Source organism: Microtus oregoni, unplaced genomic scaffold (genome assembly GCF_018167655.1).
Source record: "Microtus oregoni isolate MIOR12 unplaced genomic scaffold, Mior012 000001F_ref0000356, whole genome shotgun sequence".
NCBI classification, from domain to species: Eukaryota; Metazoa; Chordata; class Mammalia; order Rodentia; family Cricetidae; genus Microtus; species Microtus oregoni.
In genome coordinates, this window is record NW_024543060.1 from 83,774,094 (window position 1) to 83,845,917 (window position 71,824).

Genomic DNA, 71,824 nt, shown 5'->3' on the forward strand with positions numbered 1-71,824 from the left:
TTGCGGTCATAGGGTTGGTATTCCCAATTGCTTCAATAATGCGTCTGCTAACGCACAGTCGTTTCCATGACAAGGAGCCTTCATGACAAGTGGCTCCTAAGTCTTAGGAATTTAGTAGCCAAAAGTACATTCCTAAAATTCAAAAGTTTTATAGCATTTTTTGTCCTAGTTTCTTGCAGAGATGTCATTTCAAACAAAAACTTAAAACCATGACCTACCAAATATTCAGCAAAATGGATGGGCCTGCACATCAAAATCAAGCTACAGGTAACCTGAGGCTGGAGATGGTTTGAATTCAATGCTGGTGCCAGAAGGCATAGCCACTAAGCCTGGCTTTCCCCCTATTTTTAGTACCTTCCAGGCCAATGGCATTGGCTAAATTCCAGCAATAAGATGGCAGGTTCCTTAAGGCCTATGTTAAACTTGTAAGGTTACATATTTTGTTCTATAAACAAATGGAACAAAGATCCAGGATAGTACTTGCCTAGGACGTGTAACAAAGGTCCTTCTTGGGTTCAAGCCTCAGTACCACCACAAAAATGTGTAGCGGGCCGGGCGGTGGTGGCGCACGCCTTTAATCCCAGCGCTCGGGAGGCAGAGGCAGGCGGATCTCTGTGAGTTCGAGACCAGCCTGGTCTACAAGAGCTAGTTCCAGGACAGGCTCCAAAACCACAGAGAAACCCTGTCTCGAAAAACCAAAAAAAAAAAAAAATGTGTAGCGGGAAAGGCTCACTCTTAGAACAAACACTATTCCCAGCCTCAGTGGTATCACAGAAACAATGAAGAGGAGGGTACAGAGTGAAGGAAATAGACAAATTATCACATCCAATGGGTATAGATTTTTATTATTTATACTTCTTTGAAATTATTACATTCAACATGTTTTCCTTTTGTGTTACTTAAAATATAAACCCTGATAGAGTTCTTTAGGATAGGCTGCATGCTTTGTAGCTAAACAAAACGATGTTCCCAACACCAGAAATACATTCCAATAAAATATAACATTTCTTATGGAATACTGAGTTAGGTACCCAATCTCTCATCTCATTTTGTAATTTGTATGTGGACAGCTTTCCTATACTGTGTTCTAAAACTCTGCTGCTGCAGTAATACAAGCTGATGTAGTTAGTCACCAAAACTCTCAGAATGTCATAACGGCACCACTTAGATCTACCTGGCTGACTGGACACAAGCTAACTTACAGGACACCAGACGTTCTTCACTGCCCTCGAGAAATGCTAACCACAGCGTCTGTGTGGTTTTAATATGCCAATTTGCACTGAGACTTATCTTACAAGTACATTCCTGGTCTAGAGTAAGGTTTTCAGTATTATATACAGAAGACTTAAGATCTGAGAGAACCAAGAGTATCTAGTCTCACAGTGAGTGGAAAAACATGACAAAGCAGAACAACATTTAAACCACAGAGCTCAAATTGACACCTCAGGGCAGTGGTTCTCAACCTCTGAGTCGCAAGCCCTTTCTTGGGGGTCACCTAAGATTATCGGAAAACACAAATATTTACATTAACAGTAGCACAACTGCAGTTATTAAGTAGCAAAATAATTTTATGGCGGTGGGGGGGGGGGTCACCACAACATGAAGAACTATACTTAAAGGTCTCATCATTAGGTAGGATGAGAACCACTGGCCAGGGTTTCAAAACTGATTTCAAGATGCCAGCTGGGGAAGAGCTCTCTATGCACAGTCTGGAGGTGTCTGTCTGGCCTGAGCCCAGCACTGCCTTTCTCCAGGACAAGAGCTGCCACTATTGTGCTGTGCCCAAGCCTATTGTTCCCATTGTCCCTTCAAGAAAAATGTCCAAGCTATTCATTTACATCCACTGTCAAGTGAATTTCTTCCTTCAGCTAGGGCTAAAAAAGGGTTATAAAAAAACAGGACCACACATGGGACCAGGTAGGCTGGGAATGACTTCAACCAACTCTAACAGAAATAGAGTGATACAGCATGTCATCCTTGTGGGTTTCAGCTACTCGGCTCCTGCCAGTAGGTTCCCGAGCTACGGTGGCTCAATCTACTACTGCCACGTCTTCAGAGCATTCAAATGTTGCAAACTACTTCTGTGTGAATATCCTGAGTTTCTGAAATACTGACCATGTAACCCAAACCACTTTTAACCGACCATTCAGTGTTGGCTAAGAAACCATGAGCAAGATGGTGGCTAGAATTCTACCTTGACATGTTACCTATTATTAGTCTTTTAGGAAGTCCAGGCATATAAAACCATGAGCCAGATGGTGGCTAGAATTCTACCTTGACATGTTACCTATTATTAGTCTTTTAGGAAAAGTCCAGGCATATATGTTGGTTCTCACTTAAAACAAGTTGAGTACAAGTCTCGTCCAAACAATGGGGATTACAAAAAAAAAAAAAAGTGATGCATGAAATCAGGAAATCATGATATAAAACGGGAAAACTAAAACCTCGGTGCATACTAGAACCCTATGTGTGACACCAGCTACGACCAGGGGCAGTTCTGGCCCTCAGAAATGCTGCCCAAAGGCTAATTACTTCAAGTCCTGTTCAGGTGGTTTGGGTTTTTTGTTGTTGTTGTTGTTCTGTTTTGTTTTTGAGAGAGAGTTCTCTTACTTAGTTGTGGTCAAAGATGCCATGCCCTCTACCCAAGAATTGTAACAGCAGTGTATAGAGTTTTAACATTTACAGTATTAGATAGGGCCATTAGCAATTTTATTTTAAACTTAATATATGTTAATGAAATGCATTTATGTGGAAAGATCCAGTTACCAGCCATCAAAAACTCTTCTATGTTGAAAATGTAATTTTAATAGATAATTCTTTATCGTACATAGAACACAATAGAATACACCAGATTCTGAAGAAACTCCAGAAGTTATGAAGTGGGGAAAAAGCAGATGGGCAACAATATCCACTGCAGGAGACAGATTCCTGACTGTAAGGTTAGCATTTACATGGATAGGAATTAAAAATAACAAGAATCAGAAAGTCAATGTGGAAAAAGGTGGGAAAGGATGATTTCACATGGGAAGAAAATAATTAATACCAAAATAAAAGTTAAAAAGAAATAGCTGGGCATGGTGGCCTTTATAATCCTAGCAGAGGCAACTGGGTCTCTGGGTTGGAAGCTAGCCTGGTCTACATAGTGAGTTCCAGGACAGTAAAGGTTACACAGAAAGAAACATGCCCTCAAAAACAAAAACAAAAAAAAAAAAAAGAAGGAAAGAAAAGGGGGGGATTCTTAAAGCAAAGCAACACACAGGAACTGAAGAGCTAACAACCCTCCTGTAAGCCGGTTGCTTGGGATTCACTCATTAGATCTGCAAGAAGACTCAAAACTGCCTGCACAAAGCTCAGCTGGCTTCCTAATAGCACAAACAATACACACAGGTTTCCAGACAAGAACCATCTGAGGCTCAAACGTGAACATGTGAGTTCTCTATGACATCCACTTGTCATTTTTATGGTGACTATTGGGCATGCCCAACTTTCAAGCATGGCAAGACACCAATGATCACCTAATTAAATCAGGAAACACTTATTTAAAACTTCTAGGAGGGTTAAAAAATAATAATAGATACTGATGCTTCATGCATGCTCAGAGCCAGTTTATAAATACTCATTCAGTAAAATCCTATCACAAATCCGCATTATTGAAACAAACTGGTAGAATTCTCCATTTGCCAATCAATTTGTCAAATGGAGAAGACCAAACAGAATGTTCCATCTGTTTAAATTTTAAATACGATTGTCACATCGGGAAAGTGAAATAAACACAGTAAAATAAACTGTACAAAGGCAAAGTAGAATAACAAAAAATATTTTACTAAAACATAAGATTTACAGAAGTTTCCAGACAAGCCATACAAAATGGTCACAAGCTTTTTTTTTTTCTTCTTCTTCTTCTGGGGGGATGGGGCAGAGAATCTACACTTGACAGCAAAGTCACAATGTTATTAGTGAGGGCTGTGATGTTTATTTAATGTTCCCATTTTGGTTCAGACAATCAAGCTTGTCCATCTACAGCGTCTAAAGTTAGACTTGGCTAGAGAGCATATGCTAAAAAACTGGTTAGCTGCATTTAACCACTGCAATTAGATCCCATAAGAGGGGGAGGGAGAAAGGAAACCATAAAATTAAAATAAAACTTTCCCCCTAAAAAATAAAATAAAAACACCCATACCCCTGGCAGCTAACCCTGACAACTACCTTCATTCACAGTGCTTTGTACTTAAACCATGATGGGGAAATGAATCCAAGCAGAGTCACTGCTTTTAAACACTTCACAACAACCCGGATGACACTTCTAGCCTCTGCTCATGCTTTCCAACAGTGAATCAGGACAAGACATAGATTTGCTAATGTGCATGTAATCACCAAAGATGAAAATGCCTGGGCTTTTATTCTGTAATGTTTCTAAGACTGTGTCCATTAAATGCAAACAAAAAAGGAAGAGTCTTGGCAGAACAGGAGAAGTGATGTACATTTGATGATCTGATCGACTTAAATATTATTCATGGCATATAGCCTAGTCCATGCTCTCGCTGTAGATTAAAAACAAATAAGCAATTGTTAGTTTACTTAGTTCATTAGATTTCTTTCCAAACACCATAAACAGAAAACAAGCACAATTTGTAGAAATGCTATACTATAAATACCCTCCTAAATTCATAGCATCTCCTATAAACTGGATCAGAATCAGTTTCCTGAATGTCTTATCACCAAAGCAGTACAACTGTTTTCTAAGGTTCTCACTATTTAGACCAGACTAGCTCTAAACCTTTCATAAAATTCAACAGATGGACTGCATTGTTGTAGCTTTCCCTTCTGAATAGCTGATAATGTTCTTCACTGGTTTTGTTGTAACTGCAGTAGGAAGAAGTCCGTTGATTCCATACTCTACAAACTGCTATATACTTTAAGTGGACCATAAAAATAGTACAAAACAGCTGCAAGTTTTCTAGTCTCTTCACATACTGCTGGTACAGGAGATACTCACTGTGAGATCCATGTGCTTAAACCCACAGTGCAAAATCACCTTTTCTAGATTATTTTTAATCTGAGCTCATTAAAAAAAAATCAAATGGCAACAAACTTGTTTTGAAACGCAGAAGCAGAGTAAATATGAAGTACCTGTTTCTATGGCTTGGGCTTCATTGGTCTTCCACTGCTCGGCTACATCATTTGCTAACGGATCATCTGGATTAGGAGCACTTAACAAAGCCTGGATTGATAGCAGAACTGTGCGAATCTGCAGTGCTGGGGACCATTTATCTATGAAGGTAACAGGCCCAGTATAATATAATAAAGCATGAAAAACTTCCCTCCCACACATTGGTGTTAGCATAAAAATGAGATTACAATGTTTAGATTCTAAATATGGAATGCTTAAGACAGAAAGGACACAGTAATATAGCATAGGGTTACAAACAACACTTACCTTTCAAAATATCTAAACATATTCTTCCCAACTTGTCTACATTAGGATGATAAATTTTGGTCATGAAACGTACTTTAGGTGCTGCCATTGGGTATTCTTCTGGAAGGAATAGTTCAAGTTTAAAAGTCCCTCCCTCAAAGGGGGAATCTTGGGGGCCAGCAATGACCACATGAAAATAACGGGCGTTGCTCTCATCTGGTTCTGCTTTAATGCCAGGAACTGGTTCTGCCAGCAAACGCTGGGTTTCCTACAACAGAAAAACAAATACTTGTGAAACAAATGTCATTTCACTAGATACCAAAATTAAAAGTTCATTTTTCTAATTAGAATCTCCCAGTGAAACATTATTTAGCTAATCAAACGTAAATTTCAAAGAAAAGAATGTTTATTTGACCCCCAAACCATGCCAAAATACTATGTCATGCACAGGCACACACAACCCCCCCCCCCCAATAATAAATGCTAAAAAGGCTGTTTAAACTGAGAGTGGTGGTGCATGCCTTTAATTCTAGTACTTGGGAGGCAGGTGCAAATGGATCTCAAGTTTGAGGTCTTCACAATGAGTTCCAGGATAGCCAGAAAATTGATGTAAAAAGAAAAATGACAGCAGGATTGTTACAATGAGTAAGGCTAATTGTTTTAAACTTTACTAAAACCCAAACCACTGAACTCTCCCTTTCTAAATAAATTGATCATTCTTTGTATTTAAAAGCCAACTAGATTACTTAAGGATATCAAAATCTCTGAATTCTCAAATCTCTTACATAAAAAATAGTTCAGTAAACTCCTATAGCTGATAAACACCTTTAGTAATGTGGCAGGATACAAGATCAACTCCAAAAAAAATCAGTGGCCTTCCTATACACTAAGGATAAGGAAGCAGAGAGGGAAATCAGAGAAGCATCACCTTTCACGATAGCCACAAATAGCATAAAATATCTTGGGGTAACTCTGACCAAGGAAGTGAAAGATCTATTTGACAAGAACTGTAAGTCTTTGAAGAAAGAAATTGAAGAGGACACCAGAAAATGGAAGGACCTCCCTTGCTCTTGGATTGGGAGGATCAACATAGTAAAAATGGCAATTCTACCAAAAGCAATCTATAGATTCAATGCAATCCCCATCAAAATCCCATCAAAATTCTTCACAGATCTGGAGAAGACAATAATCAACTTTATATGGAAAAACAAAAAACCCAGGATAGCCAAAACAATCTTATACAATAAAGGATTGTCTGGAGGCATTACCATCCCTGACTTCAAACTCTATTACAGAGCTACAGTATTGAAAACAGCTTGGTATTGGCATAAAAACAGAGAAGTCGACCAATGGAATCGAATAGAAGACCCTGACTTTAACCCACAAACCTATGAACACCTGATTTTCAATAAAGGAGCTAAAAGTATACAATGGAAAAAAGAGAGCATCTTCAACAAATTGTGCTGGCAAAACTGGATGTCAACCTGTACAAGAATGAAAATAGATCCATATCTATCACCATGCACAAAACTCAAGTCCAAATGGATTAAAGACCTCAATATCAGCCCGAACACACTGAACCTGATAGAAGAGAAAGTGGGAAGTACTCTATAGCACATGGGCACAGGAGACCACTTCCTACGTATAACCCCAGCAGCACAGACACCAAGGGCATCATTGAATAAATGGGACCTCCTGAGACTGAGAAGCTTCTGTAAAGCAAAGGACACCGTCACTAAGACAAAAAGGCAACCTACTTACTGGGAGAAGATCTTCACCAACCCCGCAACTGACAAAGGTCTGATCTCCAAAATATATAAAGAACTCAAGAAACTAGACCGTAAAAGGCTAATCAACCCAATTATAAAATGGGGCACTGAGCTGAACAGAGAATTCTCAACAGAAGAACTTCAAATGGCCAAAAGACACTTAAGGTCATGCTCAACTTCCTTAGCGATCAGGGAAATGCATCTTTAAGATACCATCTTACACCTGTCAGAATGGCTAAAATAAAAAACACCAATGATAGCCTTTGCTGGAGAGGTTGTAGAGAAAGGGGTACACTCACCCATTGCTGGTGGGAATGCAAACTTGTGCAACCACTCTGGAAAGCAGTGTGGCGGTTTCTCAGGAAATTCGGGATCAACCTACCCCTGGACCCAGCAATACCATTCTTGGGAATATACCCAAGAGAGGCCCTATCATACAACAAAAGTATATGCTCAACTATGTTCATAGCAGCATTGTTTGTAATAGCCAGAACCTGGAAACAACCTAGATGCCCTTCAACGGAAGAATGGATGAAGAAAGTATGGAATATATACATATTAGAGTATTACTCAGCAGTAAAAAACAAGGACTTCTTGAATTTTGCATACAAATGGATGGAAATAGAAAACACTATCCTGAGTGAGGTAAGCCAGATCCAAAAAGAGGAATATGGGATGTACTCACTCATATTTGGTTTCTAGCCATAAATAAAGGACATTGAGCTTATAATTCATGTTACTAGAGAAGCTAAATAAGAAGGTGATCCAAAGACAAACACATAGGCATCCTCCTGAATATTAACCTTCATCAGGTGATGAAAGGAGACAGAGACAGAGACCCACAATGGAGCACCGGACAGAAATCTCAAGGTCCAAATCAGGAGCAGAAGGAGAGGGAGCACGAGCAAGGAACTCAGGACCGCAAGGGGTGCACCCACACACTGAGACAATGGGGATGTTCTATCGGGAACTCACCAAGGCCAGCTGGCCTGGGTCTGAAAAAGCATGGGATAAATCCGGACTAGCTGAACATAGCGGACAATGAGGACTACTGAGAACTCAAGAACAATCGCAGTGGGTTTTTGATCCTACTGCACGTACTGGCTTTGTGGGAGCCTAGGCAGTTTGGATGCTCACCTTACTAGACCTGGATAGAGGTGGGCGGTCCTTGGGCTTACCACAGGTCAGGGAACCCTGATTGCTCTTCGAGCAGATGAGGGAGGGGGGCTTGATCGGGGGAGGGGGAGGGAAATGGGAGGCAGTGGCAGGGAGGAGGCAGAAATCCTTAATAAATTAAAAAAAAAAGAAAAAAGAAAAAAAAAAAGAAAAAAAGAAAATAGTTCGGTATTTACAGAAATCTTGTATATTCAAACCATCTCTCAATGATTTGCAGTGCCTAATACAATGTGAATGTTATATAAGTAGCTAATACACAAACTAAGCAACAATGACAAAATTCCTTTTATGTTAAATAAAGACACACTTTCCTCCCATAGGATTTTTCCATCTGCATCTGGTGGAACCTATATACACAAACAGCTAACTATAATCAAGTACTGGAGATGAGAACAAGTCTAGGAAAGAGGGTGTGGTGGCAACAGCAACTTAGGCAGAGGCAGGAAGAACTCCTGAGTTAAACGTCAACCAGACCTAGAGAGTACAATCCCTAGTAAGGGAGAGACAAGAACATGTCGAGGGCAAGCGGGGTGGTGGCGGCACATGCTTTTAATCCCAGCACTCAGGAGGCATAAGCAGGTGGATCTCTTTGAGTTCAAAACCAGCCTGGTCTACAGAGAGAGTTCTAGGACAGGCTCCAAAGCTACAGACAAACTTTGTCTCAAAAAGCCAAAATCAATCAATCTATCAATCAATCAATCTATCAATCAATCAATCAAAATAAAAATGTCTAGGGCACCTAAAAGGGAAGAGAAGGGATGGAGGATACAAGGCAGGGTGCACTGATCTACACTGATTAGCCTAAAACTGACTTTTATAATTTTTTTTTTAAATGCTACAAGATCCCCAGTGGCAGTGGGCAGTAGCGGGCCATGTGGCAGCAGACAGTGGGCCCTGGGAGCAGCCAGTCCCAGGCAGAGATGGCTGCTGGTCCCTGAGCAATGGCTGGTCCCAGGCAGGGAGACACAAACATGGATAGACACGACTTGCAAAGTGAGGTTGAATATTTATTCAGAAGGTTATGAAGGAGGAAGAGGGAGGGAGAGGGAAAGAGACAGAAAGGGGAGAAGCGGAGAAGTGGGGAGAGAGGCAGAAGAGAAGCTGCCTCTCTGAGAGGAAGATGGAAGAGAATGAGCTCTGGCTGGAAGCTGAAGATCAGCCTGCCTCAGCGGCTGGGGGAGGGAGTGGGCGTGGCTTGTCTCTTAAAGGGACCAGGGACCAAAACCATAACACTGACACTCCGTGAAGAGCCTTTAATGCTTCCCAATAATCATACCACATTCTATTTCCCATGGCTATTAAATCTCAAAATACCCATCCTCACCCCTGCTTCAGACTGATGCTCTGCTTCCTACTTCCTGAGAAGGCAAACATCTTCCACGTTTCCACGATGCCATCTGCACACGTACCCACATGCTGCTGGGCTTCTCACTTGTTCCTACCAGAGCCCTTTACCAGAGCCACCCTCTCCACTAGCGCACAGCTCTCCCTCACCTCCACAGGAACATGGTGCCAACATCTCTCTTGAATCAGTTTTCCTTTTTTGACCTTTCCTCAAACTATTCAAACTTCACGATATTTTTCCAAGCAGGAGGAGGTAGCAAAGCTGGCTCTCCTCACAGCAGACTGTGAAGCCACAAGCTCGGCATCTGCTGCACATGACCATTTCTCTTCCAGCTTGTCTGCCATGTCGTGACACAGCGGGAAAGGTCCTCATGAAAGCAAAACACTGTCTGACCTTGCACTTTCAGCCTCTAAATGTGAGCTAAAATTCCTTTAACACTTTAGTACAATAAAAGAAAACGGACTAGCACAGCAACCCAATCTCAACTTTCTGATCTTCCTCAATTTTTCCCTATGTCAGTTAACCCATCGCTGATCCATCTTCTTTCTCCTGTAGGATAAATATCCAATCTGATTTAAACTTCCAAGAGTCTCACTGAGGTAATGCTCAAGAGCAAGAAAGAGCATGTGTACAGCCCTGGGTTGGGCCCCCAGCAAAGTCAGAAAAGATTCCACAAGTCTACCATGGCTATGCTGCTTCTCACCATCCCTTCACCTCTGCTCAAGCCTCCACCAGCTCTCAATCACAGACTAACATAACCTATCGTGGGTCTACTTTTCACACATATTTAAAAGTCAAAGCCTTGCTATGGACATATTCTGCACTCTGCCTACCTTTCCAATTCCTCTTCAGCTATCCTCCACCCCAACCTCTTTGTTCAATCCTATTTAACTTCCTTACAGTTCCTCAACCTACTCGGCATACTTCCACTTCAGAAACCACACCATTCCTTTCCCCAGGAAACACAAGGGGGGGGGGGGGGATAGTAAAGATCAGTGTAGGAGCAAAGAAATGAAAAAGAAAAAGAACTAGATGGTAACATTTATTTTGGCCCTACCTCAACCTTGTTTTATCCCAGGTTTCCATGAAAAGAGAAGCTGGAAAAAAGGGACAGGGTCCAAAAATCTAGGGCACCACTCCCTGATTATACATAGTAGCAGCTATTTAAAGCTCTAACAAGCAACCAAAGGTACCTCCAAGACCAGATCCTAAAATAGCTCCAAAATCACTCTTCATCTTTGTCAGATGCCACATTCGCACATATGCCATCATATGTTTACCTACCCTAAGTCAGGCACTCTTCCCAAAGAAAGCATTAGTGGGGTGTGCGGTGTATGCCTGCCTCCAAGGTTAAGAGCACTTGCTGATCTTGTACAAAACCAGAGTTTGATTCCCAGCACTCAACCATCTGTCACTATTTCCAAGGGCTCCAACTCCCTCTTTTGGACTTTGTGGGCACCCAGAGGCATGCACACAGATGTACATATATAATGACAAAAATAAATTCTTTGGTTTTTGTTGTTTCAAAACAGGGTTTCTGTGTGAGGTCCTGGATGCTCTGAGACTTACTCTGTAGACCAGGCTGACCTTGAACCCACAGAAATTTGCCTGCCTCTGACTCCCAAGTGCAGAAAATTCATGTAAAGCAGTTTTCATACCTTAAAAAAATTACTAAAATCACAAACTTTCACTGTCAATGTTTTTTCTCCCCCCTAATATACCCCTGATTTGGGGCAAGGTCTCATGTAGCCAAGGATGCCCTTGAACTTGTGATTTTCTTGCTTTGACTTCCAAGTTCTGGGGTTACAGGCCTGTGCTTCCATGCCCAGCTAATATGCTCAGGAACAAAGGTTTTGTGCAGGTTAGGAAAGCACTGTCAACTCCACTCTAACAAAGCCTTTACCTCTCATTAAGGAAAACATCATTTTTTCCTCTCTCAAAGATTTTTTTTTCCCTGCCAGTGTTCTAGTGGCACACATCTTTAATCTGTGCACTTGGGAATCAGAGGAAGGCACATGCCTTTAATTCCAACATTGAAGAGACAGAGGCAGACACATCATTGTGAGCTCTAGGCCAGCCAAGGCTACATAGTGAGACTTTTATAAAACAACAAAAACCTTTATCTATAGGTAAAATTGAGAAAGAAAAATAAATTTGCCAATTTTCCTGTCATACTTCAAATCCTAAGTGGAAAAGTTGCAAAGTTTAAGATGCCCATATGAAATGAAATCTACATTTGTATAATACTGAGACACAGGAACAACCCCCTCCCAACATACACAAAGATTTTTTAAAAAATATTATTTTTGTTTCATTTTGAGACAGGGTCTTATGTAGGACCAAGCTGGTCTCTAATTCAGAGATCAACCTACTTTAGCCTCCCAAGCGCTGGGATTAAAACTAGTGCACAATTTTAATTTTAATCCGACTGGCAAAAATAGTATTTTTTAGCGATTGTTTGTTTACTTTGAAAGTCAGAGAGACAACATGTGAAAGTTGATTCTTTCCTTCCACTGTGTGGGTTCCAAGGACAGAACTCAGGTTATCAGGCAAGTGCCTCTACCAGCTAAGACAACACACACAAACTCAATGTTCTTAGAATAGTAATTTATGTGAAAAATAAACTTCTAATAATATCTTTACCCAATTATTAACCCAATATATTCAAAATACTATCTGAACATGCTATCAATATAAATACTATCTCAACATGCATCAGTATAAAATAACAGAATGGCTTAGTTATTTTTGTGGGTTTTTTTTTGTTTGTTTTTTTGTTTTTGTTTTTGTTTTTTTTTTTTTTTTTTTTTTTGGTTTTTCGAGACAGGGTTTCTCTGTAGATATGGAGCCTGTCCTGGAACTAGCTCTTGTAGACCAGGCTGGCCTCAAACTCACAAAGATCCGCCTGTCTCTGCCTCCCGAGTGCTGGGAGATCTTTTTTCCATACTGAGCTTTTACAAATTCGGGTTGTACTTTACACTAAGCACAAATATCAATTCTCACCTGTTCCTTAGCTACAAGATGCTATCACCTACAGAGTAAAAATCAAGATAATCTTATTACTGACATGCCATTAAGAATAAATTAACTCAATATAATGAGTAGGTTAAATTTTTGTAGAGCAACTTTAAATTATAACTGTTTTCCTTTCAAAAAGAATCGGAAAGTACTATAGAAGACTTGGAGTCACTAACAAGTAGTGTGAGAATTGCTGCTTCCTGCAGTCAGAACACTATTTATGAAAATGACTGACATAAAAAGGCAACCACAAGAAACATTGGTTAATTACCAAGAAACAATCTTATTTCTTCAAGTGAACACCACCCTCTAGTGGACAAAGACATCAACAGATGAAACAAAAACACAAACTACCCTTTTTTAAAGTTCATTACTTCACCCCAGGAGCTTGTCTTCTTGTTTCTCCCCTCTTCAAACTGTAGCATATGGTCATTTCCCTATGCTAAGGGAAGGATAGCTCCAATTTAACTATGCCCTAAAAAGAGACATATTCTGATCTGATTTCAAATGCACTTAAGAAAGCTAATGCGGGGGGGGGGGCACAGACGGTGAGGGGGGCCAAGGCTGGAGGAAAACGCTCGCTAACCCCACCAGTCCCTTCTCAAGCTCCAAGGGACAACTGTGGACTTGGGGACCAGCAAGCACCCTCAGGACACTAGAGGGTGGTGGTGAGCTGTGGCCACTGCAGAGTGAAGGCGCTGCTGCGCTGGTCACCAAGGAGTGCCAGCGACTGGTGGCCCAGGGTGCCAGGCCTGAGGCCCCCAAACGGAAGTAGGTCAATGATGGTGGGGATGCTGCTTTACCCAGTAAGCGACCATGGGCCAGGCAAGAGAACCAGGAAGCCAAAGGGGAAAGTGGTGTAGGCTGTGACAGAGGTGGCAACACTACCAGTAGCAAGTGCTAGGCTGAGGGAGGAAGCACAACCCTCTGCACCTGAGCGTCTGGCCCGGACTATAATTGTATCTGCAACGCTGGGTGGCCGTGTGCTGGCTGAGGTGGAAGCCCTAAAGAGGGGCAGGCGTCTGAGAGATGGGCAATTAGTGAGCCAGAGGGGACCAGGTGGCCTGGGTAGAAGGTCACAAGCCAGGCTGCAGGAGCATGGTGCCCTCGTGGCTCATGTGGACACAGTAATCCGTCACTGTGCAGGGCAGCTGAGGAACTAAGTCTTCAATGAACACATAAAGGTCACGATGGCGTGTTACTCAGGCAATGGGCTCCAGGACGTGTGGCATGCTGACAATCCCCACCACGACGGGCACGGCATCATCTGTATCTGCACGGCATCATCTGTATCTATTACCTGAATCAGAACTGGGATGTTAAGATCTTCCCTGAGGGTCAGTCAGTGGTAGCCAACATCAAGCCACTCTTTGACAGGTTGCTCATTTTCTGGTCTGACCGACGGAACCCACATGAGGTGAAACCAGCCTATGTCATCAGGTACGCCATCACTGTCTGATGCCAAGGAGCGGGCGGCAGCCAGAGACAAGTATCTGCTAGCATCGAGACAGAAAGGTGTCCGAGTTCCTGTATCACAGACAACTACACTCACCTAATGGCCAACCCACAGCTGCATGCATCAGTAGCTCCCTGCTTCAGGGGAGCCCCAGGCCCAGCTGCAGCTCACTAACCTCGGTGCCCGCTCCCCACCTGCCAATGCTGCTACTTCTGGCTTGCCTCTGCGCTGTGTGGTGTGGAGGACATTAGGGTCACTGAGGACCAACAAGGAGAGACTTCTGCTGCCCCGTGTTTGGGGTCAGGTTGTGACCTAGGCAGTGGCCGGTGTGGCTGGTGGCCTATGCCCTGCCATGTCTGGTCCATTGTGTGTTGAGCTGAGAGGAGGCAGAATTTGGGGTTGAGGTGAGTCATGCTGTCAAAGGTCTTTTGGGGGGGGGCATGCACATACCCCTCCCCACTCCTCCAGCCTGGAATGTGAAGTGACTCCCCAACCCATTGGCTATGGTACTTTATGGACTGGGCTGCCATGGCTTGGGCAGACTAAGGTGCCATGAGGAGCATGGGTATAGAGGTCCCGCCAGCCAAGAAATAAAAGTTTCCCTCAGAGCTGGGGAAAACAAACAAACAAACAAAAAACCCGCCAGCAATTGCAATCTCAAAAACTAAACTAATCCTCAATTCCCTATGTGCTTGCCTTCTGTGCCCAGAAAAGCTACTGGCCCCAAAGGATCCTGAATATGTTTATCCTAAAGTCAAAAGAAGAGAATGGTTCTCTCAACACACGCCCCCTTCTCTTCTACCCCCTGGATGTTTTTAGGTGGCAAAAAGAGACACTTTCCAAGAGTTGGTACCAGGGACTAAATCTGAGAAGATTTTTAATCTAGTATAAAGCTTTTCTCAAAAAGTTTTATTTGGAGGCTGAAGATATGGCTCAGTTGGCATAGTGCTTGCATTCAGGAAACCCTGATGTTCAATCCCTAGTATCACACACAGCAGAGGGAAGAGGCTAGAGTAACAGGAATCCAGACAATCAGCCTGGGATACAGACCTTGTCTCCAAGCAAAATTCCCCAGAAATACAAATGACCTAGAACAACAACAAAAGGCCCTGGGCTCATTGTACCAGTAAGCAGCAGGTAAGAAAGTATACTACTCCACTTAAGAGTACTAAGCAGGGCTGGAGAGATGGCTCAGAGTTTAAGAGCACTGGCTGCTCTTCAGGAGGTCCTGAGTTCAATTCCCAGCATCCACATGGTGGCTCACAACCATCTGTAATGAGATCCGGTGCCCTCTTCTGGCCTGCAGGCATACATGGAGTCTGAACACTGTACATAATAAATAAATCTTTAAATAAAAAAAAAAGAGTACTAAGCAATAGGTGGGGCCAAATGCTGCTATTTATGGGTCAGAAACCTATACCCTAATTTTATCCCTCCCCAGTAAACTAAATCAATACTTCTGTGAGGTTCAAGGAAAAAGAAATGGACACTGGGGGAACAAAAGTTAAGAATGCATAATCAGGTTGTTTCTAGGGTCTAAATTAACAGACAGTCTCCACTTTCCTATTCTCCACCATCACTCAAACTGGCACAATGGTTTTTGGCTCACTTGCCAAACTTTTAAACTATCAGATAACAAGAACCCCAGGTAGTAAGTGGCAATTGGTAAAGTGTCAATTGGTAAAGGCAGATGTGACTTATGCCTGCAACCCCAGCACTTGGGAAAGGTCAGCCATGAGGACTGTTACAAAAGGGGCCAGAGTGGGTGAGGAGAGGAAGAAAGAGAAGCAGAGTCAGCAGCATTTATGATCAACCCAATCGTCGACAAGAAAAAAAGCCTAACAAAATGTCCTTGTAAATTACACTTAATTTCCTTGACTACCATCCCCAATTCTTTTGTCAACCACGCATACCTAAACACATCAACTGGTATAGTTTATACACACCTTATACTCCTTAAGGACAGGGATAATGCACTACTCCCAGATAAGAATGGATACAATGATCCATGCCAAATGTTGATGTAAGTGTTCTATATAAATTAATTCACTCAATCCTCATACTCAGTTAATAAATAAAGAGCAGAGTAACCAGTTAAAACCAGGAAACAGCAGAACCAAGGCTTAATCCAGGCTTTGGGCTCTACTCCATCTGGCTTCTTAATCTCAGGTACAGACTAACTGGCCTGCTGGGGCTGTAAAGCGCAGAAGAGTTAAGAAGGGACTATTTTCTGACCTTTATAATCACCAGTTCACGAAAGTATATACTAAAGTTCTATGACTTTATAAATTTACTAATGTTTATTAGTGCTTGGTTGCTTGTTTTGTATGTAATGCTGAAGTGTCAACTTTTTTTTTTCCGAGGCAGGGTCTCACTCTATAACTCTGGAAGACTTACTATGTAAACATGTAAACCAGGCTAGCCTGAAATTTGGAGATTTACCCCAGTCAATGCTTCCTTGAGTACCCAGCTAGTTTTAAAACAAAACAAAACGGGCTGTCTCACTTTCTCCTAACTCAACATTGTACCACACTGATCTTAGATTCACAGCACCCTCCTACCTTTCAGTATTGAGATTACAGGTGTGAACTATCACACCCAGGTTTCAAATTGTGGGAAGCAAAACACATTTCTCATTCCATCTTCCCTTCCTTCTCAAAGGAGGGAGGACTCATTTCTGCTCAGTCCTGGAGGCTGAGCCGCACAAGTGTGATGACCTGAAATTGTCTCCTCTGCACCCATACCAAAAAAGCTGGATATGGAAACAGACTGTAACCTTATTGCTAGACGGAGCTCAGAGGTATTTTGGGGGTGTCAGGGATTGCTGGCCAGCTAGTAGAGCCAACCAGCTAGTTAGCCTAGCTGGAACATCAAGCTCCAAGTTCTATATGAAACATCCTGTCTCAGAATATGGAGGTGGGAGAAATAACTGAGGGTTCAGTCCCTCCGACCTCACAAGTGCACCTAAGGGCAACTAACACACCCACACATACCCAATATACAGCATACAATAAATAAAAGAATAAACCTCAGTTCTATATGAGGAAAAACAGGTCTTTAGAGAATGGGGAGGCCCTGGCTTGTCACTGTCCAGAGGCCTCTTCTAACAGAAAGGGCTTAGGAGGGAGTCCTCTCCCTTCTCAGGGACAATGCTGCTGCTGCTGTAAGTGGGAGAGAAGTGTGTTGAAGAACGAGACTCACCCTCCTGAGTTCAGAAGAAACAATAATCTCATTTATTTTCCATTTCTGTACTTTAGAAGTATTCCCAACCTTTTTAATGGTACTGCTTTTCAACTGTAGGTGAACTTTAACAAGTTTGTTTTTTAAGATTCTAATGCATATATCTCAAAAGGCCTCCCATACCAGCTCTCCAGAATTTAGGGGAGCGGCACTAAATACTGCCCCCTGGTGATTCAAATAGCAGCCACATCAGTGAAAAACAGTGGCCTGTTGGTTGAGCAAATGGGTGGATTGGTAATGTTTGTTTGGACACTCCCACTCTGAAACTGTTTACTTTGAATTAGAGGGCAGAGTTAGCAACTAGCTGACCAGAATTAGCCACAGAGGTTTTGGATAACCTAGGATACATACAAAGAACACAGGAAGGCCAGGCGATGGTGGCACACGCCTTTAATCCCAGCACTCGGGAGGCAGAGGCAGGCGGATCTCTGTGAGTTCGAGACCAGCCTGGTCTACAGAGCTAGTTCCAGGACAGGCTCCAAAGCCACAGAGAAACCCTGTCTCGAAAAACCAAAAAACAAAGAACACAGGAAGTAGTAGGGTTAGGCTTAGAAAGATTCAAGGATCTTTTGGGATTGGGAGAGAGAGGATGTAGCTTATCACTTCTCTGCCACTTCTCTGATCAATCAGGTTTTTACCCCATATCTGACTCAGGATTTATTTAATAAAGGAACAATATAAGTAAATGTTTTAGAGGATAATGGTAAACTCCTGAATCTCCTGCCTTCATCTCCCAAGTTCTGCTTTTGTTTTTTCAAGACAGGGTTTGTAGCTTTGGAACCTGCCCTGGAACTAGCTCTGTAGACCAGGTTGGTCTCAAACTCACAGAGATCCGCCTGCCTCTGCCTTCTGAGTGCTGGGATTAAAGGTGTGCGCCACCACTGGCTGACGCTAAATTCTGAAATTCTAAGAATATGTCACTACTCCCATAGTTAGATTTTTTTTTTTAGTATATATAACAAATACCGGTCTTTAAAAAATTCATTTTAGGGGGCTGGAGAGATGGCTCAGTGGTTAAGAGCATTGCCTGCTCTTCCAAAGGTCCTGAGTTCAATTCCCGGCAACCACATGGTGGCTCACAACCATCTGTAATGAGATCTGGTGACCTCTTCTGGCCTGCAGGCATACACACAGACAGAATATTGTATACTAAATAAATAAGTAAATAAATATTTTTAAAAAAATTTCATTTTAGAATTTGAGCATTACAGTCTTAACCATTACATCAAGCATGACCAGATTAGAGCTATTCTTGCTGATTTCTAAAGATATTTTAAGCTTTATGGCAAATAAAATACTTTAAAACTTTTATCTTTTTATGTTTCCTGAAAGATTTCCAAACATTAGAACAGTTAAAGATACATCCCTACTAGTTCATAAAACACTCGAAAAATTCTTCATAGTAAAATCGTCCTGTGAATATCCAGCCCCAGATTAGATTCAAGACATTCAAACGATTCCATTTTCCCTAGTCCCTAGTTTAGTGAATGAGGTTAACACTTCAAAATTAACAAAACCACTTCATTACTTTTTTTTTTTTAAAGACAGGATCTCCCAATGTAACCTGAATGTACTAGAACTCACAATGTAAAGACCAGGCCGGCCTCAAACTCAGATATCCACCCGCCTCAGACTCCTCAGTGCCAGGATTAAAGGTGTGCACTATCACACCCAGCTAACACCCAATAGCCCAGCTATTCCCACCAAACCTAAAACTTTAGACTAGAAAATTAACAGCCAAGCTTGCCTATCCTGCAGACATGGCAAGGTCACTCACCTTCGGTATTTTTAAATCAATGAGATGTAAAGACATGAAGCTTAACCTATGCAGGTGTCTTTGTTGAGAAAGTGACAGCAGATGATGTGTAAGACTATAACTCTTGGACCTGGAGAGATGGCTCAGCAGCTAATAGTATTGGTTGCTCTTCCAGAGGACCCAAGTTCAATTCCCAACCTCCCACTTGGCATCAACTATCTGTAACTGTGGTGCACAAACAAAACACTCAATAAGATAAAAATAAACAGCTTTACAACAACAACAAAAGACTAACCCTCCACTACTCAGCCAATGAAGAAAAGAGACTTAGGTTCAGGCGCCAATCTGTTGGGGAAGGCTGCTTGTTCGTTCCCAGCAGCTCAGACCCAAAATAATTACACAGAAATTGTATTAATTAAATCACTGCTTGGCCAACAGCTTAAGCATATTTCTGGCTAACTCTTATATCCTAAACTAACCCCTTTTTATTAATCTTTGTACTGTTGCGTGGCTATAGCTTTCCAGCAAGATTCTGGTGAATCGTCTCCTGTGGGAGGCTGCATGTCTTCTCACTGACTCCACCTACTTTCTCCCAGCATTCAGTTTTCCTGCCTAGCTCTATTCTGCCCTATCACAGTCCAAAGCAGTTTCTTTATTGATTAACCAATAACAACACATATACAAAAGGCCTTCTCACACCACTGCATGGCAACAGTAATGGCAAAATGAGGCTTATAGATATCCATAGTTCCTTTGATCACTTCATAAATAAACATCCTTGTTTGGCAATCGGCACAAACCCATAGACACATAAACACACACCTACACACTTTTAAGGATTCCTCTGTCCCCTTAATAGAAGTTAAGAATAGTATTAATTCCTCACTTTTGAACACGATGGCACTCTCCTGTCAGAATACTTTGAGTAAGAAGTAAAAGGATCAAGAGCTTAAAGTTATCCTCAGTTACACAGTGAATTTAAGGCAACCTGGGTCATAAGATCCTGTCTTAAAAACAAAAACAAACAAAAACAAAAACCAGCAAAAACCTCTGTGTGACAGAAGTTAAGAATTCAAAAGAATCCATTGTAGAAAGAATAACAGTAGCCAGGCGGTGGTAGCGCACGCCTTTAATCCCAGCACTCGGGAGGCAGAGGCAGGCGGATCTCTGTGAGTTCGAGGCCAGCCTGGTCTACAAGAGCTAGTTCCAGGACAGGAACCAAAAAGCGACGGAGAAACCCTGTCTCGAAAAATAAAAAAAAATAAAAAATAAAAAAGATTAACAGTAATTACCACCACGGCAACCAAGAGTGGAAGAGTTCTAGTAGGAGCATCCTGTACTGGACACCAGCAATCTAATGCACACACTGTAAACATCAACTCAATGAAATCACTGCTGTCCAATTCTAAATCCTGTTACTAGCTCTTTGACTCCTGCAGATTGAGATGCCTAATGCAATGGATGCTGCTCCTGCTTACATTACCTAAATAAAGCTGCCTTGGTTGCTTGGTAACGATATAGTCTAAAATTAGAGAAGTGAAAAGGGGACAAGCTGGCTAGTTTTTTTGTCAACTTGACACAAACGAGTTATCTGAGAAGAGGAACCTAAATTGAGAAAATGCCTCCCTCGGACTTCCTGAGGGCAGGTCTGTGGGGACACTTTCTTGAATAAGGATTGCTGTTGGAAAGCCTAGCTCACCTTGGGGGGTGGGGGCTTAAATACTATCCCAGGTGGGTGGTCCTTGGTTGTGTGAGAAAGCAAGCTGAGCAAGCCTGGGAAGGGACCCAGTAAGCAGTGTTCCTCCATAGTCCCTGCTTCTGTTCCTGCCTTGGCTCCCCACTCTCCTCCTCAAGTTGCTTTTGGCCACGGTGTTCATCACAGCAACAGAAACCAAAGTAGGACGGGAGGATAACAGACTGGGAATAAGGAGAAAAGAAGCACTCCTGTGGAACTGAATGGAAAAGAACAAACTATGTCAGCTACAGTCTCTTGTCAAAGACCTTCTACATAGTTGAAAGCCCTTTTAAGATAGTACTAATTTCATAGTACAAAGCTGAAATCATCTAGGTAATCTGAAGTATTAAGGGGAGGGTGTCATAGCCAAAACACCTTAATTTAATTCCAATTTTAGTTGGGGACATGTTTGCTACAAAACCTTATACACTAGCCAATCACCTTCTAAAATTGAGGCCTACCCTGAACAAAGACTCCCCAGCACTAAACTTACTAAGCGTTCTACTATTAGAATGAATTAAATATTACTGTTACTGGACACTCCCTTTTGTAGTATCTCTTAAGCTAAGTACTGTTCAATAGTCTTTCTGCCAAGAGGAAGAATATCATATATAGATTGTACCCCCAGTACATATACATAAATGTTTAATATCTAAACAAGTAAATAATTTATTGCCAATGAAAACTGTTTTGGTGTTTGTAGTTGCTGTTCTATAAATCCTGACCCTGCTTCAGTCAAGTGAAGTACTAGATTACAGGCACATGTCACCACATCCAACTTCCAAGTTTTTTTTGTTTTATGCCGGGCGGTGGTGGCGAACGCCTTTAATCCCAGCACTCGGGAGGCAGAGGCAGGCGGATCTCTGTGAGTTCGAGGCCAGCCTGGTCTACAAGAGCTAGTTCCAGGACAGGCTCCAAAAAACCACAGAGAAACCCTGTCTCGAAAAACCAAAAAAAAAAAAAACCAAGTTTTTTGTTTTATTAACTTGTTCATAGAATACAAAATTAATTTAAATACAATCAGTCATATTCCTAGCACCAAAATCTAGTCACATTTGAGAATGTTGTTATTCTTACACAGACAAAATCCCCAGAACTGTTTAAGGTGTGCACTTGCTGGCGACTGTGACTCTGCCAGCTTCGTTCCTCAAGGTTGGCTGCATACTGATAAACTGACATTTTTTGCAAATTGTACCACAAACAAATTTTTCTGGCTTAGAAGCTACTGATCACACTTTCACAGGTAGAGCAGGGACGATGTGACGCTAAGCATATCTGTACTGTTGGAGTTTCAGTCTATGTGCTACCAAAGCCAGCATAATGTATTGTAAGTTCTCTCAGCTCAATTTGGATCTCAAATGCAGCAACCACAGCACAATGTCGTGCCTACAGATGTCCCTAACAGATGCGACCTATGCTTCTAGTAACAAACAGAACAAAAGAAGTAGGGCAGCTCAATTTTTTGGTGAAGCATGAAAAGACACAATGGTCTAGATCTGCACTCAATCCAATTATGCCAGCAGCATAATTTAGTTTCAGAAAAGAATTAAGAGCCCATGGGCTAATGAGATGGCTCAAAGGTAAATTCATTTGTCATCAAGCCTGATAATCTGCTCAAATCTGACTTCCAGGACTTATAAAAGGAAAAAACTAACTCCTATAAATTTTCCTCTGATATCCACCCACCCCCCAAAATAAATGCAATAAAACCCAAAGCAAAGACTATTGCACACTAAAGATAAAGTAATGTGGCTGAGTGTGGCGGTGCACAACTTACAGTCAAGGTTATAGAGAAGGCCTGTCTCAAAAAAAAATTAAATAAATAAAAATAATAAAAGATAATGTAGGAAGCCCTAAGATTTTAAGGGGATGTCTCTCTCCAGACAAGCCCCCTTGGAAGGGCTGTACAACCTCAAGCCAGTGCCAATGTAGTCTGCATGAATGGCAGCCTCTACTGGGTACCATTTTGCTGGTTCCAAAGTCAACTTTTTTATAGTTTAATACATGAAAATGGATTTTACATGCTGACTTTTACACAAAGGATCTCATTTTCCTAACCATTATTGGTAAACAGGTATCACTGGTTTTCAAAATGGTTGGTTCATTTCAGAATTAAAGTTAGGGTTATGTATTCTGTGTTAACTGATTCAAAATTTTCACTCAGTAGGATACAGTGTATGTCTAGAGTGCAGTAGAATCTTTGCAGAAAATCAGTTAATAGTAAGAACAAATACCACATAACGCTCAGTACTGTGTTAGGCTTTGTTTTTGCACTCTAACCACCATAAAGCTAACAACGAGAGAGAAGAGGGGAGGGGAGGGGAGTGCAGAGAGGAGAGAAGAGAGAGACAGACAGACAGACAGACAGACTCTGAGACTCAGTCAGTCGATCCATCCCCAGAAAAGTCAAATAAAGTTACTCAAGTACTACTTGGCAGAGGCAAAAGTCAAGCCAAAATAATCTGGCCTTGGGTTTTGTGCTTCTACTATACATAACCACAACCACACATCATATTCCCTACAATCAGCATTTTGCTCTGGGGTATTTTAGCTCCACAAATGAGGACACTTCTACTATCTGGAAATCTAATGACAGTTAAAATTAACCCGAAGTGCTGTTGGGTGCCACTGAGTGCACCTTCTATAGACCACCCCTTACACATTAGCTACTCTATCTCCACCAACCAGCATGGGCCCAATCCCCAGTATCCACATGTGTCTCAACCCTATACTAGTGGAAGAAATGAGCATCTCCATAAGGAAAAGAAAATGACCAACTAGGAGTAGGTGACGTTCAAGAACTTATATGTAAGTCTAAGAATTTGGGAAGCCAGATAGTGGCTGTAAACGGTAGAAAAAGTGGTGGTGGGGGCGGCAGGAACAATGAGACATTGTTCCAACTTTCACAAATTTACACTTTTGCTCAACAGCTTTTTATAGTCTAACTTCACAAAAACCAAATCCAAGGGCTAACAAAACCAGGCTCAATTTGTTCTTTGGTCTTCCAGCAGCTTTAGTAATCCGTTTGCTGTGGGAGCTCCTTCCGCTCCTTCAGCCAATAGCCTTTAAGATACCAGCCCACTTGGGCATGATCTCTTATACTAGAAATGCAACTGTAAAGCCTGCGCTGGCTCTCTTGCTTCAGGCTGAGTACTGAGCTTTCTCCTTCCCCTAATTCTCATTGCCAAGCCTCTATTGCCTCTACTTCCCGCCTGGTTGCCATCATCCAGTCTATACTTCCTGCCTGGCTACTGGTCAAGAAGCATTTTATTAAAAATAATGCAAGTGACAGGACAAAAGACCATTGTCCCACAGCATCCGTCCACTTTCTCTCTTTCTATCCCTCTCCTCACTTAGCTCTTTCCTTCTACCATCCTTGGTTTTTTTTTTTTTAAGCTATCTCACTATGTAGCCCTAGTTGGCCTCAAACTTAGGTTGGTCCTTCTCCTGTATCTCCTAAGTTCAGGAGTCTCCTCAATTAATAACAAACATGGCCTCAATATTGACTGTTTATCTTATTAAAGATCTTAGGAATGAAGAGACAGCTTTGATCTCCTGCACTAGACTAAAGCCAAGCAGGTTCCAGGGTTCTCTCTCAACCAGCCTAGCGTAACAACAAGGCTTGTCTCAAAAAACAAGAGGGACAGTTCCTGAGGAATGATCCTTAAGATAAGCCCCCCTGTTTCCACACAGATCACCGTTAATGTGTGTACTCTCTACCTCAAAGTTTTTGTTTGGGCTTTTTGTTTTGATTTTTTTTTTTTTTAAGAATATGAAGAACTGGAGAGATGGCTCTGCATTCTCTTATAGAGGACACAGGTTTGGTTCCCAGTATCCACATGGTGGATCACAAGCATCTATAACTCCAGTTCCAGGGGATCAATGCTCTTTTATAGCCCCACAGGCAATCCTGCATTCACATGGTGCACATATATTCATGCACGCAAAACTCATACATGTAAAATAAAAATAAACTTTAAGTAAAGAATTGAAATGAAACAGCATGAGAAAATTTGGAACACAGAGCTATCTGCTCTATTCCAACTATGGTAGGACAGCAGTGAATAAGGCCAGCCTGAGCAACTATCCTCGTTCAAAGTAAAAGGAGACAAGGGTGGGGCCAGTGAGGCAGTTCAGCTCTTAAAGGCAAAGGCACAAGCCACCAAGCCTGACCAAACTTAGTTCTACCCTGAAAATTCACAAGGTTGAGAGAAATGACTCCCACAAGTTGCCTTCTGAGTTCCACATGTACACCAGGCACACACAGGGCACATACACATGTACAACAAAATAAAAAGAAAAGCATTTAAAGTATCTGGTTAAATTCAATCATGGCATGCGAACAGCCTAAAAATAACAAACAACAACAGTGAAATAATTCAAAAGATGAATGAATGTGGGGCCAATGAGATGGTTCAGCAGGCAAAAGCACTTGCTGGTGCTTCATGACCTGAGCTGGATCCTCAAAACTCAGAGGAAGGAAAGCACCAACTCCCAAAGGCTGTCTTCTGACCTCCGCAATCATGCCATTGCACTCACACACCTGCACAGACACATAATAATTATTTAAAAAAAAAAACGGACCAATAGGATTGCTCAATGGATAAAAGTTGCTTACCACTAAACTTGAAGACCTAACTACAATTCCCTGAGCCCACAGGGTGGAAAGGGAGAACTGACTTTCAAAAGCTCTTTTCTGCTCTCCACATGCACACTGTAGAATGTGTACATGCAAACACATACAAAAGTCAATGAAATGTACAATATTAAAAATATAAATGTAGAACTCATTTCGTGATGCTAGTTTTACAAAGTCATAAAAAAAAAACCTTAGAATAATTGATTTAAGCCAGGCAATAACAGTACACACGTTTAATCCCAGCACAGGAAGCAGAGGCTGGTGGATTCGAGTTTGAGGTCAGCCTAGTCTACATAGCAATTTCCTGGACAACCAGGGCTACACAGAGAATCCTGTCTCAAAAAACAATAACAAAAATAAGTAGCTCTGGCTGCTCTTCCAGAGGACCCAGATTCAATTCCCAACACCTATATGGCAGCTCATAAATGTCTGTAACTCCAGTTTCAGAGGACCAAAACATCCTCACACAGAGATACATGCAGGCAAAATATCAATACACATGAAATAAAAAAATTTAAAACGTAGCAGTTGTTCCTGCAGAGCTTTGCGGCAGGTTTGACTCTGGAGTGTTAGCACCTGGCTTTGATGTCTTCTGTAACGGCTACCTTTTTGTGTGCCCCCCCAACCCACTTCCTGTTTGAAGTATGTAAATCTTACCAGAGCGGTTCCTAAAAGGTTCAAAGCCTATGCAAAACTTGGTTGTGGGAGGACTCAGAAAAACAGATTTTTTTTTTTTTTTTTACTGTGACTGGGAATTGCTTTAGCATTTGTCTCTTTGAGGAGCTTCTGATAAGAGGTTATGGTGTCTGGAAATTGACTTGCCAAGGTGTAAATTGCCTACCAATAAAAAAAGCCTTTGTAAACTACAGTCAGTTCACCAGTCTCCAAAGGCTAAAAATCATCCTAGAGTGAACCTTGTTACTCCCACGGATCCACACAAACAGAACATTCAAAACAACATTTTTTTTTGTTTTTTTTCCGAGACAGGGTTTCTCTGTGGCTTTGGAGCCTGTCCTGGAACTAGCTCTGTAGACCAGGCTGGTCTCGAACTCACAGAGATCCGCCTGCCTCTGCCTCCCGAGTGCTGGGATTAAAGGCGTGCGCCACCATCACCCAGCTAAAACAACATTTTTTTAAAAAAAATTGAAATAATATAAATAAAAACAATACAAAAAAGCTAGCTAGATTTAGCCAGAATACTTAAAGAGACTGAAGCTGGTTTAAACCTTGAAGCCGGCTTGTATCTTCAAGTAAGTTATTTAATCATCAGAACCATCTCTGAAAACATTTTACAAAAAAAAAAAAATGTACACAAACACATCTACAACGGTGGAATATGGATTACATTAAGAGTCTTTAATATCGCGATGGTGGCCCACGCCTTTAATCCCAGCACTCGGGAGGCAGAGGCAGGTGGATCTCTGTGAGTTCGAGACCAGCCTGGTCTACAGAGCTAGTTCCAGGACAGGCTCCAAAGCCACAGAGAAACCCTGTCTGGGGGGGGGGGGGGGGAGGAGTCTTTAATATCTAATGATTACTTAAAGCTAGAAAAGTATAAACTGGGCAGTCAGTGGTGGCGCAGGCCTTTAATCCCAGCACTGGGGAGGCAGGGGCAGGAGGATCTCTGTGAGTTCAAGGTCAACCTGGTCTACAAGAGCTAGTTCCAGGACACCCTCCAAAGCTACAGAGAAACCCTGTCTTGAAAAACAAAAACGAAAGTATAGCAGCCTTCCCCTAAGCATAACTAACATCCTACAGATCTCTACAGGACTGAAGCCAAGACAAGTACTGTAACATCACAAGAGCATCTTATTCCTGCCTATAAGCAGCACCATGTCAAGCACTTTTCTGCCTTTACAAAAGGTCTACACTGGAAAACTGGTGTTAGCTATGAAGTCAACACCTCTCTCTTATCTTCCTATGACTGCTCAACTCTCAACAATATGGTCAAGGGAAACAGAAAACTTGTTCCTCAAGGATTCTTTTCCTATTGAGTATCACCTGACATTCATCCAATTTGGGATTTATCCATTATTGAAAGAACCAAGTAAAGCATCATTTCCCACTAGACATCCAGGGATGATTTAACTTAAGAGCAGGCAAATTCATCACTGTGATCAATAAATATAGAAATATCATAGGGAAGGAAGCAAAGAAAGGGCCTATCAATGAAATAAGATGACAGGGAAGATTGTGAGGTGTTACATCTCACTTAGTTTTGTGTGTGGATGTCAGAAGACAACTTGCAGAAATCTGTTCTCATTCTTCACAAGGTTGGTGCCCAGGAAGTGAACTCGGGTTATCAGGCTTGGCAGCAAACACCTTTGCCCACTGAACCATCTAGTTCACCAGCCCAACTGTGAGATTTTACATGGCAGATGGAGTTGGAACCCAAGCCTATAAACAATGGAGATCCCTAAAGATTACATTTTCAGGTGTCTCACTGTGAAAAGGTGTTTGTGAATGAAGAAAAGGTGATGGGGGAAAATCCAGAAGAGGACAAAAGCCCACATTGATGGTGGCGCACGTCTTTAAACCCAGCACTCAGGAGGCAGAGACAGGCGGATCTCTGTGAGTTCGAGACCAGCCTGGTCTACAAGACCTAGTTCCAGGACAGGCTCCAAAGCCACAGAGAAACCCTGTCTCGGGAAAGAAAAAAAAATCTGGAAGAGCAATGGACTTCAGATAACTAAAACTAAGTTGGCACTGGTGAGGCTGGCAAAGGAAAGAAACACTAGCAGTACTGATAGACATATCAGAGAGAAGTCCAGAAAATGTAAATTTTTCGAAATTTTTCTCTGTAAAACAAAGTTGGATGAAATATACAAGACTTCTATGTGAAGATAAAAATCAGGAAATGAGATAAATCTAAAACCCAGTTTGTTCTATGTTTTGTTCAGTCACCCATAACCAAGGTCTGGAACTCACTATACAGCCAAAGATTACCTTGAACTTCTTTCTGGTCCTCTGCCTCTAATTCCTCAGTGCTGAGACCACACGCATGCACCACGACACCCAGTAAATATATGAGCACCTGTTGGATTCATGGCCTTGTTGTGCAAGCTAGGCAAGCATACATACATGTCCAGTCCTAGTAGAGATTTCTTCTGCAGGTTATGGAAATATTTCTTTTGGAATTAGTGGTATCGTTCACATGGCTCTGAATATATCTTTTTTAAAAAAAACCACTACATTTCAAAACTTGAAAGTACTGAATTTTACATTATATAAATTATACCTTAAAACAAATGAGATAGGCAGTGGTGGCACGAGCTTTTAATCCCGGCACTCAGAGGCAGAATGATCTCCGAGTTCAAGACCAGTCTGGTCTACAGGGCAAGTTCCAGAACAGTCAAGGCTACAAAAAGAAACCCTGCCTCAAAAATCCAAAAAATAAGGGGGAGGGAAATGGGAGGCTGGAAGGAGGCGGAAACTTTTTCTTTTTCTCAATAAAAAATTTTAAAAAAATCCAGAAAATAAATAAACAAACAAATTAAGCAATTAGTTTTTTTCTTCAATATTCAGTGAGAATATTGAATAAAAATAGGAATTTTCCCTATTACTATTTTTAGTATAGAACATTTGGTTCAATAATTGGATTTTTAATAATGTATTGACAACCTTCTAAAATGAAAGAACTTTTTAAATTAAAATCTGAATGTAGCGGGCAGTGTAATCCTATAATGCCAACGTACATAATTGGAGGCAGGAGGATCAGAAATTTAAGGTCCTTCTATACAGCAAATTCTAGGCCAGCCTGAGATATGAGATTGAGGGGTTTTTGTTGTTTTTTTTTGAGACATGATTTCCGTGTAGCCTTTAACTCAGAGATCCACTGGCTGAGTGCTGAGATTGAATAGGTGTGCCACCACCTCCTCACTAAGACCCAGTCTTAAAAACAAAATAACAAAAAACCCAGCTGTGAAGAATATTCCTTTACATTGTGTGAATACATGTCACTATGACTGACTAGTTAATAAAGAAGTTGACTGGCCAATAGCTAAACAGGTAGGTTAGGTGGGGCTGCCAGACAAAGAAATGGAGAAGAGGTGTCTAGGGAGTTGTGAAGAGATGCAGAGGAAGCAGATGGGAAATTTTTTTTTTAAATTTATTTATTATGTATACATATTCTGTCTGTGTGTATGCCTGCAGGCCAGAAGAGGGCACCAGACCCCATTACAGATGGTTGTAAGCCACCACGTTGTTGCTGGGAATTGAACTCAGGACCCCTGGAAGAGCAGGCAATGCTCCTAACCACTGAGCCATCTCTCCAGCCCAGCAGATGGGAAATTAACTTGCTATACTGAGAAAAGGTATCGAGACATGTGGCAGGGCGTAGCTAAGAAACATGGGTTAGTTAAAATGTAAGTTAGCTACTAACAAGCCTGAGCTACTGGCTGAGCATTTATAATTAATAAGTCTCCATGGGCTAGAGAGATGGCTCAGAGGTTAAGAGCACTGACTTTCCTTCCAGAGGTCCTGAGTTCAGTTCCCAGAAACCACATGGTGGCTCACAACCATCTGTAATGAGATCTGGTGCCCTCTTCTGGCATGTAGGCACACATGCAGACAGAACATTGTATACATAATAAATAAATCTTTAAAAAAAAAGTCTCCATATAGTTATTTAGGAGCAGCAATAGAATACTTACATTCATGGGGTCCTAGCTTCAACTCTAGCACAATAAAAAGCAACAACAAAAACACAGACATGACTGGGGAGAGGGGGGCTTAATGAGAATAGCTCTTCTACAGCCAAGGGTAAGAAATGTCAAGGTTTTTTGTATTGTTTTGTTTCTTCGAGACAAGGTTTCTCTATGGCTTTGGAGCCTGTCCTGGAACTAGCTGTTGTAGACCAGGTTGGCCTCAAACTCACAGAAATCCACCTGCCTCTGTCTCTTGAGTGCTGGGATTAAAGGCGTGCGCCACCACTGCCTGGCAAGAAAAGCCAAGTTTTATAATTGTGAATCACTGTTTCCAACTGTGAAAAAAAAATCACCTGTAGGCTAATACCAAGAATTAGCTGCAGGCAGGAGAAAATAAAAGGAATGCAGTTTTTCTTATTCTCTCCAAATGGAAGTCAGATACAAATAAATACCTTCTCTGGAGTTAACAAAATGGAAAACAAAAAAAAAATCTGTTTTGTTTTGTTTTGTTTTTTCGAGACAGGGTTTCTCTGTAGCTTTGGTGCCAGTCCCGGAACTAGCTCTTGTAGACCAGGCTAGCCTCGAACTCACAGAGATCCGCCTGCCTCTGCCTCCCAAATGCTGGAATTAAAGGCTTGCACCACCACCACCCGGCCAAAAAAAGAATCTGAATCCACTTTTAGACTTAGTAAAACACAAAGGTGGTTTTTTTGTTTGTTTGTTTGGGGGGATGGGAGGGTGGTTCGAGACAGGGTTTCAACAGTTCTGGCTGGCCTTGAACTCAAGAGGGATCAGAGTGCTCTGTCTCCGAGTAACGGGATTAAACACCCAACCAAAGACAGTTTTGTTTAAAGCTAATATTCAAATGGTCTCATAGTGATATGACACTTGAATGTCTTCCTATTAAAAACAAAGTCAAATCTGGTAACACAGGGCTGTAATGAATCCTAGCATTTGGGAGTGCTGAGTCAAGAAGACTCCTTGTTTGAGGATACTGGCCACACAGCAAGACCTCTTCTCGTGGGTAAGGAAGGGATTCAAAGAGAAGACAGGAAATAGCGAGTGATCTGGTGACAGCTGTTTTCTAGCCCAGTCTCAAAGAACCACAAACTGAATGAATGCAGGGAACTTGAACAAACCTACAACAAACTTCAATACTATATTAGGTAAAAGCCTGTGATTAAACAGTAAAGAATTTGATGGGGGGGGGGGGAGAACGTGACAAAAAGACAAAGCCTGGAGAAATGGCTCAGCGGATGAGCACTTGCTATTCTTACAGAGGAGCCAGATCTGGTACCTAGTACCCACAGAGCAATTTACAACTGTCCTTAACTCTAGTTCCACGGGATCGAGTACCCTTTTCTGGCCTTCATAGACACCACACGAGGTGCACATACTACAACATGTAGAAAAAATACTCACACACACACAACTAAGATTTTTGCTTTAAAGCAAGAAAACGAAGTACCTAGATCCTTCACTTGAACATGCTTCCATTTCACTAGTCCACATATAAAAATACATGTGTAGTACTTAGCCCAGGGAACTAAACCACTTAGGTTTAAATTAATACTCCGTAAATCCCTGAACCCACTGTGCAAGGACAGTTATCTATAAAAAGGGATAACAGTCACAAAATTATTGCTGGAATTAAATTAATGTATGTACTGTGTGCTTAGAACAATGACTAGTTCATTACCAGTAAGATACCACTGTTAAATAGAATAAAAAACTGTATGGTCAACCTCATTTCAAGAATAGTTGCCACTGGACTGGAGAAATGTCTCAAAGGTTAAGATGTTTAAGAGGTTCTGGCTGCTTTTCCAGAAGTCCTGAGTTCAATTCCCAGCAACCACATGGTGGCTCACAATCATCTATGAGATCTGGTGCTCTCTTCTGGAGTATACATATCTGCAGAACATTGTATGCATAATAAATAAATCTCTAAAAAAATAGTTGCCACAATTTTGGGTATGGTGTCTCATGCCTATAATTCCATTATTTGAGAGGTTGACACTGGAGAGCTGCAGAGTTCAAGGCCAGCTACACAGTAAGTTCTGGGACAGCATGATTATGACAAATAAATATTACCACTACAACAGTATCTGGTATCACCTAGAAGACAAACCTCTAGGCTATACCTACAAGAGATTATTTGGATTAAGTTAGCACATGGGCATTCCTAGGAAGTATTACCTTGATTTGTTTAATTTAGTTGAGAAGACTCACCCTAAAGAAAGGGCTTGCTTGCTTTCTAGGCTGTGTAAGGACGGGATATTAACGGAACATGAACATTTACTGCTCTTGGCTTCCTGTGCACATACAACTTGGCCAGGGACCTCAAACTCCTGCCTTTAGCTTCCCTATCAGGATGAAATGTACTCTTGAACTGTGAGGGGAAATAAACCCTTTCTTGGGCTGGAGAAATGTCTCAGTGGTTAAGAGCACTGGCTGCTCTTCCAGAGACCTGGGTTCAATTCCCAGCACCCACGTGGCAGCTCAAAACCATGCTTAACTCCAGTTCCAGAGGATCTGATGCCCTCTTCCAGCTTCCATGGACACCAAACATACATACAGACAAAACACATGGTGTGCAGACATGCACATAGGCAAACACCTGTACAAATAAAATAATTAAAAAAAAAAAGAAACCTTTCTCTTTCCTTAAGTTTTATGGGGGTTTTTGGTTTTTGATCTGGTTTTTTGAGACAGGGTTTTTCTGTTTAGCCTTAACTGTCCTCAAACTCACAGAGATCTGCCTGCCTCTGCCTCCCAAGTGCTGAGATTAAAGGCGTGAGCCACCACCGTCAAGCATTTTTGTGAAATTTTTAATCACAGCAACAGGAAAAGAAACCAATACCCTGGGCTAGAGTATAAGACCATATCTAAAAGAAAAAGTCACTATATATACTACAACTCTCTACTGAACATTATCCACAGACTAAATCTGAATTTAACAATCTAAAAACTGACAAAGCTTTGCCTGCCAAAGAGTTTTGTAGTACTAAACAGAGATCAAATACAGGGCCTCACACATTAAAACAAATACCATACCCACTGAGCCACCTTCCCATACACCCCTCATACAGCCAAGGTAGTACTCAAACTCACTATCTTCCTGCCTCAGCCTCCTGGAAGGCACAGCAGTGACATATCACTATTTCTGGCTGCTCAACAGTGATTAATGTTCACTTTGAACGCGGTGACTAAACAGTAATGATTTTCAACAAATCCTAACCCTAAAGCTTTTAAGATGTTACACAACAATCACGCATACTGGACCACTGCTTTCTCTCTCTCTACCTTATTCCATACAATTTTCCAGGAGAGGACAGGAAGACAGAAATCCGTTATGAGAGAATGAAATGTGCCCAAGGAGTCTTACTAGCTTAAGTTTTCTTAGTTACAATAGCTGTAATCCCTAAATCTGTAAAGACTGAGAATACAAATTGATTTGTCTAAAATTAAACAAACTGACAGAGACAAATGATAGCACTGAAAATTAAAGGAGAGCTTGCAAATCTGAACAGCCAATTTTCTTTTTTAAACCAAGATGTATCAGTAATTAGATGCTGAAGTCAACGTTTCAAAGTACTTTAGGGACTGGCTATGGATCAGCAGTAGGAGCTCAAGTATAAAATGTGCAAAGTGAGGCTAAACTACATAGTGACCTGCAGGACTAAAAAATAAAAACCAAGAATGTGTCTGGGCAGGACATACCTCCATAATATCAACACTTAGGAGGCTGAAACAGAGGATCACAAGGAAGAAACCATCCTGGGACACACTGCAAGGCCCTGACTCAAGAAGAAATAAAAGACAGTAAGAAGGAAAAAAGGAAGAGAAGAGAAGCAGAACACTCACCAAACAGGAAAGCAGAACTGTGAAAAAGAATAGCTAATCTCAAGAAACTGGCTTGCTAAACCTATAGGTTAGCTGTTTGACAGGTTGGTTTTGAGATAGCCTTATGTATTCCAAGCTGGATGAAATGCAATGGAAGAGGATAACCTTGAAGTTCAGGATCTTCTTGCATCTACATCCTCAGTGCTCAAACAACACCCCATAGGCCACCAAACCCAGGGCGTTTACATGCTAGGCAAGCAACCACATCACCAGCTTACTAGATTATAATCAAGTAAGTCAACTCCTTAAATCAGCTACCATTTTATCACAGTATTTTCCCATCCATGACTAATTTTTAAAAGACAAAAGAATGTCACTCTGGATGTTTCGGCATACTCATGATCCCAACACTCTGGAAGCTGATGCAAGACATCAAATTCAAGACCAACCTAGTCTCAAAAACAAATGGGATCAGAGATGGCTCAGTGAGTAAAAGCATAAAACTACCAACCTGAGTTCTATCCCAAGACAGAACTCATGGTAGGAGAACCAACTCCCATAAACAGTCCTCTGAGCTTCTCAATGTGCCACGGTCCATGTAAACACAAGCAAATACACACACACACTTACTTGAAAAAATGTGAGGGGGGGTTCAAGACAGGGGTTCTCTGTGTAGCACTGGCTGTCCTGGAATTTGCTCTATAGATCAGACTGGCTCAAAACTCAGAGATCTATAAGCCTCTACCTCCTGAGTGCTGAGATCAAAGGCATGCACCACCACACCCTACTAAAAATTAAGATTTTTAAGAGTATCCTATCAGTGTAACATAAAGCTGAAACAGATTTATCTGTTCCCGATATAGCCAATTTTTCTTTATGATAAAAGAGTGAGATAAATCTCTCACTTTAGGAATACTTTTGAGTGGCCTTTGTTAGCTGTAAATTGAGACAAATTCTAATGCCAAATGATGTGGTGGTCTAGACCCTAGAACCCCAACATTCCGGGGGCTGGAGCAAGATCTCCAGTGTGAGGACAGTGCAGGGTAGTTAGGCCAGACTGTCGGAGAGCAGCAACGGGGTGGGAGCAGAGATTAATAGCTAAAAATACAACTACCAATACCCAGCATCACCCACAAAAAATGCCATATAAACAATATGCTCCATTAATATTGGAGAGCACAGTTTAAAAAGCTATCAACAAGCAAGTAGTTAAAATCCTACAGGCAGATCTATAAAGACTGATTCAACTTGAAGCTAAATTGTTGACCGGTGGGTGGAGAGGATATCAAGCATTTGCATAAGTAGAGGAAGAAGCAGAACACTCGTGAACTGAACTACTGTGGTCTTTCTGACAGGACACAAGTGTCTGTAGTTAAGAACTGAAATCCTAAAAGGTACATGGGTGAATTTTAACCATCTCTCTGCACACTTTAGAGCTTTTCACCTGTTTGGTCTTAGTCTTGTTTTTTGATGAACTGGGTGTGGAACACAAAAGACAGGTCAATTGGTAAGAGGGCTTGTCTAGCATGGAAGCACCACAGAAAACTAGGTGCAGTGGTACATTTGGAGGCAGGAAGATCAGGAGTTCAAGGACACCCTCAGCTAAAAAAAAAAAAAAAAAAAAAAGAAGAAGTCTAAGGCCAGCCTGGTTTAATATGAAATCTTGGGTACAAAGAAAAAAGAATATATATATATATATGTGTGTGTGTGTGTGTGTGTGTGTGTGTGTATGAATATATGAGTATACATACATGTGTGTATAAATATATATGTGCACATATATATATATATCTTTTCAGACACTGCTGGTTCAAATGAACACTACTAAGCACAGCAACAACATCAAATTATACCATCACAGCTGCTCTAAAACATTTTCCAAGTAAATCTCATTCAATATATCAATTAGTATTGCAGTGTCTTATCATATATATACCTTGACATTAAGCAGCAATGCTAGAATCACCCCAAGTCATAATACAACTTTAAGTGCTAAGTGCCATACAGCAGAAAAAAGGGGACTATGTGGACACAGAAACAAGACAATTAAAATTAAGGTAAACCTCTCTTAGGACAGGATTTATGAGAAAAGAGCACAATACATTACCAAAGTGAGCAGAGCACTTTGAGACCAACTAAGGCTACACAGTGAGATCCTGTCTAAAGCAAAGGAGAGATTATCTTGCACCTTATTGCCATCAAGGTATCTGTACATTCTTTGTCATTTCCAAAAAAGAGACAAGAAGGTCACACTTCCAATTTTAAGACCATAGGAAAGTCATTTTAATCACTAGGCTATGAAATATGTTATCTAGTTCACAAAATGTCATCAAGGATCGGTGGCTTTAGAAACACACAAATATATATTAATAACTGCCCAAAGCAAAGTGTCTAAATCAAACTACTTAGCATTTGTGAGATAAGAATAGTAATACTGCCAGGTATAGCTTATACTTTTAATTCCACAACAAGAAGGCAGATACAGGGAGATCTCTTCAGTCTGAGACCAAGAGGAGTTACAGGAAGAGGTACTGTCTTTAAAAAAAAAAAGACTATTAGCATTAATAAACCTTATCCTTTGAAAGCCAAAGGCTACCAAGAAATACAATAATAATCCAATAGAAGAAAGTATGGCCTAAAGCCTCAGCTACCCTTACCCACTGTTCTAGTCACATAAACCCCTGTAAAGTAGTAACCTGTTTGAAACAAGGTCTTATATATCCTGGGCTGACCTCAACCCCTTAAGCAGCCAAACCCTCCTGCCTCTATCCACTGGATCTTAAGTATTAAACACCATGACAGACAGGTGTGGTGGCACACACCTTAAAGTCACAGACAAATCAGTTTGAGCTCCAGGCCAGACAGGGCTATAGAGGAACCACTGCACCAAAAGAACAAAAACATGGATGGAACGCAATAGGCTTGCAAGCATTCTACCTGAGCTACCTCCAGTCCAAAAGTTACTTTTCCAAATAAACTGTAATGTAAATATGTTTTCTGCTTGGGGTGTTGCTTGATGGTAAGGCATTTGCAGAGCAGGTACAAAGCCCTGACTAGTTTCAATCCATCTAGAAAATTTTTTTTCCTTATTGTAGAACCTACATAATACAAAAATGGATACTAAAAGATATTCTAATCTCTTAATCTGCCCCAGTGATTGAAAAAAAGTTCTTTACAGCTAAAAGTACTAAAGTCAATTAATATTAAATAAGTTAAAGGTGCCTGCAACGAAATACTGTGAAGATTATATTACAGCACTAGTTTACCACTACCTTGTTTTAAAATAGCAAAATGTCAACACTGAATATATGCATAAGCATTGTGTACCAAATGAACTATGAGCATTTCAACTTTCTACTTTAAGACATTTCTGTAAATTTATAACCAATATTCCACAGAATTCATTTTCTCATCCAAGACTTTCATATTACTGCAGAATATTAACCTTCAGAATCAAACAAAAGTGAAAAGTAACATCAACTATTAGGTCTATTGTAAATTTTCGAGGACTACTCGGGAGGCAGAGGCAGGCGGATCTCTGTGAGTTCGAGACCAGCCTGGTCTACAAGAGCTAGTTCCAGGACAGGCTCCAAAACCACAGAGAAACCCTGTCTCGAAAAACCAAAATAAATAAATAAATAAATAAATAAAAATTTTCGAGGACTATAGTCATTATCAATCTGCTATGTTTAGTCCATACTCGATGGTCTGTGGTGGGAAGCAGTTGTTTTTCTTTTCTTTTTTGGTTTTTTTCAAAACAGGGTTTCTCCGTAGCTTTGTAGCAAGTCCCGGAACTAGCTTTTGTAGACCAGGCTGGCCTTGAACTCACAGAGATCTGCCTGCCTCTGCCTCCCAAGTGCTGGGATTAAAGGCATGCGCCGCCACAACCCGACTCAGCAATCATTTTTCAAATAGAATCCTGATTATCACGCTCACTAGTGGCCATGTGTCTATCAGAATTTAACGACAGTCAGGATCTCCCCGTGCCCGACCTAACAATTACAATCTACTTGGAAAACCGCCGAGATTCATAATATAGAGGTAAAAGTCTATGTTAAGACTCCAGTGCTCACAACTTATCCTTTCTTCCTAAGGACTTTTGTCTTACAAATGGTCTTGTTTTTCTAATTCAAGCACCTTCTGTCAGACTCACACACAGTTATGACTGCTGGACGGCCTACACAGTGCATCACATCCTCCAAAGAGGCCGTCGATTCAAGTAGTACAAATCTCGCCTTAAACTTTTAAGAGTGAAGGCTGCTATAAATACATGCTCACTAGATTACAGCAAGCAAAATGAAGCTTCAATTTGGGCAACTCACTGGCACACTGAGCGGTGCAGATTTTTAATACCCTTCGTTAAAAAAAATGCCCCTCAAACATATAAGATTTAGTCTTCTTGGATTGCAATACCTATCGCGTCTGAAGACTCAATGGTGTGATGTAAAGACTTCAGAAAAATCAAGATACGACTCTTTTCACGGCTCCAGGCATACTTATCAAAACACAGTATTCCTCAAGAGCCACGGAACCGCTTAATATTTAAGGCGCAGGAACACGGCGAAGGCAAACTATTTCGCTCATCATCATCCCCGTAACCGAGGCCCTCCAGAAGCCGTGGGTGAAACTAGCGCCTCGGAATAGAAAACACTTGGCACAAAAAGAGTTTGCCAACCGGAATGAAATCACTTCGCGGTGGGAAGCGAACGCGGAAGCCGGGGCAACCGGGCGCCAGGCCCCCAGCGGCGCTGAGTGCGGGCAGCCGGGGCGAACATGTGCGGTCGGCGGCAGGGCGCGCGGCCCTTCTCCCGGAGCCGCCTCTCGCCAGCGGCCCCGCCCGGTCCCGGGGCCGGTTCATTCATTCTGCACCAGGGGCGGCCGCCGACAAGAACCGTGGCTCCGCAGCGGAGCGGACGGCCCGGGCCACAACCCGCGCTCCGAAGCCCAGGCCACGCCGCGATTCCCGCCCGCGGATGAAGAAAGCCTGCCGAGGCCCGCGGCCGGTCCCGCGACAGCCCCGAGCCCGCAGCCCCGCCCTCCCTCCCGGCACCCGGCTGGGCTTCCCCTCCCCGGCCGCGGCCTCACGGCCCCTGAGCCCCCAGTGTCCGGCGTTCAGCGGCGGCCGGAAGTCTCCTCGGCGCCCCCTCCTCAGCGCCCGACTTCCTCGCCGCCGAGGCCAGACCCTTCTCCGCGATACCTCGGGCCTCTCGGCGGCTGCCGAGGCAAGCAGATGGCCGCGCGGCCCGGCGCGCTGGCGGAGGGGAGGCGAGCGAGAGGCCCGAAGCCCGCCTGGGCGGTTACCTTGATGATCCTGCGGGGCAGCCCGGCCATCTTGTCAGAACCCGAGTTCGGCCTCTGCTCTTGTCTCCGGCTCCGCTCGCCTCACGCACGAGTGGAAGTCCCGGGCTCCACTTCCGGGGGACGTCGCCGCGCCCGCCGCCGCCGCTGCTGCTGCCTCCGCCGAGGCCCCTCGGGAAATGTAGTCCCTGCTTGGGCGCGGGCTTCGGACGGCCTTCCCTCCGACCTGCTGGCCCCCTCCCCCGCACTCCCCGCCCCAACCCCAGCCGGGGGTGGCGGAAGTGACGCTCCGCGGCGGGGCAGGGACTTGGGGGAGGCGGCGCCGAGCTGCTTCTTCGCCCGCGGCGGAATCTGCGCGAGACTGCGCGTCCGGCGTCCACGAGCGGCTACGTGCGGCCGACCACGCCTGCGCCGGTGGGCGACGTCACAAAGACCCGGCCCCCGACTCAGCCCATTCATTCATTCGTTCCGTTTGTTCATTCAGTGTGCCGCCGCGCGTAACCGCGATTCGCGTTATCGCGCGCTGGTTCCAAGCGAGGAGCGGACCGGAACTTGATGGCAAAGCTTCTAACTAATTATCAAGACCCTGACAAGTAATTCTAAACGTTTAAATTTCACATTTAAGAGGGGGCTGGCCTCTCTACCCCCCCCCCCCCCAAAAAAAAGGAAGAGGCGAAAGGAATGTCACTAGATGCCTGGGCCTAGCAGGATTTTTATCCTTTGGGTTTATTGACTTTTCGGCGAAAGGGTTCGCCACGGAACCCAGTCTGGTCTGGAGCTCTCTCTACTATACCCCTTCAGCTGCCTTTGAACCCGTGATTCTTCTGCTTCTGCCCGCTGCGTGCTGGGATTGTAGGTCTGTGTCACCACTTAGGGCTGAGCTTAGCACTCGAGACTTATTTCCTAGCTAGAATGATCCACCTAGAGGATTGGAGCATTCAGTAATCCCTAAAGGAGACATTGCTGGGTGTTTTCATTTCCTTTTGCTATGACAAAATACCCCACGAAGGCAACTTAAAGGAAAAAGGGTTCATTTCAGCTCAAAAGTACAGGCTACAGCCGGGCGGTGGTGGCGCACGCCTTTAATCCCAGCACTCGGGAGGCAGAGGCAGGCGGATCTCTGTGAGTTCGAGACCAGCCTGGTCTACAAGAGCTAGTTCAGGACAGGCTCCAAAACCACAGAGAAACCCTGTCTCGAAAAACCAAAAAAAAAAAAAAAAAGTACAGGCTACAGCCCGTTATAAGGGGATAGTCGCAGCAGCAGGCACAATCAGGAGTTTTACATGCTAGTGCTCACCTTTCTGTTTGGACAGCCCAGGTCACATCCGTGATTAAGATGGCTGTCCATAAATCAGTAAAATCAAGACAATCCTCCACAGGCAAGCCCAGAGGCCCTTGTCCTAGGTGTTTTCTAGATTCTATCAAGTTGATAACACTAACCAACACTGTCTGGTGCCTTCCAAGGATACCACCATGCCAGAGCAACAAATGGAGCCATTTCTCCAACCCTGTTCATGACACTCAAGATGTTGCTGCTTCCATTTTAACATGCGGTGTAGATGGGGGTTTTTCCTAAGATTATAGCAAAGCGGTGCAGCTGCTTTCCCGGCAAGTCTAACAAACACAGGCCTCACCTAACAGTGGCTCCCAGCGCAGGAGCACACACCGGTTGTTGTTTTACTCTTCTGGTGTTGGGAGCTGTGATCCCCCAGATCCTGAATTGCTTGTAAACTTATTATGCTTGCAGCTGCTCTGTGCACGATACCCTCAGGAGTTCCTGATGGCAGTGGAGTGGTTTCTGGTGCATTTGGCTGGGGTGTTAAGGATCCCTGTATAAGCTGCCCCTGGACACACTAAAGGGGACATTCGTGTTTGAAGGATGAGTCTGTGTTTCTTTGTGTGTTTAAATCTCCAGGCTCTTGCGGGGCTCGTGAATGGTCCTGTAGTGCAGGCGCCGCAATACAGGAATAGTACCATACTCTCATGTAGTACAGGCGGGCGGTACATTCTGGTTTTTTTGTTTTGTTTTGTTTTGTTTTTTTTATTTTCGAGACAGGGTTTCTCTGTAGCTTTGGTTCCTGTCCTGGAACTAGCTCTTGTAGAACAGGCTGGCCTCGAATTTAGAGAGATCCACCTGCCTCTGCCCCCCCAAGTGCTGGGATTAAAGGTGTGCACCACCACCGCCTGGCTTACTCTTGGCTTTTTGTGGGGGTCAGCCATCCACCTCCCAAATAAATCACAGGAGGAAGCTTATTCTTTCTTATAAAGGCCTGGCCTTAGCTTGGCTCATTTAAATTATCCCATCTACCTTTTGCCTCTAGCCCGTTTCCTTTTCTTCCTTCTGTATATCTTCCTTTCACTCTTACGCTTTGGCTGGGCCCTAGCGTCTTCCTCCACTTGTCTATTCCTTCTCTTTCTGTCTATACTCTCTGCCTGCCAGTCCCGCCTGTCCTTTCTCCTGCCTCGATATTGACCATTTAGGTCTGTATTAGACCATCAGGTGTTTTAGGCAGGCAAAGAATCCCTACTTCACAGAGTTAAACAAATGCAGCATAAAGAATGGAACACATGCCAGGCGGTGGGTGGCGCACACCTTTAATCCCAGCACTTGGGAGGCAGAGGCAGGCTGGCAGATTTCTGAGTCCAGGCTGGCCTACAGAGCAAGTTTTAGGACTGGCTCCATAGTTACTGGGAAACCCTCTCTCAAATAACAAAACAAAACAACAAAAAAGAATGCAACACATCTTTACTAAAACAAATATCGGGGGGCTGGAGAGATGGCTCAATGGTTAAGAGCACTGACTGCTCTTCCAGAGGACCCAGGTTCAATTCCCAGCACCCACAACTGTCTGAAGATCCAGTTGCAGGGGATTTGACACCTTCACACCAATGCTCATGAAATAAAGTTAAGTAAACCTAAAAAACATTAAAAAAAAACATATTAAAACAAATGATCCACAGCATAAACAAATGAAACACATCTTAAAATAATAATTTGTAACATGAATTCTATCTGGTATTAATAAAAAGTTGGAGTCAGTTATGGGGTGAAAGCTGAAGTACCAGAGACGCAGAGCAGCCAGCCACTAGAGAGTTCTTACCTCTACCAATGCTCAGACCAAAGGGGTGATCCTGTCCTCAGACTGACTGCACTGAGCTCCTGTCTCCTCTCACCACCCAGTCTCATTTCTCCTGTTTCCATCTCCCTAGTGCTGGGATCACCTCTGTGTGAGCTGTTTCTCTTTCAGACTGGATCAATTTCCAATTTCGCGTAGCCCAGAGATCCATCTCCCTGTCTCCCGGGTTCTGGGATTAAAGGTGTGCGCCACCATGGCCTGGCCTCTCTGGCTAGCTAGCGTGAGGAGATCTGCGCTCTGATCCTCAGGCAAGCTTTACTTGTTAGATCATAAACAAAATAATCACCACAAATATTCTACAACACAAAGAGGAGATGATGAATGCATGCGGGATTGACACAGCTCGGTGCAGGGTTACAGTAAAAGACTGCAGAAGAGGTGGATCACACCCTGCTGCACTTAAGAGTCCATCGTAGGAAAGACAGTGATTGCAGTCTAATGTGTTAAGCTGTAACAGGCTTTCCTAAGGCGCTATTGGAGCAGAGAGAAGCATTAACTGCCTTAGAATTCAAGAAGGTTGTTAAAATCTTAAAGGAGCTTCTAAATCAGTGGCGGCCCCCAACCTTCAAATTATTTTCATCACTACTTCATAACTGCAATTTTGCTATTGATATGAACCACAATGTAAATATCTGTGTTTTCCGATGGTCTCAGGCAATCCTTTGAGGGGGGGTCGAATGACCCACAGGTTGAGAATGGCTGTCCTAAATGGTGAGTTAGAGTCTGTGGGACATGGAATAGCCTGTAGAGCAGCCCTTTACTATGAGGAAGAAGAGAAAATGCAATAAGGAAAACTCAGAATATGAGCACAGAAAATCAAGGAAGAATATGAGAAATGTTTTATGCTGGGTTGTAACACATCCATACATGTGTACTATTGGCTACGGTACAGTTTGCGAGCTGGGAAAGGGGCCTGATTTAAACACACAGACAGACAGACAGAGACATGGATCATCCTTGAATTCCCCAAGAATGCCCTCTTTATTGGATTCCAGGCCCAGGCAGAGAGAATAAATAGAAAGAGAAATCTGGGAGGAAGAAAGAGAAGGAACAAGAGAACAGGGAGAGGAGGACGTTAGGGGCCAGCCACCCAGTCAGCCACGGAATAAGAAGGAAAGAAAGATATACAGAAGAAAGATAAAAGCCCAGAGGGGAAAGGTAGACAGGAGAATGTAAGATAAGCAAAACTGGCAAGAAACAAGCCAAGCTAAGGCAGGGCATTCATAGCTAATAATAATATGCTTCCATGATTTATTTGGGAGCTGGTTGGCGAGCCACTCAAAAAACCAAAATAGTTAGATATGCCACAACAGATATCCAGCATTCCCCTCTGTACAGGCTGTGTTACCTTTATAGATGGTTCTATTACAAAGCGTCTGACATGATTTAAAAAGACGGAAGGTTGCCAGAGGTGATGGTGTTCACATGTAATTCTAAAACAGGAGGCTGAGACAGGAGGATTGTTTTGAATTCCAAGCCAATTTGGCTTACATAGTTCGTGTGTACAGAGCAAGATCCTCCCTCAAAAGAGGAAAAGAGGAGTGGGGGGAGGTTTAAGTTCCTGAGCTGTTCGAAGTTGTTCTGGGCTTCTAGAGGGGGGCGGGGCATCATGACAGGAAACCACTTACCTATGGTGTCAGAGAAGCAATAAAGACAAGTAGCTGGTGTCCTAGTGTGGGTGTCCTGTGATCAAAAGACCTCCCGTAGAGGATCTAGAGAGATGGCTCAGTGAGTTACAGCATTTGCTGCGAGAGTAAGAGAAGCAGAGTTGAAATCTCCAATACTCATATAAGTAAAAAGCTAGACATGGCCGACCATAACAGCTTTTCCATGGTCGTGTGCTTCAAAAAAGACAAGCAGGGGACCTGAAATGATGGTGCAGACCTATAACCCTAGAATTCAGAAGGCAGTTAGAGGCCAGCCTGGGCTATATAGCAAGGCCTTGTTTACAAAAAAACGAGAGAGAAAGAACGAAAGAAAAGAAAATTCGTTTGGAAAATATTCGTCTACCCATCACCTTCAACAGAAGCCCTGTATCAACCCACAGCAGTCTTCGGGAAGAAGTATTTGTTTACAAGTTCCCTTATTGTTTCTGGCAGTGTTGGGGAAACTGTTTCGTGGGTGGTCAAGACAGAAGTGTCTGTGAGAGAAGGGTTCACGGCTGCTGACTCAGGCAAGCCGTGGGTGGGGAGGAAGAAAAGGCTAAATACCAACACAAAACAAGACAGGGAGGCATGCCTGCTGCCTTACAGGCCTGCCTCCAACATCAGAAGCCAAACTGTTAAGCAACCCAGGGAGGGCCTGAGGAATGAATGCGAGAGGAGTCATCACAGGGTCATCCATCCCTAGTCCCTCAGGGCATTATCTCAGTGGTCCTGAATGAGAGGAGATACATTCCAGGAGGTTCTGTGTCAGAACACTTGCCTTTGTTGGTGCTTTCTGTTTTCTAAGACACTGGTGTTCTCGAGAGCCTTCCACTGGACAGTGACTCAGCTTTTGGCAAGAAGGGTGGCAGGAGCAGGTAACAGCAGAGCCTCCCAACTGTCTCTGTGCACCACCCTTTCAGGTTCCCAGAAGTCCTGCATGCCATTCCCTGAGGTCTGACGGTGACTGACACACTCAGCTCACCCACCCTAACAGCTCTTGTCATTTCCTCCCACCTGGCACGCCCCACCCAACTTTGTTTTCCAGCCACTTCAGCCGACTTCCTGATCATCCCCAGTCTGTCCCCAGTGCTCTCCATCCCTCATTGCATCACTGTCTTCAGGAGATGGTCCACTTCTAGAAGGACTAGACAAACCTTGGTTTGTTTTCTTCAATGGGAAAGTAGTTCACTGGAAGAGCGTTCTAATAGTTATGACTTCCTGAATTCAAACTCAGCACTGGAAAGAGAAAAAAGATGAAGAAAGGAGACCGGTGGTGGTGGTGGTGGTACACACTTTTAATTCAGGAGAATCTCTGTGAGCTCATGGCCGGCTTGGTCTACAGAGTGAGTTCTTCTTGGACAGCCAGGGCTGTTACACCAAGAAACCCTGTCTTGGGAACAAAAGTAAGTCAAATCCATCTAGTAACAGGGCTGTCTAGTTGGGTCTGAGATTGTAGCAGAAACACACATTGGCTCAATCTAAACCTCCCACTGGCATCTGAAACAAGGGGCAGTCTTGTAAGACTAAGTCTTCGTTTGTAAGGAACAGGAAGTCTGGAGAAGTCAGAGTAGTTATTGTTTCTGGTCACTCCTCCAAGGTCACCTCATGCTCACAGCTTTGGATAAAGGCCAGCTCCTCTCAAGGGGGCTGGGAATTGCCTCTCTCATACTTCCTGGCCTATGGGGACATAAAGGAATGTGTGCTTAGTGCAACTGAGCCTGAGGTATAGAAATGCTATTGCCTGCAATCCTATTAAACCAGCCGTACCTCATCTGAATAATACCTTCTTGAGTTATATCCCAGTTTTGGTATGTCTTCTGCTTTCTGTAAGTCCTAACACATACACCAACTTCAAGCTAAAAATCATATTTCCATGGCTTAAGACATTTCTGTTTTCAGTTTTCTTTTCTCCTCCTCCTTTGCCTCTTATTTGAGGCAGGGTTTCTCTGTGTAACCCTGGCTGCCCTGGAACTCAATCTTTAGACCAGGGTGGCTTCAAACTCAGAGATCCTCCTGCCTGTGTGTCCGAGTACAGGATTAAAGGCATGCCCCCCATCCCCCCCTCCATTTTATTACCTTCATCATATCATTCAAAAAGAAAAAGTAGGGCTGGAGAGATGGCTCAGAGGTTAAGAGCACTGACTGCTCTTCCAGAGGTCCTGAGTTCAATTCCCAGCAACCACATGGTGGCTCACAACCATCTGTAATGAGGTCTGGTGCCCTCTTCTGGTCTGCAGCATATATGTAGGGAAATGCTGTATACATAATTAATAAATAAATCTTAAAAAAAAAGTATTTTAGGGCATAGGAAATAATCTAACTCCTTGGGGTAGGTGGTCATACATTTACTATGCATATTTCTCCTAAGTACCCATGTGGTGTAACTTTAGCCAGCGGAGGTTGAGCCATCACTCAATGCCAAGCCCTGTGCTGAGCATTTTATTGTTATTTAGTCTGCCCCTTGGGTCTAGAAATAGGCAACAACATAATTGTCTGCCTTTTTCACAGAATAAATGGAGACTTAAAATATTACATAATTTAATTCACCCAAATTACTTAGTTAAGGAGTGGGAGAGTCCAGATTTAAATTTAGGATATTAATTTGGGTTTAAATTGATAGTCAAGGCCAGAACCCACTTGTTAACTCGCTCCACTGCTCACTCTCTAACCTTCAGCACCCCCCTCCCCCCCCCCAGTAGCTATTCAGATGGAAAAGAAGACGGTCTGACTTAGAAAGCCTGAGATTATTTTTGTTATTTGTTTGTTTTAAGATAGGATCTCCCTCTGTAGTTCTGACTGGCCTGGAACTCACAGAGATCTTCCTGTCCCTGACTCTGTGTGCTGGGATTAAAATCACATGCCACCATGCCTGGCTTCTAAAGGCTTTAAGTATGGCGTAATTCCAGCTGGGCTACACTTGGCTGAGCATCAGAGTGTTAGTGCCTAGCCCTAAACCCCACTGGGCTATACCTGGCCCAGCTCCAGTGTGCTTGCACCCACCTCTAATCCAGATTCCTCTAGTCCCCCTATGTGAATCTTGCTGAGAATTTCCCAAGGATACAAAGACTGTCGAGGACCGACCTCGCCAAAAATACTTGTTACCAGGGTAGGGGCGTGGGAATTGAAAAAAATATAAGACTATCAAGACACATAATAGGACAGAAAACATAGAAAGTATTGGGGAGGAATTCCAGTGACTGAAATTCTGAAATTCACCCATGTTTATTTTTCCACAACTTTTATACCCAACATAAATGGGGGGGGGGGGGTAACCAAAGACTTCATTAACATGATACAAAAGGATAACTCACACAGTCAATGGCTTTATCACTCTGAGACATCAAATCATTAGCATTCTGTTGTCTGGGTAGCCAAGGTGCTCTAGGTCAGTATTCTGAAGATGGCCTTCCCTAGGTGACCTCACAGTTACTAAAGAAGGAGCAGAAGTACATTTGCATAGCCTGACTGCCTATCAGGATGGCATGAACTAATTTCAAAAGAACCAAGCACTCACCTCCTGAGTTAGGACAGGCAACTATGCTTGCCAAATCTCCAAACTCTCTGACTGGCAGACAAGGTGGAAATGGGCCTGCATTTTTCGGCCTCCACAAAAGAGTACGCAAAACTTGGTTCTGGAAATCTGGACTACTGTGGTACCTGATGAATCGAGAATTTGCACTTGGCATTGTATTGATCGTTTCGAGCATATGGAAACCAACTGGCTAAATTGTAAATATGGAGCAAAATAAAATTGCCCTGGGCAAGGGGAAAGTGCTTCAGTCCATTGGGGCTGGACCCCTTTGCTGCTGCAAAAGGGTAAGTTCATTCTTAAAGTGTCTCTGAGTCTTCTTTTGATGGACCCGCATGAACCCACATCTACACAGGTACACATGCTACATTTTGGTGCCCAGTGTGGGTCTGAAGAAGGATAAAGGATACTCTGAAGGACAAGAGGGAGTCTGCCACTTTGAGACCTGGAAGGATAAGCGCCCTCAGGGTAAGGGGACTCCAGGATTAGAAGGATCATGGGAAACTTCCCATCCCAGGAACAACAGTTGTGCAGTTATTAAAATGCCTGTTAAAAGGAAATGGAATGAAGGCGAAGGAAAAACAGATTACAGAGCTTCTGGTATTAAACAGCATTGCCAATGGTTTCAGGCAACTCCTCGTGTTCAATTGAAACTGAAAGTATGGAAGCAAGTTATGAGAGCTTCGAGGAGAACTCATCAGAAAGGAGTTAAACCCACACCCACGCTGCAACACACGCAACACGGAAGAAAAGAAGTGCAAAAATAATGTGGATTGCTCGTAAGAACTCTAGAGGGAGAGTCAAGTATAGCTCGTGGTCTGCATTTAATTTAAAAGCATGGAAACATTTAAATTTCAATCTGACCCTTTTTTTTTGGGGGGGGGGTATGTACCGCCACAGTGTGGGCGAGGAAGTTATTGATCACCACACAAATTGTAGTAGTAGTGACCAAAAGCAGGCTGCTACCTCAGAAACAGTCTTGTGCCAAAGATCAGGGGAGCAGTGTTGTTAAAGGGAAAAGACCACACAACAGAATTATATCAATGTTAGATGAAGGTTAGAGTGAAATTGCAATATCTGTTCGGGTAGAACATAGTTATTTCAGACACAACATAACAATTACCATAGTTATTTCAGACACAATGTGACAATTTTTTTTTTTTTTTGAGACAGGGTTTCTCTGTGGCTTTGGAGCCTGTCCTGGAACTAGCTCTGTAGACCAGGCTGGTCTCGAACTCACGACAATTTTTTTTTAAATATTTATTTATTATGTATACAACATTCTGTCTGTGTGTATGCCTGCAGTCCAGAAGAGGGCACCAGACCCCATTACAGATGGTTGTGAGCCACCATGTGGTTGCTGGGAATTGAACTCAGGACCTTTGGAAGAGCAGGCAATGCTCTTAACCTCTGAGCCATCTCTCCAGCCCAACAATTTTGATTTACACCCTGACCAGTTATTTTAGTTACATTTAGTTTATACAAACATGAATTATCTTCGTTAATATATCTGGACCATGGTCAGAGTCACTGACAACCCAAATGTGTTGCCTGTTGGAGGCAGGGTCTCTCTGAGTAGTCCTGGCTAGCCTGGAACTTGCAACCTAGCTCAGACCGGCCTTGACCTCGCAGGAATCCTGCTTCAGCCTCCTAAGTGAGAGACCACAGGTCTGTACCACCCACCTGGCACTTCTCTACTTTGTAAAGTTTTGCGGCAGGAAGTCCAAGTCATCACAAACTGGATAACTTGCCCATCATTTCCTGGACAGTTACCTCATTCTGGTTATATGATTTTTTTGCCTATTTTGCCATTTTATGACTCTGAATTTCAAACTATTTTTTTTCTTAGATAGGCTTTTGCTGTACAGCCCTGCCTGTCCTAGAACTCTCTGTAGACCAGGCTGGCCTTGAACTCACAGAGATCCACCTGCTTTTGCCTCCTGAGTGGTGTTTTGATCAAAGGTTTCACCACTATTCTAGGCCAAACTACTTTTAGGTGCGCCAATGTAAACTGTTTGCTAGTGTTTTGAGTTTATTATTTATTTATTGGAATGTCTGTTTTCAGATATTCCCATGACCTCTTACATTTGGTCTCCAAGTATTGGGAGTTCCTTGGCTTAGTTTGGAGCCACCTTCCATTTTATCTACGTCTTCTTCCTACACCAGCCCATAATTTATTAAGTTTTTGTGGCGCTGGAGATCAAACCCAGGGCCCCAGGCATGCTCTAGCACCAAGCTACACACCCAGCCCTCATTCCTATGGCTTCATATTCCTTTGTAGCCCAACCTCCCCTCTCGAAACAAATCTACCAGCCTGCTTCGCTTTATATCACCACTTGGGCATCTCAGATGACTCCCCAACTCAACAACCCCCATATGGAATTCACTCCCACCGTTATCAGACAACTCCCAATCTACTCTCTCAGTCTTTTCTCTCCCGTGCTTTGACTAACCTTCAAGCTAGTCAACAAAGCCACACCCGGAATGTCTTAACTACCACATTTGAATTCTCAGACGTCTTATCTCCCCTGAGAAAACTTAATTCATCCATCATGGGGTAATAGTCTAGTGTCTCTCTTAGTATTAACATAAACTTGTTTTTGCTGTTGTTATTTTAAACACTACCTGCTACTAGAAACGGGAGGGTAGCGATCGTGTTGTCTGAGTACTTTTTGCAACCCACGAAGCCAGAACAAATGCTGACCATAGGGACCCGCCCATCCACCCTCCCCGCCTTCTATCTGCAACCAGGGCTACTTTCCTTACAGAAACTACGACTCCCAGAATACCCTGTGGGCCTGTGGCGCGCGCGCTGGACGCCTTCTTTAGGACGCGGATTGAAGCAAGATGGCGGTCCTGCGGTGAGTAGCTGGGTATATAACCGCTGCCTTCTCTTCCTTTGGGACAGGCCTGGAAGGCTTGTCCGTAGGCGTTGAGGCTTTTCTGTCTGTCGCTGCCCGCAGGGCGAGGCTGCCGGTGTCCAGCAGAAGGGCTGGCGTATGGTTGCGCCTCCTCTGTAGCTCACAACCCGTGTGCTGGTGCGCGTTCGGCTGCACCATGCTCTTGTGACTCCTGAGACCCGTCCTGGTCCAAGTCTTTCTATCGGTTCATGGGTCATAGTCCCTGTGCACCTGTTCCTCCAACAGACCCACCACGGTGTTTGATTTGGAACGGAATTCGGTACCAAGGGGCTCACCCTCGAGAATCTTTATGCAGCAATGGTTGGACCTTCTGCCGGGTATATCAGCATCGAGCCGAGGAAACTTGCTGTCCCCCACAAATGTTTTGGTTTTGGACCTGTAATCGGAAGACGTGGGTTTGTGTCCCATGCATGCCACCAGTTGTACAGTGGACTACTAAAATAATACATCATTAGACTTCTCTCGGCCTTTGTTCCTATCACCTGCCTGATAGAGCACAGAATGTAGGGAAAGCCACTATAGTGCAAGCCACTATTGCACACCACTATCGCACGCTGAGTGAACTCCGGGTTAGCAATTCGTCCTGTTCTGACAGTGCCAGGAATCAATCGGCAAATAATGAGAGAATGTGCCCTATCCCCTTTGATGCCTACTGAGCTAGGGAAAGGCGTAGATAGCCATTGAGACAAATTGAAAGTAGGGGCACGGTCATTATATACGATTTATTTACAACATTCATAAAAATTGTGATTGTTTCCCTCAGTTTACCACGGAATACTTGGTAATTAATTTATTAATTAATTAATGACTTGTCTCAGATTTTCCAGTTTCTAAGTGAGCTCCGAAGTCTTTGGAAGCAAGTCCTTTAAATTTTCATGGTTTAATATAAATATGCCTTGACATGTCTTTAAATGTTAGGTGACAGTAAGATGAAATGGCGACGAGGGCACTTTATTTAAAACCTGTAAGATGGTTCCTCTTACACTTTTCATGGGCCAAAGATAGGTCTTGCTGAATATTTCATTTCATCAGAAACACTATTACTGTAAGCGATACGGTCTTATCTTATGTGGCACTTGGGAGTTAGTACGCAGACACACTAGTGTTTGAGAAGTATTCTGAGTGAATGGCTTCCTAAGTAATTGCATCTTTACTGACCGCTGAACTGCAACAGACTGCATTGAGTGCTGAGAAGGTTGCAGTCAAGAGGAATGATAGTGGACTTAGTTCTTGGGTTTCCTTTCTTTTTTTATTATTTATTTTATTGGTGTTTTAACCTATATGTATAAATGTGTGAGGGAGCTGGTTCCTGGAGTTACAGACCCCTGTGAGCTGCCATGTGGGTGCTGGGAATTGAACCCGGGTCCTCTAGAAGAGCAGTCAGTGCTCTTAACCACTGAGCCATCTCTCCAGCCTGGGTTTCCTTTCTTATAGTTTGATGTCATTGCTCTTTGTCCCGTTGTTGAACTGTGTGGAACTGAAAAGTTGAAAAGCCGTGTTTCCAAAGACTAGTGCTAGTTAATAATGCCTATCCTATTGTAGTGTTTACATTCACCTTTACGTGATTATTTTTATCTCTTAAGCAGGAATGAACATGTGTGTGCCTAGAAACAGATGTGAGAAGCGGTTTCTCCTCACGATAACTTTGTTCACGTCACCTCCTAAAGATCATGGCCGCCGTGGTGAAATGGGTGACATCAAGCAGGACTGTCTGGAAACATTTATTTCCAATCCAGAGTAAGTGAAGCTTCTGGAAAAAAAATGTTTTAAAAGTTTTATGCCTCTTCAAGTATAGAATATTTAAAATATTTGGTTATTCTACATGCCTGTTGTTTGCAACAATAAAAAGTGACAGGATTTAAATGTCAGTCAAAAGGGGAATGGATAAATTATGCTACGTCTTAACTAAATATCGTACGGCTGTTACCAACATGAACAGATCACCAGATAGATAGAGAAAAGAACCTGATATATCAGAGAATGATCCTATTGTGGGCTTAGAAGATGATTTGTGTGTGTGTGTGTGTGTGTGTGTGTACATGCATAAATGCTGAGTAAAAGATCGAGGGTAATCATTGGCCGTCATTAAACCACAAGCAGGATTTAGGTGAACTGGTGAACTGGTAGAAGGTAACATCCCTTTAGGAGGAACATTTTTATTTAGCATATTTTACAGCTGTTACTTTTTTCAGTAGTTCTCAAGATTTGGAAATAAAAAACAAATCCACAGGCCCATCTCTCAGGGACAATCATTTGTTAATACTGTGGGAAGTTTTTTTCCCTTATGGATATAACCATTAAACAAATAAATGTGCTTTCTTTCTGAAGATCATCGCAAAAGTGTGTTAATAGATGCTTAATATCAATCTGTTAACACAAATAATAGAATGTAAAAGTCCAGCTTCTCGCAGCGCTCTGCTTTCATTCCCCTGACCCCCCAGCAATGAATAGGGGCACTGGAGCAACTTAACTCCTTTTTAAAACAGTGTTCAAACTTACTAAATCCCACTTTTCTTTTTTTTTTTCATTAATTAATTTTTTTTTTTTTTTTGATTTTTCGAGACAGGGTTTCTCCGTAGCTTTGGTTCCTGTCCTGGCACTAGCTCTTGTAGACCAGGCTGGCCTCGAACTCACAGAGATCCGCCTGCCTCTGCCTCCCGAGTGTAATTAAATATTTTATTTCAAAATAATTTCATAGCAAATTGTGGAATTGTACACCTGTAATCCCAATGGCTTAGGGTCAGTGTCAGAGCAGTACATGGGGTCAGGTGCTAGTTAATGTTTTGTTGTCTTGGGACAGGGCCCCATGTGGCCCCGTGGCTCTGACATGGATTATATGAAAACCACATGCCCAGCTTTGATAATTCTCCTTTTAGTTGGTCTGTTTTTCATGTGTTTTTAAAAATTGCACGTTTGTCTGTGGAATTGGTTCTCTTCTATCATGTGGGTCTCAGAGATGGAACTTAGGTCATCAATCTTGGTAGCAAGTTGAGAGAAAGATCCCTGCTACCTAGACCACTTTCTCCTTTTTTTTTTTTTTTTTTTTGGTTTTTCAAGACAGGGTTTCTCTGTGGCTTTGGAGCCTGTCCTGGAACTAGCTCTGTAGACCAGGCTGGTCTTGAACTCACAGAGATCCGCCTGCCTCTGCCTCTGAGTGCTGGGATTAAAGGCGTGCGCCACCATCGCCCAGCCGACCACTTTCTCCTTAAGTGATGCCCAGTCCTCAGTCTTCACAGGAGTTAACATGGGACTACTTCTTTGCCCCTCTTTACTGAAATGATGTTTTTACTGTTAGATTGCTCACTACATTTATACTGTGGCCCTAGTCCACATTTGATATCCTCAGGCCCTCTTGTACCCAACAGGAGATTGGAAATGGTTAACTGATTTGAGTTGACTGGGATTGTAAGGCTATCCAGTTAACTGTGAGCTAACTTTTTTTTTTTTTTTTTTTTTTTTTTGGGTTTTTCGAGACAGGGTTTCTCTGTGGCTTTGGAACTTGTCCTGGAACTAGCTCTGTAGACCAGGCTGGTCTCGAGCTCACAGAGATCCGCCTGCCCCTGCCTCCCGAGTGCTGGGATTAAAGGCGTGCGCCACCACCGCCCGGCTAACTGTGAGCTAACTTAAATTGTCCTATTTTTGACATTTTATGTGAAAAAGTAGGATATTGACATTGTTGGCAAAGTAAAACCAACAGTTAGAGAGAAAGTACAAAAAGAGCATCCAGAAAAAGCCCTCCCGCCGGGTGGTGGCAGCCACACCTTTAATACCAGCAGAGGTAGGCTGATCTCTGTAAGCTCAAGGCTGGTCTGGTCTACAGAGCCAGTTCCAGCATGGCCAGAGCCTCACAGGGAAGCCCTGTTTGAAAAAGAACAACTAAGAGAACAAAACAGCTATTGCGTCTGTAAGTGTTCTGAAAATGTAGTTACTCTTTGAAGTGTGAGCATTTTAAGACAAGGTAATTTTGAACAAATTATTTGTATTTCATCACTTAAACAGTCTTTATAAACCATGCTCCTTAGAATGCCCAAATACTTCATGTTCTTTTTTGGAAAGGTTGGACTATCCAAATGTTTTATCCCTGGTCTGAGCTATTCCTCGTCTGTAGGGAACATTGTATTCCCCTCTTAGCACCGCCTCATTTCTTCATCCTCAGGGCAGCGGAGACAGCTGCACTAGAAAGGCCTTCTGGAATGTGCAAGCTCGCCTTTCCCCCAGAGCTTACCCAGCTTGACGGACAGACCCTGTGTACTGAAGATTCTTGTCCGTCTCCCCGAGCAGACCTGCTCATTACTTATGTGAAGCAGAAATGGTCATACGTGTTGAGTCCCTAGCACGAGCACAAGCCTGTTTTATAGCCAGCAGCAGACATTGTTGTCACACCCAGCATGGCAGTGCACGCCTTTCATCCCAGCATGCGGAGGCAGAGGCAGGTGGGTCTCTGATTGAGGCCAGCCCGGTCTACAAAGACCGTTCCAGGGTAAATTGAAGACTATATAGAGAGACCTTGTTTTGAAAATAACCAAAAAATAAAAAGAAAATATAAAGCATTTAAGCCAGATGTGGCACATGCCTTTAATCCTAGCACTAGGGAGGCAGAGGCAGAGGCAGACTGATATCTAACCTCAAGGGCATCCTGGTCAGAGAGCAGAGTGAGTTCCAGGACACTCAGGGCTGCATAGTGAGATCCTGTCTCAATAAACAGCAACAAAAAGAAACAAATATTGGTTAATGTTTAAATTTGCTTTTATGCTGAACTAAACTATTTTACTGTGGTTTTCGCAGATGGAGCCTTAGCTAGTGTTTGTCGAAAGTCTACCTACTCTTCTCTTCCAGATGACTACAACTGGTATGTGTCACATCTGCATCTAAAATGATTTCGTGTTTGCTCTCCTGATTAGTCTTTCTTTAAGTTTGTTTTTTTTTAAATTTATTTATTTATTAATTATGTATACAATAGTCTGTCTGTATGTCTGCAGCCCAGAAGAGGGCACCAGACCTCATTACAGATGGTTGTGAGCCACCATGTGGTTGCCGGGAATTGAACTCAGGACCTTTGGAAGAGCAGGCAATGCTCTTAACCACTGAGCCATCTCTCCAGCCCTTTAAGTTTGTTTTTAAGATTGTGTCTTGTGTATATGGTTTAGGTATGTATCTGGATTATACACATTCTACATTTAGATCAAGTCTGTTGCTATTGTTTTGCAGTGAAGGCTCACATTTGTTAGAACAGACTTGCTTTTCTGCAGCAGGCTTTAACTTTTTGTAAAAGCTAATTTGTTTTTATAATTTTATGTTAGGGCTTATATCTATTAGATTAGGTATTTATCTGTGTTTTGTTTGGCACTGAATAATTCCAAATTGCACTATTGAATGCAGCACCCGTTTGTGGTGTTTATCCAACTTAGTCATTATTCTGAGAACTAGAATAGCGTATAATGTGGTTTTGTGTTTTTGTTTTGTTTTTTGAGCAGAATGCATGTGCAAAAAATGGAATTTATTTTCTTAAGTTATGTGTGTTTTATTGCAAGATTTAGTAAATAAAAATAAACAAACAAAAACAGCCCAGGCTAGGCTCAAACTCACCAAATGGCTAAGTCTGGCCTTGGATTCCTGATCCTCTTCTTAGTGCTTAGATATGTGCTACCATGCCAAAGAATTTTACATTTTTTTAAAAATTTATTGTGTGGATGAGTACTTTGTCTGTATGTATGTATGTGTTCCTGGTGTCTGAGGTGGTCAGAAGAGGGCATCAGATCTGGAACTGGAGCTACTGACTTGTGGGCCTGGGAACTGAACCAGGGTCCTTTGCAAGACCAACAAGCCTTTTCTACAGCCATACTTTCTGATACTGGTTTTAACTGTACATTTAACGAGTACTAAGTTAAGTAGCTAGTGATGAATAAGACTGGGTTATGTTTCTTTGAACCTGAACAGATTGAGTGATGTCAGTGTATATATTATGCAAAACCCCCTAAAGCCAGCTGTTGTGGTCATCCTGGCACATTGGAAAGCTAAAGCAAGAGGGTCATGAGTTCAAGGCCCGCCTGGACAGTCTAGTGAGACATTGGCTCAAAAAGGAGTGATGGTGGTGGAAAGATGCTGGCTCAGTGGTTAAAAGCGCTGCTCTTGCAGAAGACCTGGGTTTGGCTCCCCACACCCACGTGATGACTTGTAACTCGTTCATATCTCCAGTTCCAGGGGATCTGATAGTCTCGTCTGACCTCCGAGGACACCAGGAACACACATGGTGTGCATACATACATGCAGGCAAGACATTCAGACACTTAAAATGAATTTTTAAAAAGGTATTAAAAACTTGTTTGGACTGGCCATGGTGGTGCACTTATTTAATCCCAGCCCTGGAGAGGCAGATTCAGGTGAAGCTTTGAGTTCTAGGCTAGCCAGAGGTATAAAGTGAGACTTTCCTTAGGTAAAAAAAATGAAAAATAATTAGCTAATATCAGAAATGTTATTGCAATTATGTGTAGAGTTCAGTGGTAAGATCATAGTAAAATAATGCAGTATACAGTTTATAGTTTCACTACTGTTTCTTACGGTGGTTAAGCTGGAAATTTCTCTTATAGTCCTGGTTGTCACTTGTTATACACCATGCCCCCTTTAGCATTTGTGATTAATTTTACATTTGAGTTGAAATATTTTATTATTGTAGCATAAAAGTATATTCAGCATAGTTTCTCAACCTGTAATTAGCAAGCTTATGTAAATACATTTTTTATTCATTTATTTATTCGTGTGTGTGCACGCATGGGCTATGACATGCATATAGAGGTTAGAAGACAACTCTCTTCTCCAGGTGGGTCCACCACACCAGCCCCAGTCAGCTTTTAAACTTCCAGTTCTATAGTGCATGAACACACAAACTTGCTCAGAACCAATTCAAATTAACACGGTTAGATTCAGTTGTAAGAATTGTCAGTTAATATTTCAGTTAGGTCTGAAAAGTTCAGTAACTATTTTCAATACTTTTCTTTATCTAGAATAGTCTGTCTTAAGCTTAAAACTTTTTGTTTGTGTTTGTTTGTTTGTTTTTGTTTTTTGAGACAGGGTTTCCTCTGGGTAGTCCTGGATGTCCTGGAACTTGCTCTATAGACCAGACTGGGCCTGGAGCTTAGAGATTGGCCTGCTGGGACTAGGGGTGCATGCCACTGTGCCTGGCTTAAAGTAGCATCTTGAAATCAGGATTTAGGGCTGATGTGTTCCTGGAAGTCGTAGAAAGTGTCATCTAAATGCCCCAGCCTCTTGTGTGATATGGAACTTGCACATTGGTTGGCTGGGGTGGCAGATGGATGGCTGTCATCCATGGCTTTGTAAAAGTCATCCTAGAAACACTTGCTTTGTCCTCAGATGTCCTGTGCAGCAGTAGCCATGTCTTCGGGGCTGCCCTTGCTCCTGTGGCTCACTTGAACCCAAGCTGTTTTAGCACGCTGGTGCATGTGCATGGAGCCTGCACCACTGCCACGTTGCTTCTTCGCCCTTGCCCTTCTCTAGCAGCTTTCAGTGTGGCGTCTGGGTTGATTTATAATTATTCTCTTTAAGGGTAATTATTTTTGCTGGGTGTAGTTTTAAGGATCGAGAGTTAAAGGTTATCCTTGACTACATAGTAAGTTCAAAACCAGCCTGGAGCACATGAGATACTATCTCAAAACAAAAGTCATTCTGCCAGATCTGATGGTATGTATCTCTTGTCCAGTCACTTTGGAGACAGAGGCAAGAGGATTGCCGTGTGTTTGAGACCAACATGGGCTATGTAGTGAGTTCCGTGACTACCTGGACTCCAGGAAGACCTTGTCTCCAAAAAACTAAAACCCACACCTGAAAGTACTCATGCTTCCTTGAGCATAGTCTAACCGTATTTCTAAATGTCCCTTCCCAGCAAGGTAGAGCTCGCTTTGACATCCGATGGCCGGACTATAGTGTGCTACCACCCTTCTGTGGACATCCCGTACGAACACACCAAAGTATGCGAGGAACTGTCTGGTAACCTTGGTTGTGGGTCTAGAAAACAGAATTCTTTTTCTTTTTCTGTTTATTTTGGTTTTGTTTTGGTTTTTGGTTTTGTTTTTCAAGATGGGGTTTCTCTGTAACAGCCCTGGCTGTTCTGGAACTCAGTCTGTAGACTTGGCTGACAGCAAACTCATCTGCCTCTGCTTCCCGAGTGCTGGAATTAAAGGTGTGCACCATCACTGCCCAGCTCAAAATCAAATTAATTTTTTTTATTTTAAAAAACTTTTTAATTTTTATTTTATGCATATGGATATTCCTCCTGCATATATATCTATGCACTAACAGTAATTGCAGAGGCCAGAAAAGGGCATTGGATTCCCTAGGACTGGAGTTAGAGACAGTTGTGAGCCACCATGTAGATGCTAGAAGTCAAATCCAAGTCGTTTGGAAGACCAGCCAGTGCTCTTAACCACTGAACCATCTCTCCAGCCCAGCGTTTGAACTTCCTAACTAAAACAAGGAAGCCCAGTTAGAATGGTGTATGCCTGTAATCTTAGCACCTGGAAGATAGAGTCAGGTAGTTCTCTGGGTACATATCAGATTTAAATTACTTATTTATTTATATTTTATATGCATTGGTGTTTTGCCTACATGTATGTCTGTGTGAGGGTGTCAGATTGTGGAGTTACAGACAGTTGTGAGCTGCTGTGTGGGTGCTAGGAATTGAACCCAGGCCCTTTGGAAGAACAGCCGGTGCACTTATCTCCTGAACCAATGCTCCAGCCCCTACACATCAAATTTAAAGGCACCTGAGCTACGTAAGACTGCCTCAAGAAACAGAGGTCAGTAAGATGGTCGCATGGGTAACGTGCCATCTGAGTTCAGTCCCCCAGACCCGTAGGCTAGAAGGGGAGAGTCGGTTCCTGAGTTATCTGCTTACCTCCACGTGATCACCATGGTGGAACACACACATGCACACAAGATGTAAACACATGGGACAAAATAAAAGGAGAAGGGAAAAGGAAAACACAGGCATTCAGACTGAGAGCTTTGAGTGCTTCAGTGATTAGTTTCACGTTAGCTTTTCCGTCTTCCTGAGACACACCCTTCTAAAGCTGGTCAAGGAGAACTGCTTTTAAAATTCTGAGTCTGCTAGTGGTGTTGGTGTAGACTTCAAAATTTATTCCCATGTCCTTTTTATCTGTACACTTGAAAATAAATGTGTATGTTGTTTTTTGAGACAGGGTCTCACTGTGTAGCTGTAGCTCCCTCACTGTCGACCAGGCTGACCTCAAGCCCACAGAGATCAACCTGCCTTTGATTCCCAAGTGCTGGCATTAAAGACATATACTGTCACTCCTGGCAAATATTTTAAGCTACAGTCAAAATTGGAATATTCTAGAATTAAGACTGCTAGGGAATGAGAGCCAGTGTTTATTAACACTTGACATTACTTTTTTTTATTAATTTTTTATTGCACGTTTATGACGTGTATGGCTCATATGTTTGCTCTGTGGTGGTCTGAATGAGAATGGCTCCCATAGGCTCATATATTTGAATGTTTAGTCATTAGGGAATGGCACTACTTGAGAGGGATTAGGAGGTGTGGCCTTGTTGGAGGAAGTGTGTCATTGGTGGGCTTTGGGGATTCAAAAGCCAAAGGCAGTCCCAGTGTCTCTCTTCCTGCTGCCCAGATCCAGATGTAGAACTCCCAGCTCCTTCTCCAGCTACTGCCCGCATGCTGCCATTCTTCCTGCCATGATGATAGTGGACTAAACCTCTGAACTGTGAGCCACCCAATGGAATGTTTCCTTTATGAGAGTTGTCATGGTCATGGGTCTCTTCACAGCGATAGAACAGTGACTGAGACACACACATGAGGGTGGAATCCGGAGGTAACTTTGTAGACTGTTCTCTCCATCTGTCTTTATGTGGGTACTGGGGAGCAAACTCAGGTTGTCAGGCTTTCTCAGCGAGCGCTTCTATCTACTGAGGCATCTTGCTGGCCCCAAACGCCTCGTTTATAATATTTACAAGATTCACTATGACCCAGGCTGGATCTCTTTATTATCCAGGCTCTCCTGGAACTCATTCTGTTCTTCAGTGTCCTCAGTGACAACCCTTTTGTCTCAGCTTCCCTGGTGTTGAGATAACAGGTGAATTCCAACATGCCTGGCTTCAGACATTTAACCTTAGTAACAAATAGCAGAACCTAAGAGAAAAGTTTTATCCAAAGGTTCTGTTGTCTTAGTTACTGTCCTATTGCTGTGAAAAGAAACCCTGATCAAGGCAACTTATAAAAGAAAGCATTTCAGGCCGGGCGGTGGTGGTGCACACCTTTAATCCCAGTACTTGGGAGGCAGAGGCAGGTGGATCTCTGTGAGTTCGAGGCCAGCCTGGTCTACAAGAGCTAGTTCCAGGACAGGAACCAAAAGCTACAGAGAAACCCTGTCTCGAAAATCCAAAAAAAAAAAAAAAAAAAAAAAGAAAGCATTTCATTGGGAGCTTGTTACAGTTTCACAGGGTTAGTTCATGATCATCATGGCAGGGAGCATAGCAGCAGGGAGGCAGGCATAATGCTGGAGCAGTAGCTAAGAACTTGTATTCACAAGCAGAGGGAGAAACTGGGCCTGGCATGGGCTCTTGAAACCTCAGAGACCACCTCCATTGACACACTTCATCACCAAGACTACACCTTCTAATCCTTCCCAAACACTTCCAGTGACACACCTCATCACCAAGACCACACCTCCTAACCCTTCCCAAACACTTCCAGTGACACACCTCATCACCAAGACCACACCTCCTAACCCTTCCCAAACACCTCCAGAGACACACCTCATCACCAAGACCACACCTCCTAACCCTTCCCAAACAGTCCGCCTGGGAAGTAAACGTATATATGAGTATACGAGCCCAGGGGCGATTCTTAGTCAAACCACCGAAGAGGTCTTTTATGCTTTTCATTGTTTTCTCAATAATATATAAGGTAGACTGTCAAATTCAAGTTAAAAAGTAATATGGATCCTAGAATGTACTTTGGGGAAATAGACAAAAAAATAACAAGTACCTTATTACTGGTGGGAAAGAATTGAATAAGAACTTTTATTATTGGGAAAGAAACGCACATTTCTTTTTTTGTGTGTCGAAGAGTATTTCTAATTTGAATAATGTAACTGAAAGTGTTCTGGCTACTTCCCCGATGTCAGGAAGTCTAATCAATTGCTGAGTGTGCTCGATGTTCCGTCCTGGCTTACATTTCTACACCTGTTTTTTATTGCTTATTTTATAGCCTATCCCTCAACCAGACATTTTGTGTAATAATGAAGAAACACACGAACAAGTGCTGAAAACCAAATTAGAAATAAACAGTGAGAAGCTTGAGCAGGGGCCCATGATAGAACAACTCAGCAAGGTGTTCTTCACCACGAAGCACCGCTGGTACCCGCATGGACAGTAAGTTTCACTCCACTCTTTAACTGGCTTGTTCTCAGCCCTTCCTTTATATAGTTCTCCGTTATGTGCATGAGTGATTTGTCTGTGTAAGCATGCTCACTGCATATGTGCCTGGTGCCCGTGGAGGACAGAGGAGCCCAGAGCCCACGGGATGGGAGCCACCATGTAATGGAACCAGGCCTGCATCCTCTGAAAGCAGCAAGTGCCCTTAACCTCTGAGCTGTCTCCCCAGGCTCCCTTTATCCTCTTTTAACAAATTTTTAATTATTACACAAAAAAATAGTTGTGCAGGGTCTGACTGGTCAGTAAATAGCGTCCCTGAATCTTTAAGAAACCCGTTGTTGCTCTGCTTACAGTGCTCACACTGTGCTGTTCTTAGCCTGTGTCTGATCGCAGCTCCAGCTCTCTTCTGTGGTTGTTTTGAACTAATCTTTCTTTGTGTGTCTGTGTTTGTATGTGTGTGTGTGTGTTTATGTATTTTCATGCTACTGTGTGAGTGCATGGAGGCCAGAGGTCAGTGTCCAGGTCCTTCCTCTGTTTCCTTTCCCCTCCCCTCAGTTAACTGGTTTTCTCCTCCATCTCCTGTTACTTATTTATTTTTATTTTATATTATATATGAGTGTTTGGCCTACTTTCATCTTTATGCACCACATGCATGCTGTGCCCTCTTTTTCCTTTTTTTTTTTTTTTTTGTTTGTTTGGGTTTTGTTTTATTAAGACAGGGTTTTACTATGTATCTCTGACTGTCCTAGAACTCTCTCTGTAGACCAGGCTGGCCTTGAACTCAGAGACCCACCTGCCTCTGCCTCCCAAGTGTTGGGATTAAAGATGTGCACCACCACAGCCTGGCTTCTCTCTTCTTTTCAAATAAAATCTTATTATATTTGTTTATTTGTTTGGGGTTGGGAGGCATGTGGGAGTCAGAGGATGACTTGGGGAGTTGATGATCACCTTCCACATGGGTCCCAAAGATCAAACTTAGGACTTGAGGCTTGGTGGCAAGTGCCTTTACCCACCCTCCTTTTAAATAAAAGCATATTTACCTTATTTGTTCATTTTTTGGTTCCTGAAATGTTGAGAATTGAACCCAGGGCCTTATGAATTAGGGGCAATCTCTGTATTCTGAGATACATTCCCTCTCTCTTCCTCCACCCCCAATCAAGTCCTCATTTCCTTTCTTGCAACGCTAGGGATCAAACCTAGGGCCCCACAGCGTGTTTCATGTTGAGCTATACTCCTAGCCCAGAATCATCTTTCATGTTTTTCTTCTTCCAAACCAAGCCATGAAGTGTTCTTTGTTATTTATGTTTGTCTGTGTGAGCTCTGTTCTCATTCCCTGGTGCAATTGGGTAACCACCCCTGAGCTGACTCTGGTGCAGGCTGTATCCATAGAGCTCCTGAGTGTAGCACCAGACTGCCCCAGTACGGGCTAGCTTATGAAAACCTGTTCCTTGTTTGCAAGTTGTTAGAGTTGAGGGGTGAGGACAGTGAATATAAACTATTAAAAGTGTCAGTGAACCTTGAAAGGTGGTTCGGAGATATATACAGGAAATGGTAACAACTTCCCAGATATGAAGGACTAGCCTGCACATAAAATGTGCAGGGAACTCAGGTAGCTCTGGTTGGGCGGAGTGCTGGTAGATGTGGATCTGACACTCTGTCTCCGCACTGGGTCCTCAACCCTTCAGGAGATGGGGTCTGTCTGGGCCTCTGGGGAGTGAAGCCTGACCCCCTTGGACCGGAGCCACCTCGGCTTTTTTGTGCTTTCCTCACTGTTGTGAACCAGCTTCTCTACAGCTGGGCCAAAGCAACCTCTTCCTTTAGGTGCTTCTCTCTAACATTTGACCCCAGTGACAAGAAAGAAACCAGTGTGTGTGATGGGGGACAAGGAAATGGGGAGCATGGGGGGAGAGGAGGCAGTTGTGACTGGGTGTCCTGGTGGGTGGTGGCACCATTCATATGGATGGGGAAGGAGGAAGATGAAGCCGTTGTGTGTGTTGGATCTGAAGAGTGTGGTCATCATTTAAGCACCTAGGTGACTCTGGCTCCCGGAGCTCTGTTAACTGCTTCAGTTTCTCTTCAGGGGGTCCCTTCTCTCTTCTCCTTCAATAGACAGGTTTCCCACGGTTACTACTTCACACTACACTTCTTGGTGTGGCCTGACATTATTTTTATTAGAGAAGGGAATGGGTACATACCGTACTGAGCAGGTGGGGGTCAGAGGACAACTTACGGGTGCTGGTGCTCTTCTTTCACCATTTTGGTCCCAGAGATGGGACTCTGTTGTTAAACCTGGCATCAAGCGCCTTTACCAACTAAATCTAAAGACAATGTTTCACTATGTAGCTAGCCCTGGCTCACCTGTAATACTCTGGAGACCAGGTTAGCCTCAAGGTGTATGCCACCACTGCCTGTTAGTTGTTTTTTTTTTTTTATTTAGACTTTCCCCAAAGTTTTTGGTTCTCTATAATAAAACAGCCTTCCTTTTCCCTGTCTAAACAAGCTCCTCACTTAATTACCTCTCTGTAAGAACGTGTGTGTGTGTGTGTGTTTCTTTTTTTGTTGCTTGTTTTGAGACAGGTTATTACTACATAGGCCAGTCTGTCCTGGAACTTCTTTGTAGTCCAGGTAGCTCTTAAACTTGTCACAGTCCTGCTTCAGCTTCTGAATGCTGGGATTACAACCTAAGGTGATAATGTCTGTGTCTCTTTTCCAAGAAAAAAGTTAGAGGTTTTGGCCAACGTAGTCTACATTTATTTTAATATAAAAGTGTCATAAGTAATTTTTATTGTGTTTGAATAAGCAAGTTGTTTGTCTTTTATTTTCATTTTACTTAAGAAGTTTTTCTTTTAATATTTATTTATTTATTGTGTATGCAATGTTCTGTCTGCATGTATGCCCGCACACCAGAAGAGGGCATCAGATTTCATTATAGATGGTTGTGAGCCTCCATGTGGTGGCTGGGAATTGAATTCAGGACCTCTGGAAGAGCAGCCAGTACTCTTAACCGCTGAACCATATCTCCAGCCCCTTTATTTTATTATTAGTGCTGTGTGTGTACAAGTGTGTGGATGTGTGCGTGCCGTGCTGATGATGTAGATGGCAGAGGACAGCTGTCAGGAGTCAGTCTTCTGCCGAGGTTCAGGGATTGAAACTCGGGTCATGGGACTTACACAGCAAGTGCTTTTACTGCCTGTGCCGTCTCACCAGCTCTGTTGTTTGTCCGTGTGTCTACTTAGTTTATTTATGTGGAGGGATGTGCGCAGGTGTGCGGAGGTTATTGGACAGCTTGCTCCCCAACTAGGCTAGGCTGGTCAGCAAGCCCCAGGGTCTTTCCTGTCTCCACCGCCTACTGCTGGGATTACGAGCATGTGCCCTCGTGGTTGGTCCTTTTTACATGGGTGCTGGGACTTGAACTCAGTGCTTGTGCTTGCAGGGAGATGCTCTCCTGGCTGAGCTCTTTTCCCAGCCTCTTACTATTGCACATTTTATTTGCACATTATCCAGAGACCTGAATTCAAGCCTCTTTTGAACTTCCTTACCGGCTATCATTACTGTGTCCTTCCTGTGCACTCCAGATTGCTTTAATCTTCATAAACATTATTCATAGCCAAGTCACTCAAGTTGTGAAAGTCCTGACTGTATTCATTGGAAGGGACAGACTGAAGGCAAGGAGACTATTCAGAGCCTTACAACCAAGCATGTTATCTAGGATCTTACTTATGTTTAATCTTATTTACTTATTTCATCTTATTGCTGGTAATTAGCTTTTGGCTGCTAATTAATGTAATCTCCTAGTATATCTTTTCCCATCAGGATTGTGAAGCACTTTGAATTGTAAGCAGACTTTAATTAGGTGGAATTGAATGTCCCAATTCCTCTCTCAGTAAAGAACTCAGCAGAAAACCCCAGATACTAGTTTGTATGCATAAAGAAAAAAATCTAGCCTGGAATCATTGTCCTTTCAGATCATTCGGAACACATTTGCTTAGTATCTGTGTGTTTACACACATGCACACAAGATTGTACTCACCTCTAATATTTGCTTAGTATCTGTGTGTTTACACACGCACACAAGATTGTACTTACCTCTAATATTTTCTTCTTCTCCAGGTATCACAGACGTCGTAAGAAACTGAATCCTCCCAGAGACAGGTGACATCTCTTGACTTCCCAGGCATAAGGAAGTTTCGCTGTGTGTCTTATTTGCCAGCTGAGAAAATGCACCTGGTGTATTCATTAAGATGTTATGTAAGACAATAATAAAAGTACTCCTTCATATTTTTAAATGTGTACCTCATTACATGATTGTGAATTTGAAGTTCTTATTAGAGAAGCCTACTTGATCTTATTTTCCTTTTGAAACATGGAAGTCTTTTTTCCCTGTTTCATTTATTTTGATTTTTTGATTCAGAGTCTATCTCTGTGTAGCCCTGACTGACTTGATCGTCTCTAGAGATGAAGCTGGCTTTGAACTTAGAGGTCTGCCTGGGTCTTCCTCTTTTTATTTTATTTTTAATTATTTGTAATGATGTGTAAATATGTGTGCACATGAATACAGGTGCCCACAGAAGCTCTGGCTTGCAGCTAGACGTGCAAGCAGTTGTGAGCCACCCAACATGGTTTCTGGGAGTTGAACTCGGGTCCTCTGGAGGTGAAGTTCATGCTTCTAGCTGGGTATATTGGCAGTGCTTTTAATCCCAGCACTCAGGAGGCAAAGGCAGGCAGATGTCTCTGAGTTTGAGGCCAGCCTGGTCTACAGAGTAACAACAACAAAACGCTGAGCCATCCCTTCAGCCCTGCCTGCCTTTGCTCTTGAGTACTGGGATTAAAGTCTTTTTTTTTGACAGAGTTTCAATATATAGCGTGAGCTGTCTCTGGACTCACATACTCCTTCTACCTGAACTTCAAGTACTGGAATTGCAGGAACGAGCCACCATGTGCAGCCCTATTTTTCGAGACGGTTTCTCTGTCACAGCCCTGGCTGTCCTGGAATTCACTTTGTAGACCAGGGTAGTCTTGAACTCTCAGAGTTCTGCCTGCCTCTACCTCTCAAGTGCTGGGACTAAAGGTGTGCACCACCACCCTCTGGCTCTATCATTGTTTTCAGAAGTCCAGTATAATTAAATATTTTTACATCATCAGCAAAATATTGTTAATATGTTAGTATAGTTAAAATGTACATGATTTTCTTGAGTTTTATTTCTCTCTCACACACACATAAACATGCATGCACATACACACCAGTATATATATGTTGGTCATTTTCATTCCCCTTTTCCCCTCTCATCCCACTCCCTCCGAACCCCATCTTCCCAGGTCTGCTTCCTACTTTCGGGTCTTACAGTGTGTGACCCACTGAGTCCGACAGGGTTGCTTGCATGAACACGGTTGGGAAGTGAGGTACTGGAGCATGGGCAACTTGCTAGCTGGCCACACCACTGATGAAAATGACTCCTCTCTCTCCAGCAGCCACCAGTTGCCAGTAGCTCCTCAGCGTGGGGTGTAGCCTCATCCCCCATCCGTGCTAGTTGGTTTTAATTTGTTTAATTATTTAGTGTCTTGGTGTTTTGCCTTCATGCATGTCTGTATACCACACGCATGCCTGGTGTCCCTGGAAGCCAGATAGCATCAAGTTACCTGGAAGTGGAGTTACAGATTGGTTGTAAGCCACCATATGGGTGCTAGGAATTGAATCTGGATCCTTTGGAAGAGCAGCAAGTGCTTTTAACCACTGAGCTATTTCCCAAACTCATCCCCGATGCTGGAGTTTTTGACTGGCTTGATTTTGCGCAGATAATCTCACCCGCTGTGACTTCATGAGCGCAATGGCTGCGTCATGTCTAAAAGGCAGCACTTGTCTGCATCTTTGGACTCTTACATTCTTCCTGCCCCATTCTCAATATTTCCTGAGCCTCGGGGGGGCGAGTTACAGGTGCTACATTTAGGGATAAGCACTCAGCAGGCTCTTGATCTTAGAACTCTGATCCGTCACAAGTCCTGGTATTAACCATTGCCTATTGTAAATGAAACTTGTGAGGCTGAGGGCAGCACTGAAGTGTATATAGGTGTAAGCATCAGTGTTTAGAAGGTAGTTTGACCACACGGACATTTAGCAAAACAATAATAGGTTCTCCCTAGAGTCTGTGACCTTAGCTGTGGGCTTTTGCCCAAATTTAGAGTACCTAGTATTAATTCCATCCTGGGTAGTGGCCCTCGGATCCCGTTGGAAAGTGGTTATCCTTTTAACAGTCACGCCACGGTTGTACTTACGGGCACATCCTGCTTGAGTTTTGTGAAGAAACTTATGACATAATTCACCTGAAAAAGATGCTACTGCTTGGAGATAGGAAGCAGTTCCAGGTGCTTGGAGATAGGAAGCAGTTCCAGGTTGATCATCTATCTGCTAGGCCCTGCCTACAGGTTTTTAAATTCTCAAGAGGATCCTTTTGAGGAGCAGCTTCCCCTTCTTTATATGGCTGAGGCTGGATGACTTGAACCCCACCAGCAAATGGAAGGGCCAGCATCCAGACTTAAACTCCAGAACCCTCTTTCAGTCTTATTATGCTGGTAGGTGTGTTATCACTCACAAGTGCACTTTTAAGGCTGGGCAGTGGTGGCGCACACCTTTTATCCCAGCACTCGGGAGGCAGAGGCAGGCGGATCTCTGTGAATTCGAGGCCAGCCTGGATTACAGAGCGAGTTCCAGGACAGGCTCCAAAGCTACAGAGAAACCCTGTCTCAACCCCCCTCCCCAAAAAAAAGCACTTTCTAGAAAAAAAAAAAAGCAAATGTTTTTCTTTTCTGGATATCTTAAAATTTAGCACTGGGGGCTAGGGAAATGACCTAGGGGCTAAGGACACTTACTCTCCCAGAGGATCTCAGCTTGATTCTCAGTATGCTTGTCATTTCACAACTATCTAATTCCAGGTCTAGGGACTCTGACACCTACATTCACACACATAAATTCAAAACACAAAATAGCTTTAGAGCCTGTGCTAGTCGCTGCAGCCCTGTGATTAAAATTAATTACTGTGATCTTTGATAGCATCACTGCCCTGGGATTTCTGCTTAGCTGGTAAGGAATCTTTTTTTTTTTTTTTTTATCCTTTTGGCTTTTCAAGACAGGGTTTCTCTTTCTAGCCCTGGCTGTCCTGGAACTCGCTCTGTAGACCAGGCTGACCTCGAACTCACAGGGATCCTCCTGCCTCTGCCTCCTGAGTGCTGGGATTAAAGGCACGTGCCACCGTTGCCTGACGGGAATCTTTTTCAAAGGCATTTTTATTTATATATTTGTGAGTGTTTGTATGTGCTGCCATAGTACTCATTATTTTATATGTGTGTTTTGTCTCCATGTGTATCTGTCTACAATGTGCATTTCTGGTTCCTGTGGAGGCCAGAAAAAGGCATGGATCCTCTGGGACTAGAGGCAAAGGCAGGTGAGTTTGAGGCCAGCCTGGTCTACAGAGCAAGGTCCAGATTAACCAAGGCTATACAGAGAAACCCTGTCTCCGAAAGCCACCAGCAACAAAAGTAAGTCCAATACAGTCAGTCAGAAATACTTACCTAATGTATTCATGCTGCCCAGGGTGGTTTGCCCAGGGTGGGCGGGAAGAAGCTAAAGACCGGCGCCCTTATGGTGAGCAAATTCATAGACGAATATGGGTAGGAGAGAAGCAGAGGGGACCCTGTCCGTGGAGGTACGCCCATCTGTAGAGGTGAAGGGGATGTGATTGGGCAGATGTGGGAGGCCTGCTTGCCGTCTGGTGCCACAGCGATGTCTGGTCCTGGGTTGCTGCAAGGGTACACGTCCAGGTCCTGGCCCTGCTGCAGCTGTCGTCTGTGTTTCTATCCATCGATCCTATTGACCACCGAAGGCTGTGAGGATGCCTGGGGTTTGGTCGCCACATGTGGTCTCATTGGTGCCCGAGATCTGCGCCACAGCAGGGGCTATCCCGATCTCAGTGGCCTGGGCTGCCACCCGGATCCCCAGAGAGATCCTGGCCCGTGCTGCAGCTGGGGGCCATGTCTGGGTTCCGTGTCTCTATCGCACCCAGGGTCTGTGCTGATGTCCATGGCTCCTGGTACCATTGAAGAAGGCCTTGCCGATGCTTGAGGTCTGGGGCGCCGCTTGGGGCCACACCCAGGCTCTGTGCTGATATCCAAGGGCCACCTTGTGATGCTGATCTGAGAGGCCTGCTTAGTCACCTAGGGCCATGGTGACAGCCTCCCTAAGAGGCTGCCGAGGACCATGTCTGGGTCTGTGGCCCCACTGTGGCTAGGGCCCGCACCGATGTCTGTGGCTCAGGTTACCACCGAAGGCAGTCCAGATACCCGGGGTCTGGGCCAACACCTGAAGCCATGTTGGTGCCAGAGGATCGTGTTGTCACTGGGCCCATGCGGATCTGAGAGGCCTAAGCTGCCACCCAGGGCCATTGTGACATCCACGCCCAAGCTGCTGCTGCTGGCAGTGTCTGGGTCAATGATCCTGCTGGGGGTCTGTGTTGGTGGCTGTTGTCCGTGTTACCACAGGGACCATGAGCTGAAGTACAAGGGCCTTGCTGAGCTGGTCCCGACCCTCACTGGCCCAGGGAGAACTGACCCTGTCCCTCTCTGGTCCTGGGATAATGTACCTCCATACTTGGGAAAGATGGCCCCATCCCTCACCACGGGAGTGGAAGAGTTGTTACTGTCCCTCGCCTGAGGGGAGGCCTCCCAGAGACCCAACTCAGCAGTCTCCCGGGTATCCATCCAGGGCTTTGAGCTGGCACACCCCAATATCTACCACACTATGACATGCTGGACTGCCGAAGGGACTGGTCCCACAGAACCGTGACTGCATAATCTACATAACTCGGGGCAACACTGGGATGTCCCCAGAGTTTCCGTGGGGGGTTCAGTGTTGATGGTCTGCCAAGGTCAGAGGCCTTGACCAACAACACATTACTCAGTGAACATTTGTAAGTGAAGCTGTTCAGGCATAAGGGTCTATTCCATAATACACAGCAGCTCAGGGCGCCGCTATGACGACCGGAGAGGTGATGGAGAGGCGATGGAGAGGCAAAGACAAGAGCAAAGTGGTTTTCTGTTTTGTTTTCTCTTGTTTTGTTTGCTTGTTTCCCCCCTTTGGTTGGTTTGTTTTTAAATTGAAATTGATATTCCTATTTGTATTTTTTTAAAGGTATTTTTATTTTTAAAAATTTATTTTATTTTTATTATTTCTTTGTTAGTTTTCCTTTGGAGGGGGACTGGGAGATGGGTGGATTGGGATGCATGATGTGAAATTCCCATAGACTCAATAAAAATAAATAAATAAATAAAACCACAAAGCACAGAAGAAGAAGAGGAGGAGGAGGAGGAGGAAGAAGAGGAAGAAAATACTTGCCAACTGTGTTGCTAACTTTGATACTGAACAAAACTATATTGACAAAATTTATACTGGACAGTGGCGGCGCATGCCTTTAATCCTAGCATTCAGGCATAGGCAGGCAGTTCTCTGAGTTCGAGGCCAGCATACTCTGTAGAGTGAGTTCAGAGCAGCCAGGGCTACACAGAGAAACCCTGTCGTGAACCCTCCAAATTATGTTGATTTCTCCTGAAAAATTTTCAAAGTTCAATATATGCTATAAATGTGGAAGAATAAGACCTGTAGGTCAGGGGCTGGAGAGATGGCTCAGAGGTTAAGAGCACCAAATGCTTTTTTTTTTTTTTTTTTTTTTTTTTTTGGTTTTTCGAGACAGGGTTTCTTTGTAGCTTTGGAGCCTGTCCTGGAACTCCCTTTGTAGACCAGGCTGGTCTCGAACTCACAGAGATCCGCCTGTCTCTGCCTC

At 43.3% G+C, this 71,824-nt stretch overlaps 2 protein-coding genes and 1 pseudogene across 2 annotated transcripts; 2 read left to right on the forward strand and 1 right to left on the reverse strand.

Annotated features, from left to right (window-relative positions):
- Window positions 1-3,801: 3,801 nt before the first annotated feature.
- Window positions 3,802-39,562, reverse strand: Ube2n (ubiquitin conjugating enzyme E2 N). The gene is made up of 4 exons (XM_041668697.1): window positions 39,341-39,562; window positions 5,438-5,684; window positions 5,131-5,271; window positions 3,802-4,541 (listed from the first exon to the last, which is right to left on the reverse strand). The coding sequence occupies exons 1-4, from the start codon at window positions 39,368-39,370 to the stop codon at window positions 4,501-4,503; spliced, it is 459 nt and encodes a 152-aa protein (XP_041524631.1). The 5' UTR covers window positions 39,371-39,562; the 3' UTR covers window positions 3,802-4,500.
- LOC121458040 lies at window positions 6,058-14,280 on the forward strand (annotated as a pseudogene).
- Window positions 39,563-50,455: 10,893 nt separating the features above from the next.
- Window positions 50,456-66,283, forward strand: Mrpl42 (mitochondrial ribosomal protein L42). Its single transcript, XM_041674221.1, has 6 exons — window positions 50,456-50,510; window positions 52,157-52,307; window positions 55,356-55,419; window positions 58,468-58,552; window positions 61,831-61,994; window positions 66,108-66,283. The coding sequence occupies exons 2-6, from the start codon at window positions 52,241-52,243 to the stop codon at window positions 66,151-66,153; spliced, it is 426 nt and encodes a 141-aa protein (XP_041530155.1). The 5' UTR covers window positions 50,456-50,510; window positions 52,157-52,240; the 3' UTR covers window positions 66,154-66,283.
- The last annotated feature ends 5,541 nt before the right edge of the window (window positions 66,284-71,824 follow it).

What these genes read in the sequence shown, in the direction of transcription:
- Ube2n (XM_041668697.1), bottom strand. Translation starts at nt 39,370, where the DNA reads ATGGCCGGGCTGCCCCGCAGGATCATCAAG. An exon ending in TGCCCCGCAGGATCATCAAG is followed by an intron (nt 5,685 to 39,340) that starts GTAACCGCCCAG and finishes TTTCTGTTGTAG; the next exon opens with GAAACCCAGCGTTTGCTGGC. An exon ending in AGCCCAAGCCATAGAAACAG is followed by an intron (nt 4,542 to 5,130) that starts GTACTTCATATT and finishes TTTAATCTACAG; the next exon opens with CGAGAGCATGGACTAGGCTA.
- Mrpl42 (XM_041674221.1), top strand. Translation starts at nt 52,241, where the DNA reads ATGGCCGCCGTGGTGAAATGGGTGACATCAAGCAGGACTGTCTGGAAA. An exon ending in CTTCCAGATGACTACAACTG is followed by an intron (nt 55,420 to 58,467) that starts GTATGTGTCACA and finishes GTCCCTTCCCAG; the next exon opens with CAAGGTAGAGCTCGCTTTGA. An exon ending in TCCCGTACGAACACACCAAA is followed by an intron (nt 58,553 to 61,830) that starts GTATGCGAGGAA and finishes CTTATTTTATAG; the next exon opens with CCTATCCCTCAACCAGACAT.